Raw genomic sequence first — 65,236 nt, forward strand, 5'->3', positions numbered from 1 at the left:
TGGGATGTATTTTCGACTTTCTTCGCTCTGCTGGTATAAAAGTTTAATTTGCTTGTGTTTTCTTCTCCAGTTTTTTTTTTCTCTGTTTTGTCCTCTTTGTGTTACCAAGTTGCTCCTGGCCATTCGGAAAACCAAGTCCCACAACAAGTTGGTACCAACACCACAAGGCACCGAATACGCTAGCAAGATGCGATTCACCACCGGATGAGCAGCAGTGAAACCTTTGACCCAATCCTTACCCTGTCCATCCCTCAAAATGTGACCTTCTAACCTCGAGCTGCCACGAGTACCCTGGCTTCCACCCATTACTAACAGATATCATTAAAAAGTTATTACTCTGTATAATGTATACTATTAAGTACAAAGAAAGATCCTCGGCTCCGTAAAGCGTTATACGCGATTGAGCCCCAAATAAATGAACTAGATAAAAAAAAAAAAATGATTGACTATAAACCGTAGCTTTGTATAACGAAAGAAGTTACCGTTGCACCAATAGACTTTAGGATTTGAACTCAAGAACAGTTTGGATGGCATAAGATATTCCGACTGATCTGATACTGTCTATTGAACTTTCAAAAAACTCATAGGACAAGATAGATTACAAATCTTAGCATTGTATAATGATAGAAGTTACCGTTACACCCGAAGACTTTAGGATCTAAACTCAAGCACAGTTTTGATGACCTAGGATATCCCGACTGATCTGAAACTGTTTATTAAACTTTCAAAAGACTTACTGGGCATAATAGATTGCAAATCGTAGCTTTGTGTAATGAAAGAAGTTACCGTTACACCCGGAGGCTTTAGGATTTGAACTCAAGAATAGTTTGGATGATATAGGATATCCCGACAATACTTTCAGAAGACTTACTGGACAAGACAGATTACAAATCGTAGCATTGTTAAATGATTGAAGTTACCGTTACACCCGTAGACTTCAGGATCTGAACTCAAGAACAGTTTGGATGACCTAGGATATCTCGACTAATCTGATACTGTCTATTGAACTTTCAGAAGACTTACTGGTCATGATCGATTACAAATCCTAACTTTTTATAATGAAAGAAGCCACCGTTACACCCGCAGACTTTAGGATGTGAACTCAAGAACAGTTTGAATGACCTATGATGTCCCGACTGATCTGATACTGTCTATTGAACTTTTAGAAAACTTACTGGTCATGACCGATTACAAATCCTAACTTTTTATAATGAAAGAAGCCACCGTTACACCCGCAGACTTTAGGATGTGAACTCAAAAACAGTTTGGATGACCTAGGATATCTCGACTGATCTGATACTGTCTGAACTTTCGGAAAACTTACTGGACATGTTAGATTACAAATCATAGCTTTGTATAATGAATGAAGTTACCGTTACACCCGAAGGCTTTAGGATTTAATCTCAAGAATAGTTTGGATGACCTAGGATATCCCGTCCATACTTTCAGAAGACTTATTGGACAAGATAGATTACAAATCGTAGCTTGGTCGTTGATTGATGTAATATGTACAAAAAATCAAATCAAATTTTCCTGTATACGTCCCTTGCAATGAAGAATCAACAATCAGATGCAATAACATCGTCGTAGAAATAATCCCGCAATGAGATAAGTCGACAGTAATCACAACAGCTCGCCAAAATGATATTGCCGTGTGCGTTCAAGATGCAAACGGTGCCCAAATGCGCTTCAAACGCGGTAACACATGTTACCAAAGGTAACGTAGCAACCATAGCCATTATCACCGCCACCCTAGGATTCGAAAGCTCCCGCTGACATCGGGTTACTTGTTAGAAAATCTTACCGCATTTGGTGCTCCCGCATTTGCTATTTGCATTTTGAATGCACACAGCAATACATCACCGCCGTCATCATCGTTAGTTGATAGTTTTGATACTTAGTTGACTGCATTATCTTCGCCTTTTTTCACGTACGTAGGTACCTATACCTCGGCTGTCCCCAGTCCCAGCCTCAGCACAGCTCAGCGTGTGTGGCTACTTAAAACTACTAGGCTGATTAGCGTGTCGGTGATTCGAATACCTAGAGGTGAGCAGCGTCCAGTTTATGTACGGTTATGTCAGTTTTGATTCTAACCGCGAACGGAACACTTCGGTCTAAGGAACTGGTGGCGTGAAGTAGTGGATGGTGACGACCTAGAGAAGCGTGCGCACGTGCGATTGATCTCACGATATGGTAGGTGTGCTTGCGGAAGTTTGCGCGGAAGTGGATCAGTTGATCTCTGTTTAAAAATAGAAAATTCATTACAATGAAAAGTGTTAATACGAAAAATGTTATTTTTTTCTACCGGACTCATGATTTGAAACAGTTACCTGTTCAACCCCAGAACAGTACCTGTGCTCAGGAAATCATCGATGGACATCAACTCAAATTGAAAAGATACAACCCGGGTAGAGCTTAATGGCAAAAGAATGGCAAATTTTACCATTAAAACAGAATGATTGAATGGCAAAATGTGTTATTTGTTTGTTTGAAATAAGAGTTAAAATAACAAAAATAATAACAAAATTTTGGTAGCAGAAAAAACTTAAAAATAGCTTATTTTGCAATTGTAATAACAAAGTAATGGTAAAGCATGCGGATTAAATTGAAGAACAAAATAAGTTATTATTGAGATATTGATAACAAAATAATTAAGACCCAAATTAACTGTTATCGGTTGAATAACAAAATATGACAATCTTGAGTTATTGATAACAGAATAAGAACAAATTTAGCAGTTTATGTGGCGATCAAAATAATGGTAGGTTTAGTTGTTCAAATTCAATTTTAAAATAATGGTAGATTCAGTTATTATTTCAAAGTAGCAGAAGAAAGGTAAAATGAGCTATTTCTTTTTTTTTCTTCAATAAAATTTAAGTTCATCAATCAATGTGAAAACAGTTTTATTTTGTGGAAATTAAAAACTCAAAACGAAACGAACTTAAAAATCAAATTCACTTTGATGAACGTAGCCACCGTTGCGTCGAAAAAGATAGATACGTCGTTTTACAAATTATACTCTTTAATTGTTTGAATTCTAAAAATTGATGTGCATCAAATAGAATCCATTGCGAATCAAACAAACAGCTGAGAATCCGGATTTGTTTACTTTTGCGAGAATTGAAAAGTTATGCTTGAAATATACAATATAGTTAATGGTATACTAAGAGTAAAATATGTTATGGTGCCTAATGTTTATAAATAGTTTCTCACAATTTCAAAATAATGGCAAATTTAGCTAGGAATGTAAATTATGTTGTTGTTTTGATATTTTATACAATTCATTATAAAAGGTGCTAAATTGCAAGTTTTACCATGATAGTAATTTTTGTTATTGATGTGTTATTTAGCATTATTCATGAACAACATATCAATGACAGGATTTGCTATGATTGAATATTTTGCTATTGATTTGCCATTTTAAGTTTTTCATAATAACAGAAGAATGGCAAAACGAGATATGATGGCAAAACCAGTTATTATTTTGTCCTTTGTTTGCCATTAGCCTCTACCCGGGAACAAACATTTGCCTGAGACTTTCTACAGCAACAAAAAAAAAAACATGACTTTGAGTGAACTTCCTCGTTTGTCAATCATAGTCCGTTACAGATTGTAGCAACGTGTATTTTTTCACAAAGTTTGTGTTGAACATAACATGTCTAAATACAGTATGTCAATGCAACGTTTTCGTTAACTTGTTACTTCCGTGGTTATATTGTACATCTACTATCTACGGGTAAACGATGATAATCAATCAATGAGATTGATTCCTGCTTCCTTTTGAGTTAGGAACTTCATTGAATGGAAGATTCAGATGGTGCGCCATTCGCTCGTGTTTATTGACAACAAACACGCTTCGCTACAAACGTTTATCACCAGATGAGCGGATAAATCAAACATCGCTTAGAGTGCTAGTACCAATATTCCTATTAGTTGGGGACACGGTTTATATGAGAAAATATAAAAAATGAGAAAAGTTTTAGCTCCTGGTATACATTTTGAGTTCCATTTTGGTCCCATATAAACTGCAAAATTTAAAATCGACCAAGAAAACTATATTTTCCGGGCATTTCCGTCCACCATTCTTATTCTATCATACAATTCTTCATATGATACTTCTTTAAAGAAAAATCACTTGGGGCCACCCCTTCCATCCTAAAAATAAGTCGATTAATTATTTCTGTCGATAGGTATATTATTTCTGAATTAGGGTATGTGTGCCATCAGTAATCTCATGCTCCCATTTTCATCCTATTCGAAAACAAGCGATTATGGCACCGATTGACTCCGTTCTTTTTGTTTTCATGGGTGCTCACTTCTAACAAAAAATACAAAAATAAGAAAAAAAAAACAAACAGCGCTTCAATCCTTTGTTTTTCGTAGGATGAAAATGGGAGCCACATGCTTAATATGGGACCAATACCCTATAATGAAAAAAGAACTCAGTTGTCATCCATCTAACTAGACGGCTGCCGACTGATACATCAATCAGAAACCGTCACTCTCATCATTCCGTTCAGGTATATACAATACAACAATCCTCTTCTCACAGAACATACAGGGGATGGCCAAAATGTTTGGGATAGGCAACTTTTTTTTCTCTCACAAAAAAGTTCAACATGCTATAACTTTTCATAGAGTGCATCAGAAAATCTCAAATTTTGACTGTTTGTCAACCTACTATATGTGCATCATTGGCACGAATTTGGGCTCGATTGATTGATATTTCGCAAAGTTAGAACCGTTCGGGTAAAACACTATTTTTTAGACAACTCATTTTTGAGCTGTCATATCTCGGAAACCAGTGAACCGAATTGAATGAAATTTTGAACGTACACTAACAATATGTAAATGCTCCACAAACTATTAAAACATAGGTACATTTTAAACGTTGAAAAAAGTTATCATGGATTGACACTTTTTGGATTTTTCTTGAAAAAATGTATTTTTTTTACATCAATGTCAATAAATTTTAGTGTTGATATCCAAAGATTTTCCACTTCTGTTCTCAAATTACCTCTAATCAGATTTATTAGAGCCAATTTAGATTGAAGGAAGGACACATTTAATAATTTTTGGGTGGTATTGTAAATTTGACTTATTTTCCTCTATATGGGCAAAAATTTCAACCCGGTATAACATAATTCGTCGTAAGAAAATATTACATTTTATAACGTCGTAATAAGTATCAATATATTGTTGATAAACGTTAAAAAAATCATTCAATTCGGTTCGCTGGTTTTCGAGATATGACAGTTTAAAAATTAGTTGTCTTAAAAATAGTGTTTCACCCGAACGGTTCTAACTTCGCGAAAAATTAATCAATCGAGCCCAAATTTGTAACAATGATGCACATATAATAGGTTGACAAACAGTCAAAATTTGAGATTTTTTGATGCACTCTATGAAAAGTTACAGCATGTTGAACTTTTTTGTGGGAGAAAAAAAGTTGCCTATCCCAAACATTTTGGCCATCCCCTGTACCTCTTCCAACAATTATACCACAGATAACGGATGTTTATCCCCGAAAACATAATTTAGCTCCAAGCATGTGTAAAACAGCAAACCCAAAGACGTTGCTCACTGCCACAATCTATGTAACGATTTGCTAAAGTAAATGCTATCTGACAGAGATTATTTCCCTTAAGCATTTGTACTCAAGCTTCATGAATGCGATCGTTGCGCTATCTCCAAATGGTTGCCAGTTAAGTTTCATTATTGAAAAGGCGGGTGAAAGTGTTTACACACATTTTGTATGTCAGCATGAACGTCTGTTATCTGTGATTATACCTAACATAACTGCCATCAGAACTACCTCGCTCCAACACTCCAAACTCGTACGTGAAGGTTCAACGGCTTCCTGACCGTTCAATTTCCATTATTCCAACAATATTTAATTTGGGAAAGAAGTCTGGAATGCAAAAAACAAATGGCGACCAGAGTATCCCAAATAGCTGCCTATAGGCCTATAGGCTGCCTATATTATATATAATATAATCAAACATGGCGGCTAAAAATTTCAAGGTAATGCAAGGGTGTAGCAATAGTGTCACAATAGATCTATCAAGTGGTCGCAGTGACTTAGATACCCAACAAGGAATAAAAGGATGTAGACTGCTTTTCGGTTGGGGGGGGGGGGGGCGGTTGTTGGGGGGGGGGGGGGGGGGGTTCGGTGGTGGTTAAGCACTCGTTAGCAAATTTGTATCTACTAGCTTTTATAACTATGGGCAATACGATGAAATTTAATATAATAACATTATAATCTCAAAGTATTGATTAACCCTTTAGCAGTCACGCTGTTGTATTTTGTACAATATGGTAAATAAGCTCACCTGATCTACATAAATTAACGTGGTGCTGGTAGCAAGTTCTCCAGAAAATCTTGAAATAATTTAAAAAAAATCAGGTATTCCTGGAGAAGTTCTTGGGTACATCCCTGAAAAGATGATTGAAGGATTTCTGAAATTTCCGAAGGATCTCCTGAATGAATTTTTGAAGAGAACCTGAGAGGAATTTCTGAAGAAATCATTTGAGGAATTCCTGGAGCAATCCCTGGAAGACTTCCTGGATAAATCCCTGAAGAAACACTTGGATGAATCCCTGGAGTAATTCCTACAGGAATGCCTGTAGGAAGCCCTGTAGAATTCCTGGAGGAATTTCCGTAGTAATCCTTGGAAAATTTCTGACAGTATACTTGGAGGAATTTCTGAAATATCTGAAGAGATCTCATGAGGAAATACTAGAAGAAATCGTAGATGGATTTTTGGAGGATTCCTTGGAGGAAATTCTTGAGAAATTCCCGGAGGAATTTCGGGAGGAATGCCTAGAAAAAAATTCAGAAGAAATCTCTTGAGGAATTTCTAGAGGTAATCTCAGAGAAATCCCTGATTAAATTCCTGGAGGAATCCCTGAAGCAATTCCTGGGAAAATCTCTAGACAGAATCTTGGAGGAATGCCTGGAAAAACTTCTGGAAATAATCCTGGAGTAATTCCTGGAAGAATTCTTGGATGAGACCCAACAGGATTTCCTGGTGAAATTCCTGGAGAGATTTCCTGGATAAATTCATAGAGCAATCCCTGGAAAAAATCGTGGAGGTATTCCTGGAAAAAATTCCAGAGAAATTTTGAGAGTAATTGCTGGAGAAATTTCTGAAAAAATCGAAAAATTCCAGGAGAAATTCCTGGAGGAATCCCTGAAACAATTCCTGGACGAATTTCTGGAGGATTCCTTGAATAATTCCTGAAAGTATTCCTGGAGAATTTCCTGGAAGGATCTCTGAAGAAATCCCTAGAGAATTTCCTGAAGAAATTCCTGGAGGAATTGCTGACGTAATTTCTGAGAGATTTCCTGCAGCAATTCCTGGAGAAATTCCTTCGGTAAATCTATTGAGAAATTCCTGGTGGAATTTCTGGAGGAATTCCTGGAGAAATCATTGAAGGAATTCCTGAAGAAACCACGGGGAATCCTTGAAAAAATTTGTGGAGAAATTCTTGGAGAAATTCCTGGAGCAATACCTGGGGGAATCCCTGAAAAAATACTGAAGTATTCCTGGAGAATTTCCTGGAAGAATTTCTTAAGAAACCCCTAGAGGATTTCCTGAAGGTATCCTTGGTGGAACTTTTGAAGGATTTCCTGGAGGAAACTTCGAAAGATTTCCTGGAGGAATCCATGGGAAAATCCCTGGAGAAATTCGTGAAGAAATCTCTGGAGAAAATTCTGAAGCAATTCCTGATGGAATCTCAGCAGAAATTCATGGAGAAAGGCCTGGAGGACTCCCTAGAGGAATTGTTAAAAATTTCTGAAGGATGTCCAGGAGCAATTCCTGGAAAAGTTTCTGGAGAAATTCCTGGATAAAATGCCTGAAGGAAATCTTGGATAAGTTTCTAGAGGAATCTCCAGAGGAATTCTATTATTTTTCTAAAACTGGAAAAATCTTTTGATGAAATCTTGGAGGAATTTCTAGCGGAATTTCTTGAAGTATTCCTGGAGAAATCCTCGAAGGAATTCCTTGAATCAATTTGTGAAATCCCTGGAGGAATCTTTAGAGGAATTTCTGGAGGAATCCCTGAAAAATGCCTGAAGGTATTCCTGGAAAATTTCCTGGAAGAGTTTTTGAAGAAATCCCTAGAGGATTTGCTGGAATCCATGGAGAAATTCGTGGAGAATTTTCTGGAATAATTCCTGAAAAGAAATCCTCATAATATTTTCTAGAAAAATTCCTGGTGAAGTTGCTGACATAATTTCTGAAGGATTTCCAGGAGTGATTCCTGGATCAATTCCCATAGAAATTGCTGGAGGAATTCCTGAAGAAATTCTTGGGGTATTTCCTGGAGGATTCCTGGAATTCCTGGATAAAATCCTGGAGGAATGCCTGGCAGAATTCTTTAAGGTTTCCTTTTCGGAATTGCTGGGGGAATCTTTGGAAATCTTGCTTGCAGAAGCATCTGTAAAAATTTCTGGAGGAATTGTGGAAGGAATACTATATGTATTTCTTAGAACAAACCCTGAAAAAAATCTACCGCAACCGGTTCCAGCATATCTGGAAAATTTGCCTTGCTGTTTTTGTATTCCATGAATAAACATTACAAAATTAAGCCATTCTACCAAGCGAAAGTAAAGTGGTTCTCTTGGAGAAATAATGAGCGAAATTTGCTGTGGTTCTCGAGTAAAAAAGGTTTGATAATCTATCTATCTATCTATATATATACATATATAAATGAGTTTGATGTTCCTTTGAGGCAACAAAACTCACGAACGGCTGAACCGATCAGCATGACTCTTGCGTGGTTCGGTCCGTATTCGTGGTGGCTGTGTTTATATGTACAAAAAGTTACGAAAATCAACTAGAAAAGTAAGAAAATTGATAAAGTACTGATTATTAATGAGCTGGGAAGGAAATCAACATGCTCGAAACGAAACCAATCTAGAGTGCGGTGCTATTTTGAGCTCAACAGTTGTCAAACCACCATAAGACGCCAAGACAAAGTTTGCCGGGACAGCTAGTTGTGAATAAAAACCTTAATTATTAGAATTTTTGATTTTTTGAGACATTTTTTCTGAATTCTGAATTATTTATGATCTTTGTATCGGCTAGATTAAAAAAAAAAAATAATCAGACGGCCAGGGGGTGGGACCACGCCTCCCTGCCCCCTTTTGACTACGCCCATGAGATAACGTCTGTTTTAAGGAGTTTTAGGCTCTAAAATCATGCTATATGAGTATATTTGGTGTGCAGAACATGTCCTGAGTCCAAAATGGCAGCCATGCTATTTAAGATGGCTGCCGAACATAAAAGATTGCGGTCCGAAAATCTCATGGATTGCTATTTTAACTAATTTTAGGCTTTAAATCATGCGATATGAGTACATATATTTGACCAGAGGAAAATGTCCGGAGTCATAAAATTGCGACCAGAATATAATTCAAAATGGCGGCCCAAAATCCAAGATTACTGCTGTTTAATGAGTTTTGGGTTCTAAAACTATGGAATCTTCATACTGCATACGTGGGACCGCGCATAACTTGCAAACTGAGGGTCCGATTAGGGTCGTCTTAGGGGGCATCCATTAAGTACTTCACGCTAAAATTGAGAATTTTCGACCCCCCCTCCCCCCTTCGTACGGGTTTTTCCTATACTCAGGGCGCAAAATTTTCGAGCAGACAAGTTGAAGTTCACCGTGCGGCAATTTTCATTCACTTGCCAGCATATTCAAATTCAGCTGCTCGATACTCGTTTGTCAACTGAATGAAAGTCAATGAATATTTGTAAACATCTTACAAAGTGTTAAATTGCTGATAAAATATTAACGTTTCGATTGCTTTACACAGATCTTTTCCCATTTGATTGTTGTGGAGTGTTTTTGGAAGGAATCGTAACCATAAACGTAGGTATTTATGAAGATGTTTCTCGATCGGCTTCATATTCAATGACTACGAATTGACTGACTGTGTGAATAGGGAGAGCGAAAATGAATTTGTTTGTTTTGAATATTCAGTGCAGAATCATTCAAATTCGTGCTGTTTTCAGTCAATGACTATGAACATTTTGCACCCTGCCTATACTTAATACATTGCTTGTCACACTTTCACAATCCCCCCCTCCCCCTTGGATCGTGACGTACTTAATGGATGGCCCCTTAGATTTGTTTTGTTAGTTTTCACCCAAGGACGGTTTATGAGCAAAAAAACATGAACAAATTATGATTTTTTGAAACTTCATTTTCCATACATGTTGAACGGGGACTGAGACTTCAGAACGGCAAAAAAACGTAGTAGGCAAGACAAAGTTTGCCGGGGACAGCTAGTATGAGTATATTTGATCTAAAATAATTACAAAAACAGAAGAAAAAAACAGATGGCGGCCGAAATGACTATTGAAATAGTACAAACAGTAATGTTCCGGTTTTATCTCTTTCTCAGCGTGACCAATCTCAATTTCAAATTGATTTTCTTTTTCGTTTGCAGACATGCCTCTCTTTAATATGAAGCGCGTTTTGCAGAACTTAAGTTCAACATGCTGTAACTTTTAATAAAGTTCATCAAAAATTCTCAAATTTTTAATGCTTGTCAACCTATTATATGTGCATCATTGGTACAAATTTGGGCTCGATTGGTTAATCTTTCGCGAAGCTAGAACCGATCTCGCGAAACACTATTTTTCAGACTCTAGTTTAATTTAAAAACACTTCACTAATACTTCACTTTTGCAAAAGAAAATAAAAAATGAATAACTCTTTTAAAGAAAAACTAGAAAGGACGAGCAAATTCCTTTTAATTCTACTACTGTGCTTATCTTCGGACAGATAGGCCTATTTCGTCTGTGACTTACAGACTTCTTCAGTGTCGAGCACTTGACACTGAAGAAGTCTGTAAGTCACAGACGAAATAGGCCTATCTGTCCGAAGATAAGCACAGTAGTAGAATTAAAAGGAATTTGCTCGTCCTTTCTAGTTTTTCTTTAAAAGAGTTATTCATTTTTTATTTTCTTTTGCAAAAGTGAAGTATTAGTGAAGTGTTTTTAAATTAAACTAGAGTCTGAAGTAACAAGTTCTACTAAAAGCTCTAAAATAATAGTAAAGTGAAAACTATTTTTCAGACAGCATTAACAATTATCAAATTGTTGATAAACGTTCAAAATTTTATTCATTTCGGTTCACTGGTTTCCAAGATATGACAGTTCAAAAATAGTGTTTTTTGAGAACGGTTCTAGCTTTACGAAAGATTAACCAATCGAGCTCAAATTTGTACTAGTGATGTACATATTATAACTTGACAAACAGCCACAATTTGAGAATTTTTGAAGCACTCTATGAAAAGTTACAGCTTGTTGAACTTTTTTGTGAGAGAAAAAAAAAGTTGCCTATCCCAAACATTTTGGCCACCTGCTGTATATGCAACTCCTATATGACCAAATTCAATCACAAAAGAGTCTCGTGTCTTGGGTAGCAAGCCAATACACATTCCAAATTTCGTAAAAATTGGAGCACTAGAACAGAAGATACAGCCCATTGAAGTGCGCACCCATAGAGACAAGGCAAAGCTCTCATCGTGTATTGGTTTGCATCCTTACTCAAGTGAAGATTCAATTCTTTACACAACTTTCTGAATGAAATTTGTTCTAGCCGGGATGTCTGTTCGCTGTGACTGAATTACAACAAACACAGTAAGCAAGCAGTACGACGTTTGCCGAGACAGCTAGTAAAAAATAGTTTAGCAAGCATGTTTGAACATATTTTAAAATTAAAACATAGTTTTTCAAGTACTCACAGGGAACCTGTTTTAAAAATACAGTCGGGTCTCCTATTAGACGCTACCACCAACTTTACGCCCACTGCGTTTTCCAGGATGTATTCTAATCAATTTTGTTCATTTTTTGTATGTGATGAGTCTATAATAACCACTAACTGCACTCAAAAAATCAGTTGGATTGGATGATTGGATTGGTTGGATTGGATATGACAGCTGAGAAATTGTATTGGGTTCTAAGTGGATGGCAGTATCTAATAGAAGACTCGACTGTAAAAAAAACATGTAACATTTGCTTGTGCTAGGTATTTTAGTCCAATATTAACCCGAATTACGGTACTCTATTCATGCATCTGACTCTCCTGACCTTATGCTTCTATTAAGCTGCAATTCTTATTGTATCTCATGAACGTCTTATATACTAAAACCTCAATTTACGCTTACTTTATATGCGCCAAACCCAATTTCCGCCACCCCATTTAGGCTCACTGAGCATGTGATACATATGTATAATGGAAATTTGAAGTTGTTTCTCAAATTGTCCGTGTCAGGAAGCATTACAACCAGTATTGCAAAATTTAGTGGTTTCAAATCTTGAGTGACGGGTCACACAAACTCCCAACATCCGAAACTTCTAGGAGAAGGTGAGATTTTTTTCGAATTCTGCGTCTCAAGGATCATGCACAATGTACATTACATGAATTACAATAAAGTGGTGTTGCACAGTTCAGTGGTTTCCACGCAGAGGCCACGGGTCATGCTAATTTCTCATACACCGAAATTGCGGTTAGAAAGTGAAAAAGGTTTTCAGATTCTGCATCTCAAGTAGCATTTATTGCAGTATAGTGGTGTTGCAAAGTTCAGTGGTTCCCTAACTGGGACACGGGCCATGCTGATTTCGCAGGAATGGAAAGTTTGTGGAGAAGGTGTGAATGTGTTTATAGATTCTGCGTCTCAAGAAGCACTTAATACAATAAGTTGGTGTTACAAAGCACAGTGGTTCCCATGCTGGAGTCACGGGCCATGCTAATTTCGAAAGAATTGAAAATCCGAGGAGAAAGTGTGAATGCTTTATGGATTATATGCCATGAGAAAGTAAAAATGGTTATCAAATTCTGCGTCTCAAGAAGCAATGATTTCAATAAAGAGGCGTTGTAGAACTCCATTCTGCTCAAGCTGGGGTCACGGGCAATGCAATAACCGAAAGTCCAAAATTCTTGTGGACCGTGAACCCAGGCTGGAAATCACTGAGTTTTGCAACATTGTAATCAGTGAGGAGTGAATCCAAAACTATTTTCATTTAACCCTCTAATACCCAAATTTTTGATTTTGATCTAAATATCATTTTTCGTCATCTAAAATCGATTTAAACATGTTTTGGAAGATGATTCTTCTTAATTCTCGATTTCGTGAATTTCAGTTTTTGATTTTTCTAATTTTTATTTTTGAACATCCCCACAGTTTTATATTTTTTCTGGAAGCCTATTTGGGGTACGAATTTTTTGAGATGAAAACATTTTGTAATTTTATAATTATTGTTGAAATATTTTTATTTTAAATTTTTTTCATATCAAATTTTATTTTCCGTGCAATTTTAAGGAAAATAATTTTAGAGTGTATTTGATTCCCTTAAGCAATAAAACTAGGATAGAATGATTTGAGAAAAATCTAAAATATGTCAATTATAGCGATTCAATACAAAATAAACAATGACTTCTAGAAGGTGACTAAAACATCAATTTTTCAATGATTTTTAAAAAATGTAAATACGCTTTAAAATACACCAAAAACCATTTTGAAATATACAAAACAGTCCTAAATATCAGCCAAAAATATAAAAAAAAAAGATTTTCCACGAAACAAAAATTACAAAAATGCTCAAACTATACCCCGTCTAAAGGCGGGATTGGGTATTAGAGGGTTAATCCTGAAATTTATAGTTTTTGAAAATTTCGTGTGGCCCGTGATCATGAATTGGAAACCTCTGACCTTAGAAATGCATCTGCATTAAAGATACTGATTTTTATGAATCAGTGATCAAGATCAAAATTTTTATAAATCAATGATGTTCCAAAGAATGCAGAATAGCCATTTTCATTTAAGATTCTGTTGCATATTTTGCTTAAGAGCGTGGGTACTGTTATGCAATTTGACATTCTAAAAATTTATCGAAAAATTACATGACTTTTGAGTTGTCTTCGTAGAATTTAATCAAGTGGATTTCCAATTGATTTTCAACGCAGAGAATCAGAATAGATGTTTATCTTTCAAATTCAAGCACCAAGAAGTAGAACGTCATATTTTTGGACCGATGGCGATAGGCAGAAATTGAAAGCTATACTTGTTTGCTACAACTTCTCCGAACAACGTGTGCCAATAAAATTAAAGGAAACATGTGTAATTATCACATATGTAATCAGAAAAACCTTAAAAAGTTGATTAAGCACTGTGAGTAAGAAAATAGAAGTAGATGGTGAGTTTTTGTGTAACGTACTTCATGAATGATCCAGAATACACCACAAACCTTTCTTTATATGAACACACACTTACAATAACAATAAAAGTGCAAGCTGACATGAACTGTCAAATAAATATGTTGAAAATGTAAATATATCCCATATAAGAGTAACATAAACGGATGAACGTTTCTATACAAAACCCATCTTACAGTCTCTTGCAGTTTGTTGATTTTTGCTTTCTAAAAGAGACAATTACTTGTACTTTCACATGCGTAAACGGAAATTTGCATATAATTGCTAAGTTATATATGCTTGAAATATGGCCCAAAAAACTATAAAAACCGTTATAACTATTTTAATTTTGAAATTAGCGGGATGTCATGTTCAGCAAAGTTGTGTGTTTCACCATTATCTATAACTTTGTAGAACATGAGAAAAATGTAGAATCAATTTTTAGAAAGTTATTGCGCAAAAACCTTTTTCAAGGGGCTGATGATAGAAAACGTAACGTATCTTGAAAAGTAACGGAGTTACGAACTTGGTGCCTTCAGCAAAGTTGCTCTAAACAACATTTTCTACAACTTTTGTAAAGACACCAACCTCGTATCTTGAAAAATTCAAAAAATAAATTTTCTATCTCACTTTAAGGGGGATAGATCACTTTTTTACAGAAGTTCAAAAGAAGCTCCTCTTTATAGTGAAAAACTTTCTCGAAGACACCATGATGCTGAACTTCATAGTAAAAAAGTTATTAATTAAGCGCGCTAAAATGACGAAATCAGCCACTGTGCATTATTGGTGTGAAAGAAGCAAATAACCAAAAAACGTTGGAGAATATGATGCCGTTTTAAAATATTAAACTTATTACGTATATTAGGGTGTTCCAGAACAAAATCTATCAAAAAATCAATGAACTCAAAAGCTGTCAAACCACCACAAGATTTGCAAGACAAAGTTTGCCGGGACAGCTAGTCGTAAATAAAAATATCCAAAGTTAATATTTTTCAAGTGATGTTTATGAAAACGTATATCCTGGAATATCCTCTTTTAGTCATAACATGCTATTTCTGGTCATTACTAATGATTCTGCCCTTCAAAAAACGAAGATATTGATTTATGACCGCTTATCTGAACAAATAGAACCACTGTGTATTGGGAAGTTGATCCAAAGGCATAGAATCCGAAAAAAAAAATCATTTCGTCATCCCATTTGCGGTTCTTGAGATATTCACGTGGCCCATAATCATAGATTGGAAACCACTGATTTTTTCAACATATCAATCTATAGATACTGATTACACTAGTTTACAGCATTTTTGAACTCGGTAAGCTGATGATTGTTTTTGGTGTAGAATCATGCCCTGAGTTCGAAAACGCGAAGGAAAAAAATTACAGTAGAGCAGAATTTTTTTCGACTTTCCATACAAGGTTGGTGATTTGAAATCGATTTGTGTTCTATTTTTAAGCAGAGTCGCTCACTTCACACATCTCATTCTCCGTAATCAATGCTCCGATTGATCTGAATTTTTTACTGTAACTCGCCTACATATGATATGCCAAATAAACGTTGAGAAAGAATTTTTAAGTTATTTTTTTTCTTATTGAAAAAAAAAAAAATACATTTCTTCATATAATTTTGGAAATTTTGCTAAAATTTAAGGAGATCGTCCCTAAAACTCGCCAATATCTTGAATTTCATCAATCTGAAGCAAAACCTGTATTCAGATGATCGAACGGTATTATATTCAGCTTTTAATTTATGGAAAAAGATTTAAAATTGGTTGAACAAAACGCAAGATATTTGAATTTCCTCAATTCTATATTTAAAAAAGGTGTAAAACTCGATATTGAGCTAAAACTCAAAAACTGTTCTACTTTAAATTTTTTGAAGCACGGTTTCGAAATCAGCGCTAAATTATGCTTCAAAAATTTTGGTCGTTGACAGAAGTTCACGACTTTCGTTTTATTTTGTAAACTAGTGTTATTGAGATGATCAATCTGAAAAACGTTTGCACTTCTTATTAGCACTTTCGGTTCTTGAGAAATTCATATGGCCCGTGACCCTCCACAGGCTCCGTTAGCGGTTAGGTTTTTATTAGACCCCCCTAGCCATTCATTCCTAGGCACGGTAAGCATGAAGCCGCATCACACCATGAATTAGGGGTCACCTGTTGGTGGATTCTTACCACCGGAACAGGCGGTCCGTAGTGTTATTCTTAGCCAATTGAGACAATCGCTACCGACACTACACAGCTATCTAGGCTGATCGAGAAAAGAAGTTAATATTGATGATCAACTTCATACGGACTCGAACAGCCGTTAAACGGTACGCCACGCATTAAACATGTTCTCAAAGAAGCGATTATTGTAAAACATTTCATATACGACACCCAAGTAAGTTCAGATATGAAAAGACACGGACACCGTCTTCAGCCAGAGACTGTACAGACTGAACAAAACTTAACACTAGACAACGGACACTACACACATAACGAGCACCAGTGGATACGAGGAATAAACATTTCTTGCGGAAAGTTCCATCGCTTGGAGCGGGAATCGAACCCTCACCCCATGGCATGGTACGCTTGGTGACGCTAACCGCACAGCCACGAGGCTCCAGGTTCAGATATAAAGTTAATTTAGTTATATTTTTTTATAATTCTTACCTACTTATATCTATTCTCTACAATTGTATGAGCTTAACAGCTTGTTAAAGGTTGCTTTTTAGACTTCTATGCAGCTTCATTGTTAAGTCATTTTATAACATCTTGTCCACATATGTGAAAGACATATATTTTTCCCACTAAGTATTCATAGTATATTCTAAAACGTCTTCTATACGATTTTGCTGAAAAAGTTGATTCAGAGTCTCAGGTTAAGAGTAGTATCATCCAGTCTGTTATGATCAATAACGGATTATGCTTTCATCCGACGTTTTACCGTCTTCTCGTCAAAGGCCTACAGCCCCGTTAGTATGTCAGAAACGTCGAATGAAAGCATAAAAATCCGTTTTTGATCAAAAGACATTACCCCGAACCAACATTTCACTAACAATTATATCTTCTTAAGAACACCAAGCTCCTGAAGGTAATTTCTAGAAACTTGAAAGTACCGGCAAAGTTCCGAGTAGCATCTTAAGTAGCTTTCTAGCTTACACTATAGTGGTACTCAGCGGTCATTCCTGAAGGAATGCTTAAAAATGAGTTTAGCAATATACAAAAAAATCCAATCGGTATACATTTTTTGCTTGTGAACAAATTTATGTGAAATCAAACGTGTTTCAAAGTTCAAAATCGTGAAGGTTCCAAATTCAATTTCATCCGGTTCAAATAGAGGATCATTTTCAGGTGGTTTTTGGAATCGTTTCGGTGGTTTCAGCAATTTCAGGGCTGTTTCAGTGAGTTTCAGAAGGCTTCAGGGGAGGTTTCAGGGATTTACAGGAAATTTCAGGCAGGGAAAAGTGCGATTTAAAACTCGATGCGTACAGCTTACGCTGATATGAGACAGCACAAGAAATTCAGATCGGTTTGTTGCACACGCATTTTGTCGTGCGCTGAAGATCTATTGTCTCCAGAAATCTGCCATATGCACTCTCTCTGTGGTTGGCTCTACGCTTGATTGTTTCAGGAACGTTTTCAATGAGTTTGAAGGGTGTTGTGTTTCAGGGAGGTTTCAGGGGCGTTTCAAGGAGGTCCAGGATAGGAGAAGATTTTCAAGAAGTATCGACGAGGTTTCAATTCGTCCCAAGAGGTTTGGGGGAAGGGGGGGGGGATTTCGAAAGGTTGAAAGTGTACTTTATGGATATTTCAGAAGTTTGAAGGGTTGCAGGACGCTTAAGGGAGGGGGGGGGGGTGGTTGGTTTAAGGACCTTTTTCAGGACTTTCAAGAGGTTTCGATAGTGTGTTTTACGGACATTTTAGGGAGTTGAAGGGATATTTTAGAAGCATCGCAAAGGGTTTGGTGAGCTTCCAGAGCATTTTAAGGGGGTTGTCAAGGGGATTTCAGAAGCTTTTCAGGGGGTTTAAGCTTCATATGATGTTTCAGAGGAACTTCAGGAAGTTTTAGGGGCGTTTCAGTGAGTTTCAGTGGAATTTGAAACAGAACTAGAACTGCCCCGTAACGTGGGTAGATCACCTTATAATGGTGCGTTACGGTGTAAGATCTACCATAACAAATTCTGATCTTGTAATTTTTTAGCTTTGTCAATTTAAAATGCAAAAAAATTCCAAGATCATAATTTGTTCTACTTTTTTTTTTTTTTGTATTATGTTTTTTTATTGCTAATAATCCATTTGTTTCAGGAGGATTCAGGTAATTTTTGTCTATGTAAAGAGAGATTTATTTTCGAAAATTATGTAACTGTTGTGAGCCTATTACCTTTTAATACTATTTTCTATTTCAGATGTACAAGCGGGCAACCCTGCAGTCGGGACGACGAAACATCCTTCTTATTTTTTAAGGGTCAAGATCGCCATATCATTCGGTGGCGGGTAGACCACGTTATCCGCGTCGTTTTTCTTCGAGCCGAGTGTCGTAATGTCGCGGGTGTGGACGCGTTTTTTTTTTTTTTTTTAGAAAAAATGATTTTTTTTTCGGGTTGCCAACCATGGTTTTTTTTTACTCGTTTCACGCGATCTTGTTTTATTTATTTTTTTTAGATAAATTGAGATGTTTTTTGTTGTTGTGTAACGCGATTTTTTAAAACTTTTTTTTTTCTTTTATTTTGTTATTTTTCGAGTCAATTTTTTTCCTTGCGTTTTAAACATTTATTGCAAAGTTCCGATGACCCTGGAGGGATCGGTTCTGCTTGTTCCTCGCACTGAGCCGAAACATACTTGTTTATACAATAAATAGAAAAAATATCTTTTGATTTTATTTTCTTCAACTCGTTTTACGTTTTTTTTCGTTGTTTTCGCGTTTTTTTTTATATAATTGAGTTTTTTTTCCGGATCGCCAAATTTGTTTTTTTTTCACGCGTTTCAAACATTTACTGTGATGTTCCGATGACCCTGGAGGGATCGGTTCTGCTTGGGCCTCTTACTGAGCAGGAACATAATTATTTGAACAATAAATAGAAAAAAATCTCTTTTGATTGCCGGCTTTCAAAAGATTAAATTTTAACCAACTAAACAACCAATGCCGAGGGTCCATCGCCAGCTTTTCAGGCGAATCCTTGACCTACATAATACATCTCCCAACCACCCACTCCGTAGTACTTATGGGAGTGTCACTGAGTCGGAGGCCTCTTATATAAGTGCTACATCAACATTTCCTTCCCCTATCCCAAGTTACGGTAAAGATGGGCTTTTGGTATTCTTGTATAAGATTGGAGCGAAGTTAACTCCCCAGCCTTGTTCCGAAAAGCAATCCATGCAAGATTAGCAAAAGGTACATGAATGTTGTTAGTATCCAATCTACGAAGTATACCGTAACTACGCTAACGCTAACGCTAACGCTAACGCTAAATTCATATGGCCCGTGACCCCAGATTGGGAACCACTGATCTGTGCAATTTATCTACGTTGTGATAAGTACTCCCTGATACGCAGAATACGAAAAACTTTTTTACTGCATCCTCACATCTTTGGTTCTTGATAAGTTCGCTTAGCCCATGACCGTAAGTTGGGAACCACTGAACTTAGCAAAAATGCTTGATTATTGATTGTAACTAAATAACGTATAACCTATTCACCTTTGTTATCTTAACCTTCACATACTAATTCTGAAACTGAAAAAAAGCGTTCCCCCATTTTACGCACGAGTCCCCAAATAGCGCTTTCCTCAAGTTACGCTCCTCCCGTTTTGAGCGTAAATTGGGGTTTCAGTGAACTCCCCAAGCAACACACATGTCATTTGAGAGTTACGGCAGCGCAAATTTTGGTTTTATATAAATTAATTTGACGTAATTCTAGCATTGAGTTAGAATTACGTCACAAGTTTGTTTATTGGATCAAATGTGCGTGGAATAAGAGCTTTTATATTGTTTTTTTTTTCTATACTTTTTTAAGAAAATAAGCGATAATTCATAGAAGTGTTAAATACATACAGGGGATGGCCAAAATGTTTGGGATAGGCAACTTTTTTTCTCCCACAAAAAAAAAATCAACATGCTGTAACTTTTAATAGAGTGCATCAAAAAATCTCAAATTTTAACTGTTTGTCAACCTATTATATGTGCATCATTGGTACAAATTTGGGCTCGATTGATTAATTTTTCTCGAAGTTAGAACCGTTCGGCTAAAACACTATTATTTAGACAACTCATTTTTGAACTGTCATATCTCGGAAACCAGTGAACCGAATTGAATGAATTTTTTAACGATTATCAACAATATATTGATACTTAATACGACGTTATAAAATGTAATATTTTTTCACGGCGAATTAAGTTATACCAGATTGAAATTTTTACCCACATAGAGGAAAATAAGTCAAATTTACAATACCATACAAAAATACTGAATGTGTTCTTCCTACAATCTAAATAGGCTCTAATATATCTGATTAAAGATAACTTGATAACAGAAGTGGAAAATCTTTGAATATCAACACTAAAATTTATTGACATTGATGTAAAAAAATTACATTTTTTCGAGAAAAAATCGAAAAAGTGTCAATCCATGAGAACTTTTTTCAATGTTTAAAAAGTACCTATGTTTTAATTCTTTGTGAAGCATTTATATATTGTTAGTGTACGTGCAAATTTTCATTCAATTCGGTTCACTGGTTTCCGAGATATGGCACCTCAAAAATGAGTTGTCTGAAAAATGGTGTTTCACGCGAACAGTTCTAACTTTGCAAAATATTAATCAATCGAGCCCAAATTTGTACCAATGATGCACACATAATAGGTTGCCAAACAGTCAAAATTTGAGATTTTTTGATGCGCTCTATGAAAAGTTATAGCTTGTTGAACTTTTTGTGAGAGAAAAAAAGTTGCCTATCCCAAACATTGTGGCCATCCCCTGTATATGGTCTGAGTGCCATAAGTAATCTTACGCTCCTAAACTCATCCTAACCATGCGTGCTTTCTTCTAACAAAAAATACAAAAATAAGAAACAAACACAAACAAACAGCGCTTCAATCCATTGTTTTTCTAAGGGAATCACATGCTTGAAGTACCCCTTGGAATTTTTATGTAAGCAGTTTATTTCTCGTTAGTTTTTTTTTTTTTAATATCTGGAAAAAATGCTGTAACGAAAGATCAGAATAAAGTTAAACCTTGTAAACGATGGTTGTGTTCGATTCTTTTCTCTCACGAAAACCATCCATTCTTCGGCTCGTAATGAGCCAACTGAGCTATCGAATAAACACCCTACTTGCTGAAACATAACTTTCATAAATTTCAAGTAATAACTGTATTTGAATGATTGAAAGGTGCTTGAAAACTTGAAATTGAACCAATACTACGTAAAATATTTGACTATTCTTCGATCACGATTTCAAAAAAAGCATTAACATTTCATCACTATTATCATGAATGAAGTTTTCGATACAGGGTATTGTTATTATTCCATAATCTATTCCAGCTTAAAAACACCCTACCTCTCCTGCTTCTAAGTGCCCTCGCGTGGCACCATGCAGATTCATCCCGCATTCTTGCCGTGTTTGTATTTCCCGGCCGTAGCCACTGGATGATGATCGATGCCATCCTGAATGGGCTGCTTGATCGAGGCCATCAGGTTACTTGCATCGCTAACTACCCACTCTCTAGAAAACACGAGAATTACACCGAACTGCGGGTGACTCCGATATATGATTTCTGGAAGAATTCCGTCAAGGTTGAGTCGCTATACGATCTGACAGAGATATCCATCCACCGAATGCTGATGGACTTCTTGTACAGCTTGGGACTGGAGACGGCACAGCATGGATTCACCAGGGAAAATGTTCGGGACTTCATACGGAACGATGACAGTCATTTCGATCTGATCTTGGCCGAGCAGTTTTACCAGGAGGCGTACCTTATGTTTGCCCACAAGTACAAGGCTCCCATTGTTAGTGTAGGTAAGTGTAGAGTTGAAAGATGTCTTTTAAATTGTCAACTAATTACGATCCACTTGATTTTCAGGAACATTCGGATTCGCACATTACATGGGTCCAATGATGGGCATGATGAACATGTACTCGCATGTGCCTCACGAGTTTCTACCGTTCATGGACAAGATGAGCTTCCCGCAGCGCATTTACAACACGGCGGTGTCGTTGTACGAGCAGACGTTGCGCACCTTCTATTATCTTCCTCAGCAGGAAGTAATGGCGAAGGAAAACTTTGGACATCTTCCCGGCCCTCTACCCAACGTCGCCGATCTTGAACGGCAAGTTTCAGTTGTTTTACTAAACAGTTACTATCCTTTGACGACGTCCCGAGCTCGCGTTCCCGGCATGGTTCAGGTCGGAGGACTGCACATCAAGCAACCTAAGCCTCTGCCGGAGGATTTGAAGAAATTCTTGGACGGAGCCACACATGGAGCTATCTATTTCAGCTTGGGTACGAACCTGAAGAGTTCCGACATGCCGCGGGACAAACTGGAAGCAATCCTGAACGTGTTTCGATCGATGAAACAGCGCGTGGTGTGGAAATATGAGGACGAGTCGGTCAAAGGTCTACCAAGTAATGTGATGATCAAACCTTGGCTGCCGCAGAGTGACATTCTGGCTCATCCGAATGTGAAGGTGTTCATTACCCATGGAGGGCTTCTGGGAACTCAGGAGGGAGTCTACCGAGCGGTTCCTATGCTGGGTATACCGATCTACTGTGATCAACACTTGAACATGAATAAGGCCGTGCTCGGCGGGTACGCAGTTCGATTGTACTTCCCGAACATAACTGAGACTTCATTCCGATGGGCTTTGGAGGAGCTGCTGTACAAACCGGAGTACAAGAAGAATATGGATAGGGTCTCCGGGGTGTTTAGGGATCGGCCGGTACCAGCACTGGACGAGGCCGTGTATTGGGTGGAGTATGTGATTCGACACAAAGGGGCACCTCAGTTACGATCGGCAGGATTGGACCTACCGTGGGTTAGCTTCGCCCTATTGGATGTGCTGGCATTGGCAGTTGGAATTGTTTTGGTCGTTGTGTGGGTTCTGAGAAAATTGGTGATGCTCTTCCAGAATGATTCGAAACCGAAAAGGAAAGCTGAATAAAGTATTTGATAAAACTATATGTTGATGGTGTTTTTATTTGTGGGGTTCCACGAGCAACAGGCTGGCTGTTGTAATCAACTATCACTAGTGGAAAGAGAGACCTAACGCCCAAATAAGCAAACGTGACCAGGGGGGTGGGTAGGGGTGGCGGGGGTAAAGTGGACAGGTGGGGTAAAATGGACAAGGTACAGTTTCATGGCTTTTATTGTTTTTCAAAATGTTTCAACGATTGGAGCTTATGCCTAAGCATGAATCATTATACTTTTGCTGATCTTGAACATTAAAATCAAATAAACCTCTTCAAGATGACAAAATCTTTAAAAAACACGTGAAAAATCGGTAATGATGTAAAATCTGCTTATAATTGCTAAGGTTTTCTCGTAAGTTATTTTCAAATTATTACAAGTTTTAAACCCTAAACCAATAAAGTCCACGTAGAAGAATATATTTGACAGAAAAAAAAAAAAATTAAGTTTAAAAAAAAAGTTTTTGGAAATAATTTTAACAAAATCAGACCGTGGGGGTAAAATGGACAATTGCTTCAAATTTCACCAAAATTTCATATATTTTTTTGAAAACTTCAGAATCATCAGCCGTCATACCTATCGTGAGATAGTTGAAGTAAACAGTTATAAAAAAAATATTTTATATCAACAAAATATAATTTTCATCCAAAACAGTGCTTGTTTTTACACTATTTTTACAATAATTATTTAAGTGTGTTTTAAAGTTTGTATTAAAAGTTTGAAAACAACAAAATAAAGGTATCGTATGAAATTTGATAGCTTGTATTTAAAAACATAGAAACAATATGCTGTTATATAACTTTTAACGACTTGTTCATTTTACCCCATCGATTGTCCATTTTACCCCCACCAATTTTTTTCACGCTATTTTGATGCACGATTTGGTGAAGAATCGAAGAAAACAATATTTTTTAAATGCATCCCCTTCTAGAGTATATCATTACCTTCCATGTAACTCGGAAAAACAGATGGATTTCCCGCATTTCCGCGGGAAACGACCAAAATGCTTAGGTTGTCCACTTTACTCCCACCACCCCTAAGTGAACGTGGGTAAGAGTGACTGTGCCCATCTGGTGCCCATCTCAGGTGCCAATTATTGTGGTAATAGTGTAAATTTATAAAAAAAAATGATCACGGTAGTTTTCCATCCAAATTTGCTTGGAAAAAATATGAAAACTATCGTTTCTTTCTGTTTTCAATAATAAATATGGAGGTAAAATTTAATTTTAATTAAATTACATCAAATTGGACGTAAAACAAATCAGAGCACTTACCAATTTCTATTGAAATACACATACTAGATGCTAGTTTACCTTCTACATGTGTTCAGCGAAGTTTGAGTACTGACCAAGGCTATCATGTGTGGCCATTCACTATTTGGAATTATGACCGCAGATGGCAACACTGATCGATCTACATAATACCTTCCATTATCTGGGGGTGTTTCTAGTTAACAAATAAAGTTTCAGCTTCTCTATCTCGGGATCGAAAGCAGATAGAAATGTGTCGTCTTCAACAAAATGGTTCAGAAGGACAAGAATATTCTGGTGATTCATCAATTAGTTGGTGATTTCACCGTTAGGTGGCGCTTGTTATAAAGTAAACTTTTAAACTGCTCTATCTTGGAAACCAAAGCAGATAGAAATGTGTCGTTTTCGACAAAGTTGTTTAGAAGGACAAGAAATTTCTGGTAATATACCAATTAGCTGGTGATTTCGCCGCTAGATGGCTCTAGTTATGAAGAAAAATTTTAGACTTCTCTATCTCGGCAACGAAAGCAGATAGAAATGTGTCGTCTTCGACAAATTGATTGATTGATTTGTCTATATTAGAGAGACTTTGTCTTCGACAAAGTTGTCTAGATGGACAAGATCATTCTAATTATTCTTAAATTAGTTGGCGATTTATCCGCTAGGTGGCGCTAGTTTTCAAATAAAATTTTAGACTTCCTTATCTCGTGATCTAAAGCATATAGAAAAGTGTTGTCTCCGGGAAAGTTGTTCAGAAGGATCAGAAGATTCTAGTGATTCACCAATTGGTTATGTCACATTCGGCCGAATTCCAAGCGCCCGAATGACAAATGCCCGCAAATCAAGCACCTCAATGTAACATTCTCCCGAATGTATTAAATGCCTCAACAATATAATAATCTTAAAAACACCTTTCTGAAATCAGTTAAGGAGAAACATCAAGAAATCTTATTTCAATTTTGCATACAAATTTTAAAGGCACAAATTCGATGAACGAAGCATTGAACCACGCTGCATTTGTTTATCCTGGCTTTGCTCACTTGTAAAAAGAGGCAGATAATCCAAATTAGACGCATTTGTTTACGAATTTTTAAGATTAGTATGAGACGAACCAGCCAAGGGCTGAAAGTCTCTGAAATAAAGACAAATCAATCAATAAATCAAGATAAGTGCTCATGAAAATGTCGGTAGGGGTTCAATCCGGCCATTGGGGCAGCCATATTTGTATTATTTGATGTTTCACGTGTTCACGTGTTTGGCTGAATGCCATTTGTCCAAAGGCCATCAGGTCAAATATGCTTTGGCTAAATTATGATTAAACCGAAAACCTAAACCATTGACATTTCCAGGTTATCAGCAGAAAGCAACTGAAAGTATTTTCATCAGAGATTTTCCGGTATTTTCATCAGACATTTTCGGCAATACAGTAATGTCCCGATTTATCACCCCCTTGTCAATTTTAGGGTAGTATATTTTTGAAATATTTTTATTTTTATATTTGAACTTTAACATTTATTTGAAGCAGTATTCAAAGTAGTCTGACAGGGGGACGTCCATTAATTATATAACGAAAATATACAAATTGTCACCCTTTTTTATAGGACCTCCACAATATTTGCATGGATCGTCACACTTTTATGAATGCACTAATTATCTTCCTGTAATTTACGGGCATTCTCCATAATATTTATTCTGCAGAGGCTCCTCCAGAAATTTCTCTTAGAATTTCTGTAGGGATTTTCTCAGTGATTTTTCCATGGATTCCTTCCGGGATTCTACAGGATTGTCTTTTTGGCGTAACATACCCCACTTGTACAAATCCTGCTCTTTGCTTAGTGTTTCATGAGCAGTTCCACAGTATTAAACTTAGAGGATTTTTCCAGGGAACCACCATATTTTCATTATTTTTCCATAATTTCTAAAGGTATTTGTCCATGGTTTTGCTTCAGATTTTTTTAAATTATTTTGTATATTCCTTCCATGAATTAAGAACTCTCTTAAGAATTGTTGAAATATTTTTTCGGGAAACCACCAGGAATGTTGTTCAGGGTTCCTCCAAGTATTGCGTCTTTAGTGCCTCCAAGGAATTCCCGTTGATCAAGCAGAAATCCATTTCCAAGTATTATTTTCATTTTTTTTCAAAGATTCATCAAAAACATTCTCCGGGGTTTCTTTTTCAGGATTCCTGCAAAAGGTTACTCAGGAATTTTTCATTATTCTTCTTCTGGTAAACCTTCAGGTATTCTTCCATCATGATTTTCTGCTAATTTGTCCAGTAGTTCATTCCGGCATTCCTTCAGGAGTATTCCCAACTAACAATCGCCAGCCGCAAACAAGCATGCATGCTGAATTGTTGCTTTATAATAGTAATTATAGCTGAACTAAAATTATGCTGTATACATTACTGTACAAATGCTATTTCAAATGAAAAGGTAGCCAATGTTCTACTTTTCGTATTGGTATTAACAATGATACTTTAGAACACTTTTCAAGCTTTGACATCCATGTGCACAACAGAACATGTGCTCGATGAACAAATTGAGATTTGAAATTATGAAAAGAAATCCACGTACTCCGGTGAGACTCGAACTCACGACTCCCAATTCGCTAGACGGGCGCTTCTATTCCTTCAAGCTACGGAGTCACTCGACTATCTCCGTCGCCAGCAGGCCTAGAACTGAACTCGATTCCACAATCGCACATGGTTATCTTCTTTTCACAATCCAAACCCCCCAAACAATTAAAAATAACTTCCTCTCCCGCTTTGACATACATGTGCACAACAGACAATGTGTTAGATGTTCATCTAATCCCATCCGAGGGGGTTTGGATTGTGAAAAGAAGATAACCATGTGCGATTGTGGAATCGAGTTCAGTTCTAGGCCTGCTGGCGACGGAGATAGTCGAGTGACTCCGTAGCTTGAAGGAATAGAAGCGCCCGTCTAGCGAATTGGGAGTCGTGAGTTCGAGTCTCACCGGAGTACGTGGATTTCTTTTCATAATTTCAAATCTCAATTTGTTCATCGAGCACATGTTCTGTTGTGCACATGGATGTCAAAGCATTTTCAACAGTGTAATTTCCCACATGGCTTGGTCAGCCAAAGCAAAATCAAGAAATTGACACTTTTCAAGCGTTTAATAAGATTTTTATTCAACTCGCAGTAATTCCTTTACAACATAGTTTAACAATACTTTTTTTTCTGCTTCTTGTTAAGTTCATGTAAAAATAAGCACATGTATCTGTATAATGTGTTTTTCACAAGTCAAATAAGCGCTTTTGTTTCATCATACTTCGACTCAGAGTACATGATGAAAAACACGTGTTTTTTACACAGCAACAGCTGAATTAATCTGTTGTTCAGTCGTTAACCATAATGTCTGTGATAATTCACCACTGCTGAATAGGAGTCAAAGTCTGATCATTATTAAACCACGGGAAGTTTATGTTTTGATTTGAGCGCTGCAATTCATCATCTCTAGGATGGCGCAGATAGGAAGGCATGCGGCAGGCAATCGACGGGTCTCGAGTTCAAATCTGGATTTAGGTAAATTTATGAGTAGTTATTATTTCACAATATTTGTTCACAGCATTAAATTCCAATCATAAACACTCGTGGAAATTGAAGAATTTCGCATTTTATTTATTTTTAATCATTCTTGCTTAAGCTGAATAACAGCCTGTTACCGTCTTCAACGTAACAAAGCTCGATTTAACAACAAACAGTTCATTTGGTACACAACACTATGCTCTATAGCTTCTCCAAATTTGTGTGAACAAAAACTGAACAAATGTGAACAGAATATGGGCCCTCCACGGTACTTAGAAGATGGAATACTAAGTGTGACAAGAACGCTGTGCACTCTACAGTGACTTCTGAAACAGTTAAACGGATACGGTGGGCAGGGCATATGACGAGAGCGCCGGTGAAAAACCCTGCAAAGTTGGTGTTTGTTAATGATCATGTTGACACAAGAAGGCGTGGAGCATCGCTGATAGGATAATGGGCTGATTGATGCAGCGTGATCAGGCGAGGGTTGCACGCGATCGACTTTAGAGCACTACGACCAGGCATTGGACTTCCGGGCGAGCTCAACGAATATGATGAGCTCAATGCGCACGACAAGTAAGTAAAGGCTTTTAGATCTGAAGGCTTTTAACTAAAGAAGTTTAGATAGGTGATCTGCCATCTCCGTTGAGGTCAGGGCTGAATTTCATTCAGTTCTCAAAATATGTCTGGCTGGAAATACCTATAAGAAGTTCAAATCTTTCCGTTTTCAGTACAAATTTTGTAATATCATTATTATCTTCAGCACAGTATCGAGCGTAGATAGGAAAAAAGACTTCGCGTCTGAATCCTATTTAATTGATGTTGTTTAGATGAGTCACCCGGTGGTTCCTTCCAGTATTGAGAATGGGTAACAACAAAAATAAGCTTAAGCTTGTTTGAAGGCGCGCTTAGGCGTAAACAAGCAGGTTGACCGACCGGCATATCGCAGCTAATTCCTCCTCGCAGTTCTCCTATGCTTGACTCAGTTTCGCATATAAAAAATCCATACATAAATTCTCTGGTGTGCGCGAAATGTGCTTTCGGAGTATGAATCGGCTCTTTTGCTTCCTCCTCTCTTTTTGGTGAATTCAACAGAATGACGTAAGCACTTTTTCGGTGCTCCCGCCGCGACGTCCGAATAGAGATTATTGACCAGTCGAGTGATGAGGCCGTACCCTTTGGTCAATTTGGACTGGACTCGTGGTGTCAGTTTTCAATCAGCCGGTGTGCGCAACGCTCTTCTTGATAGGAGCACAGCTGATGCGCGGTGAAGACTCGCGGAATTTCAATATGGTAAGTTTTGCATTTTTTGGGAATTAAGTGATAATTGTGAGTGATTAGTGCTTTAAGTATATATCTTTGATGAATGAAGATGTGATAGTCGTGACAGTGATAACGATATGTTCTGTGCAATAAAAATCATTCAAATAGCTAGCAGTCTAGGTGGTCTAGACATAAATACTCGGTTATCTATGAAAGTGTGACGAAACAACTTACCGACTAGCGTCCGTGGTTCATCGACCGAAATTTAGAAAACGCGTGCGTGTCTGATTAGCATGTAGAAGTTTGGCTCATAAGACTCCCTTTGGGGTAAATTGAATCGACGGATTATCGGGGTGTTATCTAATCTTGAGGAAATAATTAAATCCGAAAAACAAAAATGCAGGTCATGAACCGAACACTGCTAGTGCAAGAAGGTTTCCCAAAAGTTTTTTACAGCTACAGATAGTAGCAAATCGAGTAAACGTTGCAGTAGTGTAAACGGATACTTGTTTTTTTTTTCGCTACTGTTGGCCACTGAATTTCATTCAGGATGTTAAATTTCTGGGTTCGAATAGCATCAACTCAGAATTTTCGGAAGCAGTGGCTAGCAGAGGCTGGAAAAGAGGCAGTTGCGGCTGCGAGTATAAGCGCAAAATTAGACGGTTTCACGTTTAGGTGTACGTTTCAACAAAGGTCGAATTGTGTCGTATGACCGGGGCAAGACGATCAGACGATCAGAAGGCCGGTACCAGAGGCACGTTACCCTCCATTTGGGACATTTGTGCCAAAGACGGTAGTAACATCGATTTTAAAGCTATGATGCATTGTGTGTGATGCACTAATAAACGCATCGTTATGTTATCTCTGGTGATGCAAACTATTTCGTTTAGCCAACTGGATTTAGCCTGAATTCTGATTCGCAACATTAAAAAAGAAGTCCTGTTAGACTCTGGAGGTTTGGAGGACTCTGTTAGAGGTTTGCAATGACTAGAAACTTAAATAGCATTGAAGAATTTCTGACATGTTTCTTAATGGAAGCTATAGAAGTTTACTTGAAAAAAAGATCAACCTTTTGAAGATATTTTAAATCACATCTTGAAACTTTTGAAAATTTATTCTTGAATTATGTTTAAGAATTTTTAGCTGGCGTTTAAAACAGTTAAATTGTATCTTTTAGGAAGAGTTTCGACGAGATGACTGGAAGGAAGCATTACTGAATGTTATGGAATCTTTCAACTAAACTTCAAATTGGACAAGCCAAGTTAAACAAAGAACGACTAAAAATGCTTTGCATTGTAGATATTAGGCTGATACAAATTTAATTTTGTCTTTTTGTCTCTCTCCCTTTAACAAAATTGGCTTGATTTTGCATTTTTACGGTGCAGACAAATATGAATTAGGTATCAAATTATCGGGTCTTGCTGAAAATTCTTTAACAAATCCGATGAGTTCTTAATATTTTCAAGATTAAATGCTTTATTATTTTTATCCCCCCTCGATCAGCCAAACAGTGGTGGGACAAAAAATGAAATAAATATTTGTAATGGCCTCATTATTAATGTCCCCAAAAATTTCCCCTCCAAAATCGTCATAACCTTCTTCATATTTTTTTTCCTTCAGCAGCGGTTTATTTTTTCCATCAGTTTGGCGAGAGCTTCTAAGAAGGAAATTGTATGACAGTGTATGCATAAGCTTAAAACTCAATTTTCGCCTAAAATGGGTGGAGTTCGAATTGAGTGAAGCTTTTTTTTTTATTTAGAGCGTAAAGAGAATTCAGTTTGTTTAAGGACAAGCGTCTTGAAATCCCGTTTCAACAGTGCATCAAAATTTCAGACGCACAAATCTCAAGAAGCAAGCTTCAAACAACAGTGCATTTTATTATACTGTTCTTGCTCACTTGTAATAAGCTTAAAATAAGAAGATCAGGTGTGCTGGTTTTATTCACGCAGAGATTTGTGCGCTCGAAATCGTGAGTAGGTTCCAAAGTCGGCCATTGTGGCGGCCATTTTGGGATTCTAACGAGTCTGTCCTTAAAAGTAATTCGTTGTTAATGCCAGAAATTTGTTCTACAACTTTTTCAGGGCACCTGCTACCAGGAATATATTTGGTAATGGGGCACGTTTGGTGTGGTACTAGATTTGTAAGAAATACATTGCATATTTGCTTTGGTAATACCCCGGCTAGTTTTTCGACAATTTATCTAAACCTTAGGGGTTTTCTTCTGCCGGGAATTGATTCCCACGAATCATCGAATTCCTGTATGGAATGCTTTAATAAAACAGCGATGAAGAAAATATGTTGCAAATTCTTCTTGAAGAAGGACTTTTCCACGAAGCCTTTCGGCAAAAAATCCAGGAGTTATTTCGCTAGGAACTTTTGACAGAGATTTCCGTGGAATCTTTCGGAAAATTTCTCTCGCAAATCCTAAAGCAATTTCCTAAAGAACTCCAGGATGAAAAAAAAATCAAGAATGTTCACAAAAAAAAAAATTCCCGAGCACTGCTTCTAAGGAGTTCCCACAATCAACTTGAGAAATTTTCCTAGGGGCGTATATAAAAATTTCTAAGAAATTCCAGTGTGAATAATTGAACAATTGAAAGTATGTTGTAAGAAACTACTAGTGAAACTTTCAGGGTAATTCGTGGAGAAATTTCTCGAGAATCTGGTGGAGAGGACTTTTTTAACGAGGGACATCAGAAGAAAATTTTCGGAAAGCTTCTGAAATAATTTTCCTGGTGGAAATTCTTAAGAAAATCCTTTTCAAAGTAAATTATAAAGACATTTTCCGATGACCTTCGTGATAACTTTCCCAAGTATCTTTATTAAGATTCCGGAATGCTGGCTTTCTCAGTTTTAGGTAAATCAGAACGGCAAGTTTTGCTTTTCCCGACGTTTCGGATTTTTATTAAGCCTTTTTACCCTTCTTACACCCATAAGAAGGGTATAAATACCGCTTGGAAAACCGACTTTCGATCCGAGGCCCGCAGGGCCGAGTCACATATACCAATCAACTCAGCTCGACGAATTGAGCAAATGTCTGTATGTGCGTGTGTGTGTATGTTACAAAAAAATGTCACTCACGGTTCTCAGCCGTCTGTTGACCGATGTGAGTTCTCTTGGAAGCAAATGAAAGCTACTACATCCTAGTAGAACGCTATTAAATTTTATTTTGATTGGACGTTCGGTTACCGAGATATCTTTCAAAGAGTGCTAGGGAGTAGTACAACTTAATTATTTTAGATATTTTTGACACCCGTGCCGAGGAATGAGTGATCGAGGGGGTGAAAAAGATGCTCGATCTTTAACGGAGCCTGTGGGGTACCTGGGCACCCCCCACAGTATGCTGTCCCTTACCGCGTTAATGCAGAGCTCTGGCGTGGTGGACATTATTTCTCGTGCAACTCGTGGGAACAAGTATGAGCAAAAATCAAAAATCAAATAACTTAGGTGGAAGTAGTGGTGCGATCAACCCCTTCGCAAGAAGTGGGTTGATGAGGTCTCCGACAAGGAGAAGCGAGGAGTCAGGTGCTGGTAGCTTACGTAGCTCAAGCGTGGGAGCTCCTGTCCACTCCACGGCAAGCCAGCCGGTGGAGGTCATGGACGGAGCGTGGCTGCTGAGGGCCATAAGCCAAGAAGTTGGTAAAGGACGGCCCGCATTAGAGGTTGCTGAGCACCAGCTTGGCAAAATCATCGACTTTGCGACAACTAAGTCGAATATAAGCAAGGACCTGAAAACGGCCTTGCTTAGACTTAGAGTGTCTGTCGATGAGGCCAAGCAGGAGCACGCGGTGGCGTTGCTGGCTGCTACAGCTGCGGAACCAGCAAAGGAGAATGTGTCGAAGTTTACACAAACAGAGGCCTTCTCCTTCGCAGGTAGTCCGAGGAGTGTGGAAGCGAATGCTCGTGACAAACGTGACAAGCATTCGCAGAAGCGGGCGAGGCAGCCGTCAGGTGAGGAGCTGTCTGGCGGCGCCCGCAAGGCCAGGCGTATAATAACCCCGAAAGCCGGTGGTAACGCTGGAAAGTCGGACCCCAGCCAGGGTTCCCGGAAAGCTGGGAAGGGTGGGCCTGAAAAGGCTGGCCCGTCCCGGAATGATGGGAATAAGGGGTTGCGACCAATGGTGGGCCCTCAGCAGCCACAGAGCAGGGCGGTCCAAGGAGAAGACCCCCCTTGGACAAAGGTAGAGCGGAAGAAGAAGAAGAAGGTGAATCCGCAGGTAGAAGTACAGGACGCCAAACCAAGGCGTAGGAAGGCAGGTGCCAGGCGTGAGAAAGGCGACGCTATCGTCATCAAGACGGAACAGTCCAAGTACTCGGACGTCTTGAAGACGATGCGAAGCGACGCCAAGCTTGAGGGTCTTGGAGCCGACGTACGCAGTATTAGACGTACTCGTACGGGCGAGATGATCCTGGAGCTGAAGCGCCAGAAGGAGCACAAGGGCGCCGCCTACAAAAGGCTGGCAGAAGAGGTCCTTGGCGAAGGTGTGCAGGTGAGGGCTCTGACACATGAGGCGACTCTGAAGGTCAAAGACATTGACGAGATCACCGAAGTGGAAGAGCTCGTCACGGCACTGCGGCAACAGTGCGATGTGCAGGTGGCCGCCGCAGCCGTTAAGCTACGGAGAGGGCCAGCAGGGACACAGATAGCTTTGGTTCAGCTACCTGTGGCGGATGTTAAAAAGTCCGTTAAAGTAGGGAGTATTAAGGTGGGCTGGTGTGTATGTCACCTGACATTCCACGAGCCACCGGAGGTTTGCTTCAGGTGTCTGGAACCAGGACACAAGTCGTGGGACTGCAAAGGCCCCGACAGGCGCAAACTGTGTAGGCGATGCGGCGCTGAAGGTCATAAGGCCCAAAGCTGCACGAGTCCGCCCATATGCATGATCTGTACCGGGAAAACCTCGAAAAACAGACATGCGATGGGTGGTCCAGGGTGCCCGGCCTTTAAGAAAGCCGCAGTGAGCAACAAATCACAGTGCAGGTAACGCAGCTGAACCTGAACCACTGTGATGCGGCTCAGCAACTGCTTTGTCAGGCGGTTTCTGAGTGGGAGACGGATATCGCCATCATTTCGGACCCATACCGAGTACCCGCCGGCAACGGCAACTGGGCCTCGGATGGGACCAGGAAAATGGCGGCGATATGGACGACGGGTAAATACCCCGTGCAGGAGTTGGTGTCTACTACCTATGAGGGCTTCGTGGTCGCCAAAGTGAACGGGGTCTTCTTCTGTAGCTGTTATGCGCCTCCGCGGTGGCCGATCGAGCGGTTCACGCAAATGCTGGACCGCTTAACGACCGTGCTAACAGGGCGAAGGCCGGTGGTAATAGCGGGTGACTTTAATGCCTGGGCTGTGGAATGGGGAAGCCGTTTCACGAACCAGCGGGGTCAGATCCTGCTAGAAACACTGGCCATCTTAGATGTCGACTTGGCTAACGTCGGTACCAAGAGTACCTATAGTCGAAACGGAGCGGAGTCAATTATTGACGTGACCTTTTGTAGTCCTGGCCTAACAAGTAGTTCGAACTGGAGAGTAGATGATGGCTACACTCACAGCGACCACCTGGCGGTTCGCTACAGTATCGGCTACAACAACAGCAGACAGCGGATAGAAGAAGAGGCGGCTAGGCCAAGGCCAAGCCCTCGTAGGTGGAAGACATCATACTTCGACGAAGAGGTATTTAGGGAAGCGCTCCGCCGTGAGCGAAACTTACTCGGTTTAGACGGCGACGAGCTGGTAGCGGTGCTCTCACGTGCGTGTGATGCGACCATGCCTAGGAGAGTCCACCCTAGAAATGGGAGGCCACCGGCTTACTGGTGGACCGACGCGATTGCGGACCTGCGCCGCGCCTGCCTACGGGCTAGGCGGCGGATGCAGCGAGCACGATCAGAGGAAGAGCGAAACGAACGGCGGGTGGTGTTCGCCGCTGCAAAAGCCGCGCTCAAGACCGAGATAAGAGCAAGCAAAAAGGCCTGCTTTGAGGGTCTCTGTCAGAGTGCCAATACGAACCCGTGGGGTGATGCCTACAGGATCGTTATGGCCAAGACGAGAGGTGTGATGGCTCCTACAGAGCAATCTCCAGAGATGTTGGAGGGGATCATTGGAGGACTTTTTCCGCGTCATGATCCTAGTCCTTGGCCTCCTTTCGTAGGACAGCCGGGGACTGGGGCTGGCGATGAGGAAAGGGTCACCGATGTGGAACTTGCGGGGATAGCTAAGTCCCTTAGCGTAGGTAAGGCCCCAGGTCCGGACGGAGTTCCGAACCTGGCCTTAAAAGTAGCTATTGCAGAAGCTCCCGAGATGTTCAGGTCTGCTATGCAGAAATGCCTGGACGAGGGAGTTTTCCCAGAAGCTTGGAAGAGGCAGAGCCTGGTACTATTGCCAAAGGCGGGGAAACCACCCGGAGACCCGTCGGCATATAGACCAATATGCTTGATTGACACGGCGGGGAAGGTGCTCGAAAAGATCATCCTCAATAGAATGTTGAAGTTCACTGAGGGCGCAAATGGTCTCTCGAGCAACCAGTATGGCTTCCGGAAGGGGAGGTCCACCGTAGACGCTATCTTGTCGGTTACAAAAACCGCCGAGAAAGCACTCGAGCCTAAGAGGAGGGGAATTCGCTTCTGCGGGGTAGTGACTCTGGATGTAAGGAATGCATTTAATAGCGCCAGTTGGGCTGCTATTGCCGATGCGCTCTTGCGTCTGGGGATACCGGAGTACTTGTACAAGATTCTCGGAAGCTACTTCCAGAATCGCGTACTAGTATACGACACGGAGGTGGGTCGGAAGTGCTTTCACATAACCTCAGGAGTCCCGCAAGGTTCCATCCTGGGTCCGGTGTTATGGAATGTCATGTACGACGAGGTGTTGAGGTTAGAGTACCCAGTGGGAGTGGTGATTGTCGGATTTGCCGACGATATTACGCTCGAAGTCTACGGTGAAACGATCGAGGAGGTGAAGTTGACTACCGACCACTCGATCAAGGTTGTAGAGGCGTGAATGCGGTCCAGAAAACTGGAGCTGGCTCACCACAAGACAGAGGTGACGGTTGTTAACAACATGCAGTCGGCGCAGCAGACGGAGATCAGTGTAGGAGAGTGCACTATCCTGTCGAAGCGCTCTGTCAAGCACTTGGGCGTGATGATCGACGATAAGCTTACCTTCGGTAGCCACGTCGATTATGCCTGTAAAAGAGCCTCCACAGCTATTGCGGCACTGTCCCGGATGATGTCCAATAGCTCAGCGGTGTACGCCAGTAAGCGCAAGCTTCTGGCTAGTGTTGCTACGTCCATACTTAGGTATGGCGGCCCGGCGTGGGGTACCGCGCTAAGTACTGAATGCTACCGACGGAAGCTGGAAAGTACTTACAGGCTTATGTGTCTGAGGGTTGCAAGCGCGTACCGTACCGTGTCACACGACGCTCTCTGTGTCATTACTGGTATGGTGCCTATCAGCATTCTTATCAGTGAGGACATGGAGTGCTTCGAAATGCGCGGCACAAGAGGCATACGCAAAACTGTCAGGATGGCCTCTATGGTCAAATGGCAGCGCGCGTGGGACAGTTCCACCAAAGGAAGGTGGACCCATAGGTTGATACCGAGGGTAGATAGTTGGATTAATAGGCGCCATGGGGAAGTTTCATTCCACCTGACACAGGTCCTTACAGGTCATGGTTGCTTCCGACAGTATCTACACCGTTTCGGGCATGCGGATTCTCCCGAATGCCCAGTGTGCAATGGTTTAGAGGAAACGGCGGAACACGTGTTGTTCGTGTGCCCGCGTTTTCGCACAATGCGTGACCGCATGCTTGCCACATGCGGGGAGGACACAACTCCGGACAACTTGGTCCAGAGAATGTGTAGGGATGAGATTAGCTGGAATGCCGTTTCAACGGCAATCACCCATATCGTCTGGGAGCTACAGAGGAGGTGGCGCGTGGACTCGGAGAATGGCTAGTCCAGATGCAGTACAAGAGGTGGTCCAGGGGTTCGAAGTCGGCTTCGTAGGTCATACCGGTGCCCTGCGGTCGAGATCGACCCTTACAGCGATTAAGTGGCCGCGGAGAGGAAGTCCCGGTAGCGGTGCTGTCGTGGCGTCGGTCTACTGGGTTGGATCTGAGCCCGCGGTTGGAAAGGGGTCCCCGGCAAGGGTCGGGGTAGGTGAGATCCTGCTGTCTGCAACCTACGGGTGCATCTGATAGGGCCTGAAGGGTAGTGATACCCTTCCTTTGCGGGCAGGTCAGATCGGGTTGCACGTGGGCATCAGTTCTTGATGTCCGCTCAGCAGTAGGGCGCGGGCGGGGTTGACCCTGCCCGCCTTCCGAGGACAAAGGGAGTGGCGAGGACCACTCGGGAAACTGGCTAAGCGCCAGCATGCTATCGTGATGGACTCTCCAGTGCGAGTCATCGATGTTCGTTGCTGCTAGGCTACGGCAGCTAACCTTGAGGGTGCGATATGCACTAGCCCCTCTCTGAAGCAATACCTTCTTGGTGGTTCCGGAGAGACGTAGGGTTTGGCGACCATAGGAATGTGTTTTAGTGGGTCGAGGAGAGAGTAGTCCTGGCTTCTACCGGCATTGTAGAAGACGGCCTCATCCCCACACTACCCTAACCTTCCTGTTAGGGTGTCTGATGAGCAGATTTATCCCCCTATGGTTTAGAAGAAAAAAAAAAAAAAAAAAAAAGATATTTTTGACAAAGTGTATCACCATAAATTTCTCAGCCGTCTATCAACCGATTTGGGTTCTTAAGGCCCCAAACGAAAGCTACTACATCCTAGTAGAACGCTATTGAATTTTTTTTTTTTGATTGGACGTTCGGTTACCGAGATATCTTTCAAAGAGTGCTAGGGAGTAGTACAACTTAATTATTTTAGATATTTTTGACAAAGTGTATCACCATAAATTTCTCAGCCGTCTATCAACCGATTCGGGTTCTTAAGGCCCGAAACGAAAGCTACTGCACCCTAGAAGAACGCTTTTGAATTTCATTCCGATTGGACATTTTGTAACCGAGATATCTTTCGGGGAGTACTTTGGAGTAATACAACTTAACTTTTTAAGTGGTCTTTGACAAAATGCTTCATAATAAATGAATCAGCCGTGTGCAATCGATTTGAGTTCTCTCAGCATCAAATGAAAGCTACAGCATCCAAGTAGTATGCTATTAAATTTCATGCCGTTTGGACATTTTGTTTCCGAGATATCTTTCCACGAGTACTAAGGAGTAATGAAATTTACGCTTTTGAGAGATTTTTGATAAAATGTATCATAATACATTTCTCAGCCGTTTGTCAACAGATTTTTTATGATCATATTTGGTTACACAAGTTAGTTATACATGAAAATGCAATTGCATCAAATACATAAAAGCTACTATCTCTTTGTAATATTTGAGCTTAATAAACAGTAGCAAAAATATCACGGAATGTATGTAGGAAAAGCCTTTTTGCCTTTCTCGTACACTAAGTGTACTGGAAAGGCTATATGTTCACTTCAAAAACGACTTTTTGTTAGAAAGCTCGGAGGGTCGAATCACATATACCAATCAACTCAGTTCGACGAATTGAGTAAATGTCTGTATGTGTGTATGTATGTGTATGTGTGTATGTGTGTGTGTATGTGTGTATGTATGTCTGTGTACAAAAAAGGTCACATCACTTTTTTGAACTAAACCTCAACCGATTTTAATGACCGATAGTTCATTCGACGCGGAATGTGGTCCCATTGTTTCCTATTGAAAATGGTTCGGATCGGTCCAGCCGTTCCGGAGTTAGTGCCATTTAGGTGTTCCGGACCGGTACCCCAGGAAAGGGCCAGATATGAAAACGCTACAAACCCATCCATGCGACACATCAAACTACGGCATTATCGATAACTTGATGAACGGTAAGCAGAAAAATGGTCTCAGACCATATCTGAACCGGTAGTGTCCCGGAGCCGGTTCCGGGTGTCCCGCCGGAAGTGGCCAAACATAAAAGTGCACTAAACCCATGCATGCGGCATATCAAACCGCAGCTTTTTCGATACCCTGATGAACAGTAAGAAGAAATACATTCTCAGACCATATCGGAACCGGTAGTATTCCGGAACCGGTTCCAGATGTCCCGCTGGAGGTGGCCAAGTATAAAAGTTGACCAAACCCATGCATGCGACATATCAAATAGTGGCTTTTTTGGCATCCTGATGAAAAGTAAGCAGGAAAATATTCTCAGACCATATTTGAACCGGTTGTGTTCCGGAACCGGTTCCGGGTGTCCCGCCGGAAGTGGCCAAATATAAAATTGAACTAAAACCATGCATGTGACATATCAAACCGCGGCTTTTTCGATAACCTTATGGACAGTATGCAGGAAAGCATTCTCAGAACATATCGGAACCAGTAGTGTTTCGAAACCGGTTCCAGGTGTCCCGCCAGAGGTGGCCAAGTTTCAACGTTAACCAAACCCATACATGCGACATATCAAATAGTGGCTTTTTTGATATCCTGATGAACAGTCAGCAGGAAAATATTCTCAGACCATATGTATCTGATCCGGAAATGGCCAAACAAAAAAGTGAACCAATCCCATGCGACAAATCAAATCGCGGATTTTTAGGTATCTTGATTTGGCATAAAAAAAAGTTTCCGGCCATATTTGGAACAACCGGTAGTATTCCTCACCGATTAAGGGTGCCCCATCGGAAGTGGTCAAATGTAAAGGAGAACCAACCCCATAAATAGCTGTTTTGGTAACCTGATGAACGGTTAACAAGAGAAACAATCATAGACCACACTTTGGAAGACCAATACTGTGCCGAAACCGGTTCCAGGTGCTCCGCCGGAAGTGGTCGAATGTAGAACGGAACCAAACGCATGCACACCGCGCATTAAATATCGGCTTTTTAGATGATGCGCAGAACGGTCGGCAAGAAAAGTCTCAGGCCACTTTAAGACTACCGGTAGTGTACCGGAACCACTTTCGAGTGTCTCGCCGGCACTGGCGAAATGCACAAATAAGTGTTTGACAGTACATTAAATTGCAGCTTTTTTGAATACACGATGATCGATTCGTAAGAACATAGCCTCAGACCATATTTTAGACAACCGGTAGTGTCCCGAAACCACCCAAGTAACCACGAAGCCGTATATAAGTGCATCAATTTTGCTATATATTGATAATTAAAATTGTGAAAATACCTCATTGAAGCAATATTAAAGTCGAAAAGGGCCCCACTAAAATCAAATTAGTGCCACATATTGCAGCACGCTAACAGCCATTGCTAAAGTAACATAAATGCATGTGCTGTACATTTGCATTTGCAAATGCTTGATACGTGCAACACGAAAAACCAAAACAAAAATCTATTTTTAGCACCGTTTCGTTATCGTCGGTACTAATGCCCCCACACATGAATGTTTTAACCATTATTTTTTTTTTGTCGCTGAATCGGGAGTCGAATCAGAAGTGTTGAAGACCGCTAGATGAGTTCCATACGTGCTGGCGCCTTGGACCGTTTCTGCTGCAGTGATAACAGCAGATATTTCATTAACTAAAAGGAAACTGTTCTTCTGTCTCAATCATTGCAGTAGAGGTCAAAACGACTATGTCATATGTAATAGAATACAGTAATTTATCACATTCTGATAAATTACTGATAAATACATAATGCATTTTAGAAAAATTTTAATCAATATAAGAAAATTAAATCCTCGATTAAAATACCCTTCGCACACTGCTCATATGCTAATTGTGATTTCCATCATTATTGGCATGTGAAAGCAGCCTTCAGAAAAGAGAAAAGGTCATCTCTAAAAAGGTTTAGCTGTCGTCGATCGGTGGCTCAAACGGGGATTAAGTTAGTCGGGAGTCGAACCAGAAATGTTGAAGACCGCTAGAGTTGACCGTAAAGTTGTTCAATCTTCTTGATTTCATTTGTTTACCATTAGAGTCAAGCTTTTATAATTGTATTGTTAGAGCCAACTTTGCTAGTTTGTACATTGCATTTATTCAGTTTTTGAAGTGTTGAATTATTGAATTATCTTATATCACCTTTTAATGAACCCTAATGTAAAGAAAAATGCAATGCATCATTACGTTGATAATGCCAATCTAAAGGATTATTGCATGACAAGTGTGGAATTACTGCATTTCGCATTGCAAAGGTTGATATTCAGTCTAATTCGTGCAATGATATAATGCTTGTGGTTACTTGGGCAGTTCTGGATGTCCCACTGGAAGTGGTCAAATGTAAAAGTGATCTATACCCACCCATGCATGAGATAAATCAAATCGTGTTTTTTTTTTTGGGTAACCTAATGAACGTTAGCAATGAAATAGTCTCAGACTATATTTGGGAGACCCGGTGTGCTCCGGAACCTGTTCCGGTACCGCATCGAAAGTAACCAAATGTACCATGCAACCTATTACATCACGGCTTTTTGAATAACCCGAAGAACGGTTAACTAGAAAATAGGCTCACACCACATTACAGACTACCGGTAGGGTTGCACAACCAGCGTTTGGCGCTTCGCCGGAACTACGAAAGTAAATAAAACCAATGCAAGCGATAAATATGTGTAAGAGAACAAAATCTTACAAATTAAACCCACATACAAACAGACGTCGCACTATACTCACTACCTATCGCTCTTGTTTTCAACGGTCAATAAGATACAGCCCAAATGTTCAGAAAAAAAATGTGATCTGTGATTGTGTAAAGAGTTATAGCTTAGCTTGTTAGTATCGTCTTGATATTGATCAGCCTCCAGTGTTAGTGAAGGTGCTCAACAAAGTGCTCAAGCAATCAACAGAGAAGTCTGATATTTTTCAGCCCTGCTTATACGTTGAACATAATGTCGGACTATGTGCAATCAATAAGTTTTAAGTCAATTCAAAGATGTCTGATAAAATGCTTGCTTTTCTATAAAAATATTCGGATTCAGAAACACTTTGACTTTCGTTGCCGGAAAGATTGTGAGAACATGTTCGACGAGAAAGGCACTATCACCACTAGGTGGATATCATTGCTGGCGGGGACCAGATTAACGAACGTTCTTAGCTGAGGTAGAACATCTTCAGTAGTCAACCTGGTAAGATGAGAAAAACTGTATCAAGTGAATCCCTTCAGTCAAGACAGCAGCTACTTGGTTCCCAGCAGAAGGCTTTTTATTTATTTTTCTAATTTTCTCTGCCTCCGTTTTTTATGATCAAATTTGGTTTCTCAAGGAGCTCTGCATGAAAATGCAATTGCATCAAATACATAAAAGCTACTATCTCTTTGTAATATTTGAGCTTAATAAACAGTAGCAAAAATATCACGGAATGTATGTAGGAAAAGCCTTTTTTTACCCTTCTTACACCCATAAGAAGGGTATAAATACCGCTTGGAAAACCGACTTTCGATCCGAGGCCCGCAGGGCCGAGTCACATATACCAATCAACTCAGCTCGACGAATTGAGCAAATGTCTGTATGTGCGTGTGTGTGTATGTGTGTGTGTATGTATGTTACAAAAAAATGTCACTCACGGTTCTCAGCCGTCTGTTGACCGATTTGAGTTCTCTTGGAAGCAAATGAAAGCTACTACATCCTAGTAGAACGCTATTGAATTTCATTTTGATTGGACGTTCGGTTACCGAGATATCTTTCAAAGAGTGCTAGGGAGTAGTACAACTTAATTATTTTAGATATTTTTGACAAAGTGTATCACCATAAATTTCTCAGCCGTCTATCAACCGATTTGGGTTCTTAAGGCCCCAAACGAAAGCTACTACATCCTAGTAGAACGCTATTGAATTTTTTTTTGATTGGACGTTCGGTTACCGAGATATCTTTCAAAGAGTGCTAGGGAGTAGTACAACTTAATTAGTTTAGATATTTTTGACAAAGTGTATCACCATAAATTTCTCAGCCGTCTATCAACCGATTCGGGTTCTTAAGGCCCGAAACGAAAGCTACTGCACCCTAGAAGAACGCTTTTGAATTTCATTCCGATTGGACATTTTGTAACCGAGATATCTTTCGGGGAGTACTTTGGAGTAATACAACTTAACTTTTTAAGAGGTCTTTGACAAAATGCTTCATAATAAATGAATCAGCCGTGTGTCAATCGATTTGAGTTCTCTCAGCATCAAATGAAAGCTACAGCATCCAAGTAGTATGCTATTAAATTTCATGCCGTTTCGACATTTTGTTTCCGAGATATCTTTCCACAAGTACTAAGGAGTAATGAAATTTACTCTTTTGAGAGATTTTTGATAAAATGTATCATAATACATTTCTCAGCCGTTTGTCAACAGATTTTTTATGATCATATTTGGTTACACAAGTTAGTTATACATGAAAATGCAATTGCATCAAATACATAAAAGCTACTATCTCTTTGTAATATTTGAGCTTAATAAACAGTAGCAAAAATATCACGGAATGTATGTAGGAAAAGCCTTTTTACCCTTCTTACACCCATAAGAAGGGTATAAATATCGCTCGAAAACCCGACTTTCGATCCGAGGCCCGGAGGGCCGAGTCTCATATACCAATGAACTCAGCTCGACGAACTGAGCAAATGTCTGTATGTGTGTGTGTGTATGTGTGTATGTGTGTATGTGTGTGTGTGTGTATGTGCGTTACAAAAAAAAGTCACGCACGTTTCTCAGCCGTCTGTCAACCGATTTGAGTTCTCTTGGAAGCAAATGAAAGCTACTACATCCTAGTAGAACGCTATTGATTTTTTTTCGATTGGACGTTTGGTTACCGAGATATCTCTCGAAGAGTACTTATGAGTCATACTTCTAAACTTTTTATGATTTTTGACCAAGTGTATCATAATAAATATTTCGGCCGTTTGTCAATCGATTTAAGTTCAAGGCACCAAATGAAAGCTACAGTATCCTAGTAGATCACCCAGAAATTTTATTTCGATTGGACATTTGGTTACCGAGATATCTTTCGAAGAGTACTTAGGATTTATACAACTAAACTTTTTGAGATTTTTGACCAATTGTATAATAATAAATATCTTAGCCGTCTGTCAACCGATTTCGGTTATCGTGGCACCAAATGAAAGCTACAACATTCTAGAAGAACCCTATACAATTTCATTAGGATTGGACATTTGATCAGCGAGATATCTTTCAAAGAGTACTTGGGAGTAATACAGGTTAACTTTTTGAGAGATTTTGGACCAAGGGTACCATAATACATATCTCAGCCATCTGTCAACCGATTTGGGTTCTCTAAGCACCAAATGGAAGCTACAATATCCTTGTATAAGGCCCTGAAATTTTATTTCGATTCGACATTTGATTACTGAGATATCTTACGAAGAGTATTTCAATAAATTCTTTTTGCCTTTCTCGTACACTAAGTGTACTGGAAAGGCTATATGTTCACTCCAAAAATGACTTTTTGATAGAAGATCCGGAGGGACGAGTCACATATACCAATCAACTCAGCTCGACGAATTGAAGTGATGTCTGTGTGTGTGTATGTGTGTATGTGTGTATGTGTGTGTGTGCGTGTGTGTGTATGTGTGTATGTGTGTGTACAAAAAACTCACATCACTTTTTGGTAGTAAACCTCAACCGATTTTAATGACCGATGGTTCATTCGACGCGGCATATAGTCCCATTGTTTCCTATTGAAAATGGTTCGGATCGGTCCAGCCGTTCCGGAGTTATGGCCATTTAGGTGTTCCGGACCCGTACCCTTGGGAGGGGTCAGCCATGAAAATGCAACAAACCCATGCATGCGACACATCAAACAGCGGCATTTCCGATAACCTGTTGATCGGTTAGCAGGAAAACAGTATTAGACAATATCTGAACCGGTAGTGTTCCGGAACCGGTTCCGTGGGGTCCCGACGGAAGTGGCCAAATATAAAGGAGAACCAAACCCATGCATGCGACACATCAAACAGAGGAATTTCCGATAACCTGATGAACGATAAGCAGGAAAACAGTATCAGACCATATCTGAACCGGTAGTGTTCCGGAACCGGTTCCAGGGGGTCCCGACGGAAGTGGCCAAATATAAAAGAGAACCAAACCCATGCATGCGACACATCAAACAGCGGCATTTCCGATAACCTGATGAACGGTTAGCAGGAAAACAGTATCAGACCATATCTGAACCGGTAATGTTTCGGAACCGGTTTCGTGGGGTCCCGACGGAAGTGACCAAATATAAAAGAGAACCAAACCCATGCATGCGACACATCAAACAGCGGCATTTCCGATAACCTGATGAACGGTTAGCAGGAAAACAGTATCAGACCATATCTGAACCGGTAGTGTTCCGGAACCGGTTCCGTGGGGTCCCGACGGAAGTGGCCAAATATAAAGGAGAACCAAACCCATGCATGCGACACATCAAACAGAGGAATTTCCGATAACCTGATGAACGATAAGCAGGAAAACAGTATCAGACCATATCTGAACCGGTAATGTTTCGGAATCGGTTCCGTGGGGTCCCGACGGAAGTGGCCAAATATAAAAGAGAACCAAACCCATGCATGCGACACATCAAATCACGGCTTTTCCAATACCCTGATGGCCAGTTATTACGGAAGTAGGCTCAGACCACATTGGAGACTAACAGTTGTATTGCGGAACCAGTTCCGGGTGTGTCGTCGGAAATCGCCTTACATAAAAGTGAAACAAACCCATGCATACGACACATCAGAGCGCGGCTTTTTTGATAACCTAATGAAAGGTTAATAAGAAACTAGTCTACGACCATATCTGAACCGGTAGTGTTCCACCGGAAGCGTCCAAATATAATAGTAAACCAAACCCATGCATACGACACATCAAACAGCGACTTTTTCGGTAACCTGTTGAACGGTTAGCAAAAAAAAAATAGTCGCAGACCTGTCCGGGAACCGAATTTGGGTGTCTCGTCATAAGTGTTAAAATATAAAAGTAAGCCGAACCTATGCATGCAACACACCAAATCGCGGCTTTTTCAATAACCTAATTGACAGTTTGTCAGCAAAAAGTTTCAGACGCACATTTGGGAGAACCGGTAGTGTTGAAGAACAGGTAACGAGTGCCCCGCCGGAAATGGTAAAATATAGAAGTAAACCAAAATCATACACGAGGCCATCCTTTAAGCACGTCACGATCCTAGGGGGAGAGGGGGTTGTAAGCTGAGCTGAGAGGGGGGTGACAAGCTATTTTAACCCTCGAGCAGTCGCGTCTTCTGCCACCCTCAGTGACACTACGCACACGCTTTGTACTACAAGTGAGCTTTTTTCATGGTGCGTGTACTCAGTACACGATGCGACCGCTACCAGGTTAAGTATAGGAAAAACCCGTACGAAGAGGAGAAGGGAACTTCGAAAATTCCCAATTTGAGCGTGACGCACTTATCCACGGGACACATCAATTCGCGGCTTTTTAGGCAGCCTGATAACCAGTTGACAAGAAAATAGCCATATCCATACAATATTTGGGACAACCAATAGTGCCATGGAATCGGTTCCAGGTGTCCGCCGGAAATGGTCAAACGTAAAATTGAACCAAACCCAAGCATGCGGCACTTAAAATAGTGGAATTATGAAAGTGAACAAAACCAATGTTAGCAATAAATCAAATGGTGGCTTTTTTGATAGCCTGGTAAACGTTGGGTAAGATTAAAAGTGAAGAAATAGTCAAAGTCTTCATATATGTACAAGAGCATAAAATCGTAACCAAAGTAATCTCATCAAACCATTCCATTTCAAATTCCTGTGGTGTTATGTAATATAAAGCATCAACACTGAATAAAGCTTTTCCAATCTTCTTTTGCGTCTAAAATTACTGTGCACAATTTGGTTCATAAGGAGGTCAAATTTTACATGAATCGTATTAAGCGTATAAGTGTTCTCAGGATCGGCTTATGTCGACGTAAAGATCATGAGTATATATTCGACGAGAAAGGCGCTATCATCACTAGGTGAATTAATCCGGGTTTTTATTATTATATTCACTTGTTATCTTGCATTAGTTTTTCACCAGTCTATGGGAAATTATTTTCAATAAATTATGCTGATCTCAAACAAAGTGTATTCTAGCAGGTTATTGTTTTCAACAAAATTATAATTAACAAATTACAGATACACAGGAATTTTATGAAAACTAACAATATATTAAATGAAAGCTTTGAATTTATATATTGTTGGAAAAATGCAAGCACCGGACAGCCAAAATAACTAGTTAATGCCAAAACTGATTAACTTAGTAGATATATCATTTTTGTCCTTTTAACACAATAACCATGAATACTTCGGAGCTAATTTATTCGACTGATTAAGAGATATTAGACAAAGTGCATCTCGCTGATTTTCTTATCCATTTGTTAATCGATTCAAGATTATTTGGCAGTTAACAAAAGATACAATATTCCAGAATATGTAAGCTATTTTTTAAACATTCCCTAAAGATTCTAGGAGGTGTCTTGGCAATTATGGTAGTTTAGTCCATGGTCCATGAAGCTATTTCGGAAACCAATCCACTAGATGCCAAATCCGCAATATTTTCTAGAACTTTTGGTCAATTACACAAAATAAATATGTTACAAATAATACAGCAATTATTTTAATAAGTGTAAGAAGGGTTCTGTTCACCATAGGTGGATTAAATCGGGTTTTTCAAGGGGTAACTACATAGATAGGACATATTTAAAAAGATTAATCGCTCTACATATAACAAATAATTATCCTACGCTGTCCTCGTAATCAGCGCGAGCGTGAGTGCAATTTGAGGGTCATACAGGAAATTATGGGCGCGCGTCCTGAAAGGTTAAACATATTGGTTACTTTTTGTTATCAGCTTCAATAATTGATGCTTCTTCCTGGATCAATTATACATCAGCCAGTCTACGAAAGGATTAAGGCATAGATTCAGGCTAGGTTAGTATAATAATACACTTTGAATTCAGGTGACGCCGTTTATTACGATTTACCAATGGACGCATTAAAGTGAACTGAGGTGCGAAATGCAGTGCAACAATGCATTTCAAGTCCTTTTCTAACATTCAGGATGACATTACTTGAACATCAGAGAGATCAGAAGCATTCGAGTTAAACTAGTATGAAATGATTTGCATCAGTGATGCACTATTTTTGATCAAAGGTGCATAAGAGCAATAAAATGCGAAGATTTGAATTGATCACCAAGTTTGAATTTTTCCAAATCTTGCTTTTTAAAACTCGCGCTCCCAATGATGATCTTTGAAGACTGAATAAGGTATTGCCGGATTTTTGAGAGGGAGCTTCTTGTATGCCTATCAATTACTTTGAATATAAAATAAAGAAATAGCTCTTATGGAATTAGACTTACAATGTTGTACAGTTCTACAATTTTGGGACACTGGGACACTTTAGTAATTATCAACAACATACACTATACTAGAAGATAGACTGGACAATGGTCAACGGTAAATTTAAAGATGGCGGGATGGATAGCTAAAAACTTTTCGACTATACCGACTGGTCGGTTTGATCTAATTCTAAGCTGTATGTGGTAGTGTTATCATTATCGTTTCATTGCTTTCTACGGCAACCATTTGTTTTGATAGTGTTGAGCATAGGTTGTATTGAGCCCATCTACGACTGTTCGGTAGTTGACTGTGTTAGAAGTGATTTTTATTAAGATTTATTGTTGGAACTGTATTTTAATTTCGATCTTCAGGAATGCTACTCAAATATACTTCTAATAGAATTTTCGAAGTTAACGAACTTGAAAAAAAAATCTTGGAATTTTCTTAGGTACTCTTTGAACAATTTTTAACTTCTAATGGAATTTTCGTAGTTAATACGAACATGTAAAAAAAAAGAATTTTCTTATGTACTCTTTGAATAACTCTAGATGAAACTTCTCGAGAATCTGCCAAGGGTATGTTAAGAGTAAATTCTGAAATATTTAATTTAAGAATTCTTGGAAAGTTTTTCTGACAAGCTCAACAAACTCCATGAGGAATTCTTGGAAAATGAATTTTCTACAAAATTTCTAAGGAACTTGCTTGATCAATCTCCAAGAAATTATGTTCGGTCAAATTCTGGATAACTTTCCCAATAAAGTATTCACAAACTAAACTGTGAAGAAATTTCCTAGGGAACTTTTGGAGAACTTTTGTAAGAAATTTCTTAAGGAATTTCCTGGGTAAATTCTGGTGAAATATTCCGAGAAATATCTGGAAGAATTTCCCAATTATCCCCTGAAGGCATTTCTAGACATATACAGGGGATGGCCAAAATGTTTGGGATAGGCAGCTTTTTTTATCCCACAAAAAATTTCAACAAGCTATAACTTTTCATAGAGCGCATCAAAAAATCTAAAATTTTGACTGTTTGTCAACCTACTATGTGTGCATCATTGGTACAAATTTGGACTCGATTGAATAATATTTCGCAAAGTTATAACCGCTCGGGTAAAACACTATTTTTCAGACAACTCATTTTTGAGCTGTCATATCTCGGAAACCAGTTAACCGAATTGAATGAAATTTTGAACGTACACTAACAATATGTAAATGCTCTACAAACTATTAAAACATAGGTACTTTTTAAACGTTGAAAAAAGTTATCTTTGATTGACACTTTTTGGATTTTTCTCGAAAAAATGTCATTTTTTTACATCAATGTAAATAAATTTTAGTGTTGATATCCAAAGCTTTTCCACTTCTGTTCTCAAGTTATCTCTAATCAGATATATTAGAGCCTATTTAGATTGAAGGAAGAACACATTTAGTATTTTTTGTGTGGTATTGTAAATTTGATTTATTTTACTCTATATGGGTAAAAATTAAAATCCGGTATAACTTAATTCGCCGTGGAAAAATATTACAATTAATAACGTCGTATTGAGTATTAATATATTGTTGATAAACGTTAAAAAATTCATTCAATTCGGTTCACTGGTTTCCGAGATATGACAGTTCAAAAATTAGTTGGCTAAATAATAGTGTTTTACCCGAACGGTTCTAACTTCGCGAAAAATTGATCAATCGAGCCCAAATTTGTACCAATGATGCATATATAATAGGTTGACAAACAGTCAAAGTTTGAGATTTTTTGATGCACTCTATGAAAAGTTACAGCATGTTGAATTTTTTTGTGGGAGAAAAAAAGTTGCCTATCCCAAATATTTTGGCCATCCCCTGTACATAGTCACAGTTGTAAAGACGAGAGAATTCAGCATGCCCATGCTGAGAGTAGTAGTCTCGCTTCCTGTTCGGTTCAGGAACATTTAGTAATGCAAATTTCCTTTATCTCCTTGGACATAGATTATTTCAGGAGGTCTCATGGGGTTTCAGAACCGTTTCAGGGAGCCTCAGGGCACTTCAGGAGGTCAAAAAAGGGGTTAAGATGATTTTCAGAGGCATTTCAAAGGCCTATGTATAGATGTCAGGGGTCTCAATGTTTAGGAACGTTTTAGGAGGTTTCCGGAGGTTTCAGAGGCATTTGGATTTTTGTTTGCGGCATTTAAGAAAGTTTCATGGTGCTTCTGGGCATCTCAGAAGGTCTAAGGAGCGTTTCATGAGATCTCTGGAGTTTTTTTTTTGAATTTCAAGGGTTGTGAGGGGTTCATGGGGTTTCTCTGAGTAATAGAGCATTTCAGGTCGTATCATGAGGTCACAGGGGGTTAAGGGCATTCAGGCCCCGGAGATCTATTTTTTTTTTAATTTCCCCTAAACACCTATAATGGCATTCGTAAGCAAGTCTGAAATCCTTTCTGATCCTCTCCTGGACGCTCCTAGAAGCCCCTGATATTCCCTTGAAACCTTATGCACAGGGATTTAAGAGTTACACTCACTTGTTCTTTTTTTTTTAGTTCAGAAGCGTTCTATCAAGAAACGATGTATGAACGACTTTTGCCTTGTGGTTTTGTCTAAAAGTTTGCCGAATAAAGTAGGGGTCGCACACGCATACCAAAAGTCGAGACGGAGCTGTGAAAGCGAGTTTTCACGAGGTGAGTGTAATTTAAAGAGAGAGTTGCCTTCGTAGCTCCCTCACGACTCCGGTATGCGTGTGCGACCCCTACTTTATTCGGCAAACTTTTAGACAAAACCACAAGGCAAAAGTCGTCTATACAACGTTTCATAATTGCACGCTTCTGAGCTGAGAAAATAGCAAGTGAGTGTAACTCTTTGCAAGTAAATGTCTCCATCATTGTTGAAGCAACGCCTCTGGAATACTCAGAACACCCTGAAATCGTTAAATACCACTTAAATGCTCATGGGGCATAACTTATCGATTCCCTGAAACGTACAAGAATTCTTTCTTTTAGGCTCCCCTGACACACCTAGAGCTCTCCTTATAGCATCATCTCAAGCCTCGAGGAATATAACTTAATCTCGTCAAGTTCTCATAAAGCACTGATTTATTTTATGCCTATTATTTTCTCTTTTTATGCTTTTTTCAATTTATGCACATTTTCAACTTATGTACTCCCAGTACGTGGCTTACAAAAAGATGCCAGTAGGATCATTCTCCGACGAAATTTTGGAGAATTTTTAATTAACTTCGCGAGCGTTTTGCTTATGACCTGTTATAGGAATTTATTAGAAAACCCCCAAAAATATTTCAGTTTAAATCATGGTTAAATTTCAAGACGAAATCCTAGAAAATTTCATATTGAGTTACAGGAGGAATTTCTTCAAGTGACTTCAAGAACATATCGAACATGATATCAAAGAATTTCCTGGATGAATTTCATAAAAAAAAAAACTGGAAGTATTTTGCGGAGAATTCATAAGAAAACGTCAGACCCATTCTTAGAACATTTTGTTTTTTCGAAGCACTTCTTGATGATTTTTTCCTGGTGGAGTTCCTCAAGAGACTCCTGAATGAATTGTCCGAGGAACTTTTGAAAGAACTTTCCGATAAATCATTTGAAGTAATTTGTGAAGAAAGTCCTAGATGGGTTTACCAACAATTTTCTGAAGGCTTTTTTGAGGAATTGTTCTAGCAGCTTTGGAAATAATTGCTTATAAGTAGCTATTAAAGATTTTTCCGTAAAATTTTCAGGTAATCATGTATCTCTCCCAAAGGAGAGACATTTTCTGAAGAACTCCTGGTAGAATTTTCTAATGGAATCATGCAGAAAATTCTCAACGATAATACACATAATTGAGAATTTTCTTAAGAAACTCCTTAGGAAATTGGAGAGTAATTCTTAGATATATTGTTCATGGAATTGATTAGGAATTTTCCGGTGAGCTTCTGAAGAAATGACCTACACATTTCCAATGAAAATCTAGCAGAGCTCGTAGAGGACCTTTACGGAGAACTGTCAATAATAGTAATAGTAAGTAATTTTTGGAATAAAATTTTGGCTGGAGAGCTCCTTGAGGATCTTTGCTTGAGGAACTGCTGGACAAATTTGTCCAAGAAAACCTGAAGGCATTTGCCGAATCTTCTGAAACTAATTTTATGAATTAGTTCTGTTGGAGACATTTTTTATTCAATATCTGGATGAACTTCCCAAAGATATTTTTGGAAAACTGCCAAACTAGTTATCCGAATAACTTCTGGAAGGTGTTTTCGAATTGTTTGAAAAACATCTAAGAAAGCTCTGAAGGAATTCCCCAAGAAATTCTTAAAGGAATTTGCCGAGCAATCAATAGAATATTTTTACTTAGAACTTAAGAAGTAATTATAAAAAGGTTTAGACGGATCCCCCATCAAATTTCTGAAGAAATTTTCCGAATTACAGTTAACGAATTTTGTCGATGTTTATGAAAGAATATCCTACCGCAGTCCTTAAGAAATTCTTCAATTATTTCTTTAACACATTTTCCAAATAACTCCTACTCGGAAATTTACTGCAAGTGATTACCGAAGGAGTTTTAGGAGAAAAGCCCAGAAAGTTTTCTTGATGAACTCATTGGATAATTTTACGAGAAACTTTTAAAGTAATTTCTTGAGTAATTTCCGGAGGAAACATTTTTGTTTTGAGATTTTTAGCCCGGGGCTAGTTCATCTCGGGACCAACGGCTACTTTCATTCCTAAGGAAGAACCCACAATTTGCGAGTTTGTCGGGAGTGAGATTCGATCCCAGATTCTCGGTGTGAAAGTCAGATGTTCTAATCATTACACCAGGTTCGCTCCATTTTTTCTTGGAATACAATCTCAGAGAAATCTTCCGATGAGCTCATGGAAAAATTTTTGCAAATTTTTCGAAGGAACTCCTGACAAAAAAACTTAAAGGTAAGACAATGACACCGTCTTCAGCCAGAGGCTTAACGAAACTTAACGCTAGACAACGGACACGACATACATTAAATGCACCAGTGAATACGAAGAAGAATATTTCTTTCTCGCGAAAAGTTTCATCGCGGGAATCGGACGGTGACCCTAACCGCACGGCCACGATGCTCCAAGAAGCTTGCATAGCATTTTCCGAGAAATTTCTGTTAATTTCATTAAACAATATTACTACTACTATAAGCAAGTAACTCCTGTAGGAATTTTCCAGGAAAAAAACAAACAATTCCCCGTATAACTCACAAATCAATGTTCTAAAGAAATCCTAAAGATTTTTTCTGAAGATCATCGTGAATGATCGTGTAATATGCAGAGTAAGATTTTCGACGGAATATCGTCAACCATTTGACAGGCATTGGCTGAATGATGTGAAAATCGCTTTATGTATCATTCACATGATTACTTATTACTTTTTTACAGCTTCCAAAACTCATCCCCCTTCTGCTGTTCAGTGCCCTGGCATGGCACCAAACGGATTCTTCCCGAATTCTGGGGGTGTTCGTGTTTCCCAGCCGCAGCCACTGGATGATGATCGATGCCATCCTGAATGGACTGCTGGACCGGGGCCATCAGGTCACCGTCATTGCCAACTATCCGCTGTCCAGAAGGCACGAAAACTACACCGATCTACGGGTGGCCCCTATCTATGACTTCTGGAAGAAATCGGTCAACGTGGATTCGCTGTACGATCTGACGGAAATTTCCATCCATCAGATGTTGATGGGATTTCTGTACAATATGGGACTGGAGACGGCACATCATGGGTTCACCCGGGATGGGGTACGGCATTTCATTCAGACCGACGAGAGCCATTTCGATCTGATTTTGGCCGAGCAGTTCTACCAGGAGGCGTACCTAATGTTTGCCCACAAGTATGAGGCGCCCATTGTGACTGTTGGTGAGTTTGCCGGTTGTAATTCCTCGTTGAGAGTTATATTAGCGACTTCTATTTGAATTTCAGGTACATTTGGGTTTGCCCACTACATGGGCCCACTGATGGGCATGATGAATATGTACTCTCATGTTCCACATGAGTTTTTACCCTTCATGGACAAGATGAGCTTCTCGCAACGAATGTACAACACGGGAGTATCACTGTACGAACAGTTGTTGAGAACAATTTACTACCTGCCCAGACAAGAAGCGATGGCACGACATTATTTTGGACATCTGCCTGGTCCACTGCCAAAGATTGCAGCTCTTGAGCGACAGATTTCTGTTGTACTCCTGAACAGTTACTACCCCTTGACAACGTCCCGACCACGAGTACCCGGAATGATTCAGGTCGGAGGACTTCACATCAAGGAACCTAAGGCGCTGCCAAAGGACTTGCAGAAATTCTTGGACGAAGCGGAGCATGGAGCCATCTATTTCAGCTTGGGTACGAACGTGAAGAGCTCAGATATGCCCCGGGATAAGCTGGAAGCTATCCTTAACGTGTTCCGATCGATAAAACAACGTGTAGTGTGGAAATATGAGGACGAATCGGTGAAGGGCCTGCCAAGCAACGTACTGATCAAAACGTGGATGCCGCAGAATGACATCCTGGCGCATCCGAACGTAAAGGTGTTCATCACGCATGGAGGTCTTCTGGGCACACAGGAGGGAGTTCACAGAGCGGTTCCCATGCTGGGTATACCGATCTACGCCGATCAGCACTTGAATATGAATAAGGCCGTGCTGGGAGGTTACGCGGTTCGGTTGCACTTCCCGAACGTAACCGAGACTTCGTTCCGATGGGCTTTGGATGAGCTGTTACACAAGCCGCAGTACCAGGAGAATATGAACAGGGTTTCCGCAGTGTTTAGGGATCGTCCAGTGCCGGCATTGGATGAGGCTCTCTACTGGGTAGAGTATGTAATTCGACATAAGGGAGCGCCACAACTGCGATCGGCAGGATTAGACCTCCCTTGGGTAAGCTTTGCTATGCTGGATGTGATGGCGTTAGTTCTTGGTGTTTTATTGTTGACTGTATGGCTTGTTCGGAAGCTATTGCGTGTTGTCTTGGGTGACAAAAAACGTAAGACAGATTAATAAAGTAGTTTTTCAATGTTTCCATAAGCAACGAGTTAGCTTTTGTTAATATGACAATGAAGATACAAAGCTCTGTACATTTAGTGATATGAAAATAGAATTGTAATGTTATGCAAAGTGTCTATGAAATTGTGTATGCATATTTCAATTCGTTCGAAGTCCAAAATCCGAAACACATGCTGCTCATATTTTTCAGCTTTGATAGAAAAACTCGACATCACCTATGGAACTCTCTTGTGTTGGTAGAGAAAAAAGATCTCGTAGCACGCTTTAATTTGCGAGGGTCAAAGCTAAAACAAAAACCTTACATTTAGTTTATCCTTGTGAAGCCTCGCAGCCGTGCGGTTTCTAATAGCACCATGCTGTGGGGTAAGGGCTCAATTCCTGCTGCGGGCGATGATGAAACTTTTCGTGAGAATAGTTTCTTCTCCGTATCCACTTGTACATGCTCAAGTGTTATGTTTCGTTCAGTCTGAACAGCCACTGGCTGAAGATGCTGATAAATAGAACGCCGCTTTCATCTGAAGTTACATCATTATAATTTATGTTAAAGGTTTTAGGTGCACTTCATACCTGTCTACCATGATTAACAGAAAATAATCATAATTAATCATTAATGATGAAATTCCAATTTCTGTGATTAATAATTAAGATTAATGATTAATTTGACTTAAGGGAAAGCCTTACTTTTCCTTACGGTATAATAGAATGGACTATTTTCCGCGAGGATTGCAATCTGCGAACCGTTCAAGTCATTTTGAAGCGGAGTCATTACATACTTGTCATATCTTAAGTGCCTTAAAAAGGTAACTCTATATTGAAGATTTTTGAAAAAAGGAATCATAACTTACATTACAACGAAAGGGGGTTCCTCGAATTCAGGGACGTTTCATGGAATTTCAGAAGCATTTTAACCCTTTATAAGGCCGAAGAAGAGTTGCCAACTATTATGGAAATAATTATATACATGATAACATGTACAAAACAATTTTTGTTTGAAGGAAACTCTCTAAAATCTAGGTTGCAATATAGTTATAACTGTGTAGTTCAGCTCATATCAACCCGCATTTTAATTATTTTTTTAAACATTTACCAAATCTATAGTTTTACAATAAGTTTGAGCTAACCAAGGATGGCAGAAAATCACTTCAAGCGATAAATGATACAGGATACGAATAATCCAAGATAGCCTTGTTCTTGCAGTAGCATGATGCCGACGCCTCACACCGTGCTCGTATCACAGAACATTTAAAGCATCTGATGCACGCTTTATCGTGTGATGACCCGTTATCGGATCATGTTACAAGTCATGATAAATTGTATTCATCACATTTTTTGCCACTTATGCACCCGTAAGCTGCATTCATGATTCGAAATGGTACGTTCATAAGCATATCTGGAAGCTAAATCACCAAGAATGCTCAAAAAGTGAATAAAATCACTAATTTATCATTTCGACTTCATGATAACGATCGCATCGCGCCCGCACATGCCGAGCGAATCATTCTTCTCGGACCGAAGTTTGTTATGTTGCTTGACGACAAAATGTTATCGTTGTTGCTATGATCGCGCGATGCCGTTCGACCGCGACACATTCGAAATCTGATCATGATCACTAGATTTCCATCCTTGGAGCTAACTTTTTTCACGCGGTCAAATTTAGCCATTTTTGAGACTACTACTGGCTCTCAAATAGTCGTTTAAGCTTTGTTTAGAATAAAAACAAAATACCAGGCGTTGTTAGTAATCCCCATTTTGCGTAAACCAAAGAAGAAGTTCGAAATAAATTGATATAAAACAGAGAAAAATAAAAACAGTAGGTGGCAATATAGTTGCCACTGCCTTATAAAGGGTTAAGGGCGTCCCGTCAGGTTTCATTGGCGTTTTACGAGGATTTTAGGGGGTTTTCAATATCATAAAGGGAATTTAAGAGAGTTTCAAGGGCGTTCCACGGGGTTTATCTTAAGGGGGGAGACAGCTTTTGCTCTCGGTGCTGATCTTGAGTAGATTTTGAGCAACTCTGAGCAGCTCACTTTGCTCGGCACGGCGAAAGCCTTGGCGATAGCTGTACATAGCAACCAAAGGAATTATTTGTTTACGAAGTGAAAAATATTCGCACCGTCTGCAGGATACCCTTCAGCTAACCCTTCAGTAGTGGTCCTTTATGTTTCTTCGTTAAAATGTGATAAATGATAAGTTTTCAAACCTGTGAGCGAATACGGCGCGCAATTTCTTTCAAAAGAAGAAAAAAAATCTTGCTTGTGAGCAACGTAAGAAAATGTCCTCTCTGCGAAGAATTTGTACGCTGGAATTCGCCCACTGGCTGGTGTGGGAAAAAGAGTGTCTGCACTCTGCACTACCTATGCTTATTTCATTGCTTGTGCGCCCAGCCGGGTTTTCATGCAATCCTGCGATAAGGTGGGCAATTAAGCAATTCTCTCACTGCCATCGGACTTGAAGACAGTACTATAGAGTCTAGGAAATTTTTTCGGCAATTACGTATGGCTCAGAGCGTAAAAGGATTGGGAACATGCACAATGATTTTCCCCGACCAACGTACATAATCTCTCGGTATAGCGAAAGGTGTCGGTAGCTAATTTTATGATTAAAATATTTCAAAATCACTAGCATCATTGTCGCAAAAAAGTGTCACATTCCGGGACTATTTTCACTTATATGAAACCATTACGATTAAGATAGATTGATATTTAGAGACTTTCAAGCTTTCAATCCAACCAAAATTGACGGGTTGAGAATTTGGTATACGTGTGACTACTTGGATCAGCGAAAAATGTTTGAGCAAATGGGAGCAAGCTTGGGAGCAACTCTCAGTTGCTCGAGCAACAAAAGCTTGCTCTGAGCAAAGCTGTCTTCCCCCTTGGTTTATCTTTTTTTTTTTAAATTGATTATTAGGGCGTTTCAATCGGATAATGGAGGCCTAAGGAGCGTTTCAAGGCATTGCAGGTAGGGTCATATCAGGGGGTTTCAGCAACATTTTAGGATTTCAGGGGCGTTTTAAATAGATTACGGATATTTCAAGGGCGTTTCAATGAGATTTTAGAGGTTTCAAGAGCTTTTCAAGACATTTCCTGGCCGTTTCAAGGGTTTTCGTGAAGAGGTCTTTGAGGCCGTAAAACGTCGCTTGGTTGATTTTCAAACCGAGAATTTACTTACTCCAAAGTCATATTTCTTTACTCTCACTTAGATTTTATCGATAAAAACAACCATTTACAATCATTCCATATAACGTTAGAAACTATATTTGTTTCTACAAAATGGGAACCATAAGCAGCATGAACACACGCAGAAAAATGACGCTTGTTTAAATCAACAAAACGCATGGTTGATTTTCAAACTGAGAATTAACTTATTCCAAAGTTTTATTTCTGTGTTCTAACTTAGAGTTTATAAATAAAAAAAACTACAAATTACCATTATTCCACATAACATTAGCAACTTAATTTGTTTTTACAAAATAGGAACCACAAATATGATTTCCGAGCTGCCGCAAGCTGCCTTCACCAACACAATCACAATCTGGCTTTGTTAGTTGCAAAAGTGCAGTCGTTTAAAATAATAAATTATTTTTGTTGAAACTACCAAATCTTTGTTTGTTCTAACAAACTGTCAAAAATTTCGACAATTGATAATATTTGTATTATCAAACAATGTAACAGTTTAGTTTAAACTAGAAATCAGTTTGTCGCTATAGTAAATTGAAAAATCATTTGATTAGATCTAAAATTTTGTTGTGTTTGCAATTTATTACTCTACACACTTAAAAATTCTTAAATTTGCACGGGACAGAACCATCAAAAAACGTAAACATTTTCAAGACTGAATCACGAATCGGACTCAATTTTACGCGCATCATGTTGGTTTCGTTAGATGTCAATAAATTCACTTCACCAGAAACGTAGAATTAGTATCATATTCATCAGCCACCTTCTAACTCGGTGAAATAGCCGAGAGGTAAGAGACGTGGCTCACAATCAGCGGATCCGGAGTTTGAATCCAGGCATGTCAATATTTTACTTTTATATGTTTTATCTATCAGATCGGTTCTAGCGGTTGCTAGACGCTAAGAAAATGTAAGTCCTGGAAGACGTACATTTACATGTTTTGATCTCTAAATTTGTGTCTTTGAAGACGCTCGTATATGTCAGGTTCAGAACACGTAAAATTACATGATTTTTTCTAGGTGTGTACGTGCATGACCCGGAAGCACTCACACAAAATTCTTACCCCAACTTCGCCACAACGAGGAAGGTATAGCAAATCCATTTCCGCAGCTTTCAAGTGCAGTTTTGGCCGTGATGGATAACGCGCAGGTACTCAAGATAGCATCTACAAACGTTGGTTTCGCCTTTATTTATTCGTACTACCTTCGTACGTTCTACTTTCAATTCGCTTACCGAGTGTATAAAAATAGATTTCCGAGGTGCCGCAGGAGCTGCCGTCATCAACACAATCACATTCCAGCTTGTTAGCAAGAGAAGTGCATTCGTTTAAAACAATCCATTATTTTATGTTGACACTACCAGTTTGGTCTTTGTTTAACGAACTGCCAAACATTTCGGCAGTACGGTCGGTCACCAAATCTTTGTAGCAAACACTTATATTAGGGTTGAACGCTTTAAGCTAGAATGGTTTTAATCAGTTATTGGATAAAAACATTCTAGCTTAAAGCGTTCAACCCTAATATTAGTGTTTACTACAAAGATTTAGTGACCGACCGTACAGAATGGTTTATTCAGTTATTGGTTAGGATCGATAGTGTTACAAAGGTTTGAGTCACAGTTTTGGTGTTCTACCGTGGGATAAATTTTTAGACCGTTCTGGGTTCGGCAACTGGGCTGCAAAATTGTGAGTCGAGAAGGAGAGCGTCCAATATTGCCCGTTGTGAAGATTTATAGATTCTTCTTCTTCTTCTTATTTCTGGCGAGCCGACACCGTTCAGCATCAGCTCTAGTTTAACGTCCGCCTATTTCTGGTACTAAGCCTAAACACGGACGGTCAGGGAGACATCCACACACACCTGACACCCTACATATCGAACCCATCAACACATGGGCTGGGACCTACGGCTTTACTTCCTATCCGAGGGAAGGCGTGATCAGATATTTTTGTCTCAGAAATACCGACGGCGTCGACTAGGATTGAACCTAGACCGACTGGGGTGAGAGGCAACCACGCTTACCACTACACCACCGACGCCGCTGATTTATAGATTCCGACGCAAATCAATGATTAGGCTCATTTTCAGCGTAGGTGCGTTATAAATGTTTGTTTACAATGCAAAACTATCACCAAATGTGTACCTAACAACACAGCGTAAAAAATTCACCAGGACGCGGTCTGGTTTTATATCTGTGGGCCCACGCAACAAAAATCCACGCAACTAATTTTCGCGCAGGAGTCTAAACAGGTGGAATCTCCGCAATATAGCTCTGGTCCTCACAAGTTTCTACCTCATGCTTCCACGAGTCAAGCGATGACAAAGACTCCCAGCTAAGAGTTGTGTGCTTAGCTGGTAGTGCAGCCTGGGCACTGTTGTCCTTCTGACTTCAGCTAGATTGAGGAGGTACGATCCGAGCGTCTGTTCACCAAGGAGGTGCGGCTCAAACAGCGTATGTTCTGGCATCCAGTGGCTGAGTAAGAAACGCTGCACCACGCCCAGCTAGATCCAAGGTGGTAGCCCCATCAGCGTGGTCGTCCCAGTGTTGGTTGGGACGTTAAACAGAACTGGCACCATGGCCCTCCAGCGAGACAGGAGCGTTGGCATAGGCCCAATAAGCCACCCGTAAAAATCCCCATTGCGAATAACATAGGAGAAAATACGACTCGGTACAATCGGCAAAGACTCACGCGACGAAATAAGGACTACGATTGGAAACTTGGAACATGGAATTGCAAGTCACTAGGTTTCGCAGGATGTGACAGGATAATCTACGACGAACTACATCCCCGCAACTTCGACATCGTGGCGATGCAGGAACTTTGTTGGACTGGACAGAAAGTGTGGAAAAGCGGGCATCGAGCGGCTACCTTCTACCAAAGCTGTGGCACCACCAATGAACTGGGAACAGGATTTATAGTGTTGGGCAAGATGCGACAACGTGTGATCGGGTGGCAGCCGATCAACGCAAGGATGTGCATGTTGAGAGTTAAGGGCCGTTTCTTCAACTACAGCATCATCAACGTCCACTGCCCACACGAAGGGAGATCCGATGACGAGAAAGAAGCGTTCTACGCGCAGTTAGAGCAAACATACGATGGTTGCTCGCCGCGTGACGTGAAAATCGTTGTCGGCGACATGAACGCGCAGGTAGGAAGGGAGGAAATGTACAGACCGGTAATTGGGCGAAACAGCCTGCACGCCGTATCGAATGATAACGGCCAGCGATGCGTAAACTTTGCAGCCTCCTGTGGCATGGTAGTCCGAAACACCTTGTTCCCCCGCAAAGACATCTACAAAGCCACCTGGAGATCACCCGACCATCAAACAGAAAACCAAATCGACCACGTTCTAATCGACGGTAAATTCTTCTCGGATATAACCAATGTCCGCACATTACCGCAGTGCGAATATAGATTCGGATCACTACTTAGTAGCTGTATGCATGCGCTCAAAACTTTCGACAGTTATCACCACGCATCGAAGTCGAACGCCGCGATTCAACATCGAGCAGCTGCGTAACGTAGAAGTGGCTCAAGACCAGGCGCAGCAGTTAGCAGTGGCCCTACCAACGGAAGAGCAGCTTGGCGCAGCTACACTTGAAGATGGCAGGAGGGACATCCGATCCGCCACGGGTAGTACCTCGGCTACAGCACTAAGGACTGTTCATTTTATAAAGAGGACAACTTTGCAAGGCTATAAAAAGAAAACGCGTAGTTCAAATTTGAGCAGCCTTGGTTGGTTGTTCAGTACATTATATTAGCAGATAATAACTATATTTAAATTGGGTTAAAATTGTTGGAATTCATAGAAATGTGGCAAAGTGTTAGGAGAGGTCAATTTTTCGATCCCCAAAAACTAAAGATAAACACAAAATTACTGTAAAACATCGGTGTATCGTTTTTAATTTCATAAAAGTGTTTGCCATACTGCAGCAGTATGAGTGATACATATTCTGGCAAAATATAGACATAATCGGAATATTAGTTGTTGAGATATTAAAGTTACAAGTTGGTCTCGATTTTCAGAACAAAATTTATTTGTTAAACAAAAAATATGAGAATATTAAATTTTGAATGTTTTCAATGGATCTAGCCGAAAGTACTAATAATGCAATTTCAAATGCAGAAAACCGCTTCTTGATAGCATTGTTGGCTTGGTTACTGTGCTTCATGGCAGTTACCGGAGGAAAAACAGCTTCGTTCTTTGAAGGTTCTTCTAAATAACGATGTAACCCATTGCAAATACAACATAACAATGATGTCGAAAATAAAACTTTACATGTAGTTATTTTGAAATAAGGTATATAATCACATAGGATCAAGCCTTGCTGAAAATAAATAATAATAAGCTTCTCTAGAATCGAAAACTTGCATTTATGGGGCAAGAAAATATGAAATTTTTCACTATGACCATAATTAAGGATTAAATTTATGATGAAGAATGTACTTTAAAGCATATTTTTCTTCGGTATAATTTAGAATGCGACTCTCTTCTATACTGGACAAATTTTAAACTGAATCCGTAGTGTTATTGCATCACTGGACTTAAATAAGTATGTTTTATCAATTTCATTGATAACAAGGCAACTTACTATATCAAGCTGTATAATGCTTGGTGCATTATTATTGACCAACTATTACGTTCTACCTTTAGTAGAATAGTATTAGATCCCAATACATTGAAAAGTTCATAAAAATTTAAAAGTTATGTATGTGGAAAGTTATGTAGAATTTTGAGAAATTGGTTTTTACTGAGTTTTAACGAAAACCACTCCAGTTCCATCACCAAGGACAATTTGTATAATGTTATATTTTTCCTACACTGTAGAATAGCTATGGAAGTTTATGCAAAAAACTGGTAATGATTTTATTGAAAAATAAAAAAGATATCACACAAATAAGGTGTCCTCTTTATAAAATGAACAGTCCTTAGGCATCGCGACTCCGAATCACAGAAACGACTGGTACGACGGCGAATGTGAACTGTTGAAAAACGAGAAGTGTGGGCGAGAATGCTGCAACACCGTACGAGAGCGAATGAGGCACGTTACAGACAGGCGCGAAACAGGCAGAACTCAGTCTTCCGGATGAAGAAGCGCCAGCAGGAAGAACGAGATCGCGAAGCGATGGAAGAGCTGTACCGCGCTAAGGACACACGAAAGTTCTACGAGAAGCTGAACCGCTCGCGCAGAGGCATTGTGCCACAAGCCGACATGTGCCGAGATAATCACGGGAATATTCTCACGAGCGAGCGTGAGGTGGTCGAGAGGTGGCGGCAGCATTACGATGAGCACCTCAATGGCGACGTTGCAAGTACCGAAGGTGGCGTGGTAACAGATCTAGGAGTATGTGCACAGGACGAAAGACTTCCGGCCCCTGACCTCCAAGAGATTGGGGAGGAGGTCGGCCGGTTGAAAAACAACAAAGCCGCTGGAGCAGATCAACTACCAAGCGAGCTTCTAAAATACGGTGGAGAAGCACTGGTGAGAGCACTACACTGGGTCATTACCAAGATTTGGGAGGAGGAAGTATTAGCGGAGGATTGGATGGAAGGTATCGTGTATTCCATCTACAAAAAGGGCGACAAGCGCTGCCTACAAGATACTCTCTTAAATTTTATGCCGGCACCTATCACCGATTGCAAAGAGAGTTCATGGAGCAATATCAGGCTGGATTCATGGGTGAACGCGCTACAACGGAGCAGATGTTCGCCATCCGCCAGGTGTTGCAAAAAATGCCGCGAATACAACGTGCCCACACATCACTTGTTCATCGATTTCTAATCGGCGTATGATACAATCGGTCGAGAACAGCTATGGCAGATTATGCACGAATACGGATTCCCGGATCCGTTGATCAAGGCGACGATGGATCGAGTGATGTGCGTAGTTCGAGTATCAGGGACACTCCCGAGTCCCTTCGAATCTCGCAGAGGGCTACGGCAAGGTAAGGGTCTTTCGTGCTTGCTGTTCAACATTGCTTTAGAGGGTGTAATTAGGAGAGCGGAGATAATCACGAGTTAAACGATTATCACGAAGTTCGTTCAGCTGCTTGGTTTCGCTGATGATATTGATATTATTGTTCGTAAATTTGAGACAATGGCGGCAACGTACATCCGACTAAAGAGTGAAGCCAGGCGAATCAGATTAGTCATTAATGTGTCGAAGACAAAGTACATGATGGCAGAAGGCTCCAGGGAGGAATCACTGCGCCCGCCACCGCGAATTTATATCGACGGTGATGAAATCGAGGCGGTTGAAGAATTCGTGTACTTGGGCTCACTGGTGACCGCCGACAACGACACCAGCAGAGAAATTCAGAGGCACATTGTGGCAGGAAATCGAGCTAA

At 39.7% G+C, this 65,236-nt stretch overlaps 2 protein-coding genes across 2 annotated transcripts; both read left to right on the forward strand.

Annotated features, from left to right (window-relative positions):
• Positions 1-2,020: 2,020 nt before the first annotated feature.
• LOC109429036 (UDP-glycosyltransferase UGT5) lies at positions 2,021-23,370 on the forward strand. The gene is made up of 3 exons (XM_029870690.2): positions 2,021-2,193; positions 21,736-22,213; positions 22,278-23,370. The coding sequence occupies exons 1-3, from the start codon at positions 2,191-2,193 to the stop codon at positions 23,354-23,356; spliced, it is 1,560 nt and encodes a 519-aa protein (XP_029726550.2). The 5' UTR covers positions 2,021-2,190; the 3' UTR covers positions 23,357-23,370.
• A 5,889-nt stretch (positions 23,371-29,259) lies between these two features.
• LOC109429037 (UDP-glycosyltransferase UGT5-like) lies at positions 29,260-55,836 on the forward strand. The gene is made up of 3 exons (XM_019704870.3): positions 29,260-29,473; positions 54,094-54,571; positions 54,635-55,836. Exons 1-3 carry the CDS (start codon positions 29,441-29,443, stop codon positions 55,705-55,707), a joined length of 1,584 nt encoding a protein of 527 aa, XP_019560415.3. The 5' UTR covers positions 29,260-29,440; the 3' UTR covers positions 55,708-55,836.
• The last annotated feature ends 9,400 nt before the right edge of the window (positions 55,837-65,236 follow it).

The sequence above is a fragment of the Aedes albopictus genome, chromosome 2, assembly GCF_035046485.1.
Source record: "Aedes albopictus strain Foshan chromosome 2, AalbF5, whole genome shotgun sequence".
NCBI classification, from domain to species: Eukaryota; Metazoa; Arthropoda; class Insecta; order Diptera; family Culicidae; genus Aedes; species Aedes albopictus.

What these genes read in the sequence shown, in the direction of transcription:
- LOC109429036 (XM_029870690.2), top strand. An exon ending in GGCTCCCATTGTTAGTGTAG is followed by an intron (nt 22,214 to 22,277) that starts GTAAGTGTAGAG and finishes CTTGATTTTCAG; the next exon opens with GAACATTCGGATTCGCACAT.
- LOC109429037 (XM_019704870.3), top strand. Translation starts at nt 29,441, where the DNA reads ATGCGCGGTGAAGACTCGCGGAATTTCAATATG. An exon ending in ACTCGCGGAATTTCAATATG is followed by an intron (nt 29,474 to 54,093) that starts GTAAGTTTTGCA and finishes ACTTTTTTACAG; the next exon opens with CTTCCAAAACTCATCCCCCT. An exon ending in GGCGCCCATTGTGACTGTTG is followed by an intron (nt 54,572 to 54,634) that starts GTGAGTTTGCCG and finishes TTTGAATTTCAG; the next exon opens with GTACATTTGGGTTTGCCCAC.